This window comes from Lathamus discolor, chromosome 1 (assembly GCF_037157495.1).
Source record: "Lathamus discolor isolate bLatDis1 chromosome 1, bLatDis1.hap1, whole genome shotgun sequence".
NCBI lineage: Eukaryota > Metazoa > Chordata > Aves > Psittaciformes > Psittacidae > Lathamus > Lathamus discolor.
In genome coordinates, this window is record NC_088884.1 from 27,270,439 (window position 1) to 27,342,527 (window position 72,089).

Here is a 72,089-nt window from a genome sequence, read left to right on the forward strand (position 1 = left end):
ATCCAGATGAAGCAGAGAACTGGCCACAGGCTGTACCCAAGTGAAAACAGAGCAGTGACGTTCTTATCTAAACTCTACCGGAAATAATCAGAACCAATAGGTTTGGAGGAAGGTCAGAGGTGGAGCAACTGCTGCGCACTCTGGCTGGTATTTTGGATCGGATGCTGGTGATTACAGCGATAAAATTCAGGAACACAATGGAGGGAAGACGGCAGAGAGTGAAGGGTTTAATTATAGTAAATCTGAGTTTAGTTATAGTTAGAATCTTTGAGGCAACCCCCAAAATGTTTTTATGTAACAGAAGGCAAGGTTAGATCGAGCGGCACTGTTTGTGGTGTGATGTATCCGTTACATTGTCACTGTCTTGATAAGGGAAGAGTTCGTCGTCACGGTGATGGGCGCTTGGTCCCTCTGAAGAAAAGCCACGAAAGCCACGCGGACACGTTACGGTGCAAGCCTGAGGGTCCCGTGCCCGTGGAGCCCGTGGAGCCCGTGTCACCCACCGCAGGGGTGAGCACACACACAGCGGGCGAGGGGCGCGGCAGCCCACCGCGGGATCACCGCGGGATCACCGCCCGGCTCCGCCCCGTCCCGCCGGGGCCGGGGAGCCGCGGCACCGCAGGCCCCGCCCCGCGGCGCTGTCGTAGGCGCTGACGCCGCGCCCCGCCCGCGGGCCAGGCCGGGTAGCGGCGGGCGGGGGCCGCCGTTAGCTGCCGGGCTCCCCCGGCTGGGCCATGCGGTAGCGGGGTGCGGCGGGCCCGCGCTCTCGGAGGCCATGGAGCAGCTCCCGAGCGGGCGGCTGCTCCGGCTGGTGTCCTCGCTGGGGCTGGGGCAGCGCGCCTGGGAGGTCACCTTAGACGTGGAGCGGGGCCGGCTGGCCTGGCGCGACCCCCGCCCGGCGCGCCGCGGCGATGGTGAGTGCAGCGGCAGGGCGGGCTGCGGCTCCGGCCGGCGTTGGCGCACCTGCCGGGGCCGCCGAAGGGGCCGCCTCCCCTCGGCGTTGCGGGACGGGCCTTCCTCGCGTCCTTTGCAGCGCGGGGCAGCGCTCAGCGCGGCGCGGGTGCGGGTGCCGGCGGGGACGGCCTGCGGTGCGCTCAGCCGGCGCCGTGTGCTTCCTGTACTTGGGCGCCGTTTCGCCCTACAAAAGAAGCGCGGCGCCGGCTCCGGGGTTCGGAGTCCAGCTCTGGCAGACGGAGAGTGCGTTAATGACACGCGGGCCCGGCCGGGCAGCGGTGTAGCCGCGGACGGGCTGTCAGCAGTTGGCTGTGCTGAACCTGTCAGCCGGTTCCTTGCGAAAGGAAGCTGGAAGCTCCCACACTTTGAGCCGCAGGGACCGAGTGGAGTGCAGCGAGCTCCCCGTTCTGCGGGAGCGGAGCGTCTGTCCGAGAGTGTGCCCCTGGTCGCCGAGGGGAGAGAAGACTTCCCTGCAGCTGGATGTGGAAAGCACGGGTTTTGTAGTTGAACCCCGTTGTTTCTTGGCACTGGGAGCAGGTAGCAGCATGTAGTTTGTAATCCTAGAACCACAGAATGGTTTGGGTTGGAAGGGACCTTAAAGCTCATCCAGTTCCAGTGTCCTGCCACGGGCAGGGACACCTTCCACTAGAGCAGGTTACTGAAAGCTCTGTTCAACCTGGCCTTGCACTCTACCAGGGATGGGGCAGACACAACTTCTTTGGGCAACAAAGGGACATAATAGACTTACAGAACTTTTAAAGCAACCTTTCTTTTTGGGTACATGATTTGTGCTTAAAAAATAATACTGAAGCACTATTTCAGGGTACCGCCCTCCAAAAAAGAAAGAAAAGAAGTGTGGGTTTTTTTAAACTCTACTTTCTAAAGAGCTTCATAGGAATTTTGAAAGAAAGTTTAACTTCTGTGACTGAGTTACTTTTTTGGAAATGTTAAATATAAGGTAATAGTTTGTATTGGTGTAACAAAGTTGTTCGCATTTTGTGCAGGTAGAATACTGCTGACTTATAAAACTGCAAGTAGGAGAGGTTGCTGCGGAAAATACCTGACAGAATTGCAGGATAACTGCTGAAAATGTGTGTACGTGTATATCAAGCTTTCTGCTACACTGTAGGTGGTATTGCGTCAGTCTCTGACCAGGGTGTTTTTAATATAGTAATTATTCACATTAATAATATAACCCTATTAGCAGGGTATGTGAGCATCCAGAAATGTGTAATGTGCTTTTCACAGCAGCTGCTGTAAGATGGAAAACTGCTGTCATTCTCCTCTAAGAGGTTGTAGGTACCAAAACAGAAAGAAACTAATAATAGAAAGGTCAACTAGAAGCTTTTCTGAGAAGAGTTTGAGTATAGATGTCTCCAGTCTCAGGCAAGTTCCCAAACTTAAGTAGTTAAATAGTTCTTCTTTTCTTACCATGTATCCCTCTTAAATATTTCCCTGATTTTGTCATAATGTCTTATTGGCCTGAGGCTTTTTGAATAAAGTTGAGGGAGAAGGAGGACTCGAGAAGAAAATGTTGTCATTTACATAATTGAGAATTGGTCATGTTTTAAGTACAGCTCTTCTTATTCATAGTAACATAAAACCAGTCTGCTTTCCTTCTGTTCTGTGAATACAATTTGAGTTTATCCAGTTTTTATCAGCAGTACTGCTGAAAAAAGTGTTTGAAAATTCCTGGACTTAGTTCAGCATCTGAATGAAATTAAGACTTTAAAAATGAGTTCTTTAATTCTGCCAAGCTGTAATATATTGCTGTGAAAAGTAAGCTGTATACTTTTCAAAATGAAATAAAATTAGTCCAGAGGAAGGTGTCTGCATCTTAAATTTAAAATAGAGTTTCAGAGCCTTTTGGGAGAGTTGCTCCTGCTGTGTGATGACTTCCTTTAGACCTTGCAAGTTGTAAGTTTTCTCGACTTGGCCAAACCAAGTATGAAACTGTGCTGAATCCTGTTCCATAGCGGATGTAGTAGACACAATAACTAGATTCTTTCTGAGGCAGTTTCTGAAGTAGTAGCCAGCAGGAGATTCCTTGGGAGGCAAGTCTGGTTACTGAGGGTGGCTGCTGTCCTGTGGCACAGCTATTAACAACATTTTGGAAACTATGATGTGCTATCCAGAGAGAAGAGGGAGGGTGGGAGAAGAAAAAGAAATGCCTGAGTCTTCTGGAGGCACATATATAATTTCTGTAGAGAGCAATATAGTACTTGATATACCACTTCCTGTTAACACCGTGATTAATTCGTGTGTTCCTTGCACTTGTGCTTTAGTATGATCACAGTTTGCTGCCCTGTTGTCTTTAAGCTCTTCTAAGACCTGGGATGGCTCATTGTGTTCTCTGCAATTATTTTGGAAATACAAGCAGCATACATGACAGTATATAAATAAACTATACTATGGAAGGTGATTAGTTAGAAGCATATAATTATACAGGAGTCGCTTGACCAAGATTGGTATCTTTCTACCATTTAGCCTTTGACTACGTGACTACTGTGTATTACACCTAAATATAGACTTGATTATGCAGTATACAGCTGCTGTATTTTTTGTTTAATAGGTAGTTATTACAGTGAAACAGTTGTCTTTAAACTGAAAAAAAAAAAAAAACCCTCCTCAGTGAGGGCTGCTTATTTTCTGAGTATTTATTACTGTCTTGGTTTTAGCTACATATGTAAAATGGTTTGGTACATGTTTTGTCAAGGTTTTCAGATGTTGACAGGTAAGGAACTAGAGCTATAGTTGGGTGTTAGGAAGAGATAGGAAACAATAGAGATTTTGTCCTGTTGTCCTTTACAGAATATGGCAAGGTTCTTGTGTTTTCTTATCTTTGTACAATGATATTAACATAGAATGGTTAGGGTTAGAAAGGATCAAGATCATCTAATTCCAAGCCCCTGCCATGGCCGGGGATGCCTCACACTAGACCATGTCACCCAAGGCTCTGTCCAACCTGGCCTTGAACACTGCCAGGGATGGAGCATTTACCACTTCGTTGGGTAACCTGTTCCAGTGCCTCACCACCCTAACAGTAAAGAACTTCTTCCTTGTATCTAACCTGCACTTTATCTATTTAAATTTAAACCTGTTCCCCCTTGTCCTATTGCTACAGTCCCTAATGAAGAGCCCCTCTCCAGTATCCTTGTAGGCCCCCTCCAGATACTGGAAGGCTGCTATGAGGTCTCCATGCAACTTAACTTCTCCAGGCTGAACAGCCCCAGCTTTCTTAGCCTGTCCTGACCCAGGTGTAGGACCTTGCACTTTGCGTTATTGTACTCGACGCTGGCACTGGCTCACCTCTCAAGTATTTTAACATATACATATAGAAATTTAAAACCAGTTCTGTTAAAATGCGTTTTATGAACAAAGAACTATTGATTCTGGAAAATATAATGCTATTGTTGAGGAGATACCAACAATAACAAAACCAAAAATGTTTTTTCAGGACATGGCTTGTTTTTAAACAAGCCTGTTAACTTTCTTTCCTACTGTTAGACCTTGTTTAACAGCATCATATTTTCAAGCTCTGTCTTCAGTGTAATGAGGTTCCCATTTTCCGTTCTTTGGTTGGACTTGTTTAAACTTAAAGGGCAAAGTTTCATCTGAAATTTTTTATGTATTTCTCTATTAATCTTAGCTATACACCTTTTTCACACCTTCATCTTCAAATGTTCTGAAGAATATTTTTTCAACCTTAAAACATCTCTCCATGAGATTTAGTTGTTAATCGTTAATAGCCTATGCATATCTGGACAGATCAATTGTTTCATTATTTCCTCATGTTGGTGGCGCAGTTGGTTTTTTATCAAGTGATAAAAGTGATGATAAAACTTCATGTACCAAATTTCATAGCAGCTTATATATTGTACACATGTACTTACAGGTATTTTACAAGTATTGGCTAAGATTGTAATGTGCCTCGTACTAAGGCATTGCAAACACAGAATGAGATTCCCTTGTTATTTCTGTTTTGGGATTTTTTATTTGTAAGGTACAAGCATAAAGGGGATGATCAAACTAGACACAGAACTGTATGCTTTCACTTCCTGTGTGCACCTTCTTTTCTATCTTTTAACCCTTTCTCTCTCTTCCCCAGGGAATTCTTGTCCCTTCAAGTGTCTTTTCTACTTTTCTCCCCAAATCACTTGAGGAAGCCTCAGAACTCATGTTCACAAGACTGATGCTGTTCCGATGGTGTGGATTGTAAGGGGAGTTCAGTTTGATAAACACAGTACTGAGACAGCAGAAGTGGGCCTGCTTGGAATGAAGGCCTGTCCTGCACCTGGAGTGTGTTGGCACATCCTTAGTCAAGGTCATTTTTCATCAATCATTCCCAATCGGCAGTGGGCACAAGTAGAAATCTGAACCGTGTTTTTCTCTAGACAGTTCCCCTGACTACATTGAACTAGTAGGATGTGGGGAATAATAGCTTTAGAATGCATTGTTTCTTTGGAATATGTTGTCTTCTGGAAGATACATTATTCAAATATAGATGCACCCTACATTAAACAATACGTGCCTTTCAGCATGCATCTCTTTGGTGGTGGGGTTTTTTAAATCGTTACAGTAAAAAAATGAACTTTTTTTGTGCTTTACCATGAAAGTATTCATGGTTGAGTTGGAAAGATTTTATTTGGAAAACATTCAGTGGAATGGAATTAATTTGGAAAAATACTCAATGGTACAATTTAAATATGCAAATTGATCCAGGTACAAATTGCTGTGATTTGATTCAAATTCAGATATGTGACGTGAAGCAGCGACTGTGTCTTCATACTAAGGAACTGTTCTATTGTCTGTTGGTTTACAAAGTACTTGAAGATTTACTTAAAAAAAATAAAAATCCTATAAATGGCTGTATATTGTGAGATCATGGCCTTCATATGTCTCTGTGACTCTTCCACAGTTTGGAATTAAATAATTCAGTTATGATACCTTTTTTTTTTCCCCTTCCCCCTCTTGTAGGATGTGAATTCTCTGTAATTCTGCCTATATCCTATCCACCATCTTTTATTCTGGTCTTTATTAGACACAGCTTTCTGTAGTGCGTGATCAATATAAGGCAGTGTTCCTTCTGATAGAAAACGTCCTTGTTTTCTTGCTTTTTGGGTGAAGGCAAACCTTAAACTTAGGGCAAGGTAACTTAATGTCTGTGCGGTCCCTAACAGTAAATTAGTTTCCAAAGTGACTGAAAAAAACCTTCTTATTTAAATCTGCGCCCCAGCTTTTTAGCTGTTAATACTTTTAAGTCACAAGAGTATATTAATAATTTAAATTAGTTCTGAATGTCACTGCATCCCTGGGACTGAGCTGAATTTTAATAATAAACCAAATGTTGTGATCAGCAACGTCTTTATGCTTTTGCACGTCTGTGTTGCTTTGAGCTAACACATTTCTGAGGGAGGAATTTGGCCTGTAGGATATGAAGTTGGCAGTGATGAATGAACAAGTCCTTACTGAGGTTCTGAGTGAGTTTGCTTATAAACTCAGGACGTATTCTGCAAAAGTAGCAGACAGCAATGGCACATCAAAATGCCTTTCTTAACACAGAACACCACACTTCACAACTTCTAGCTAGTTTTTTTGCAAAGGAAACCCACTGTTAGTGTGCTTAACTTGGGGGTTTTTGTTTTGTTTGTTTTTTTTTTTTCTCCCACTTGCTTAATGTGGGAAAAAGTAGTATGCATCTAACACACTGTTTGCCAGTTTGCACTTAGAGAAGACTGTCTGTTAAGACTGTAAAAGCACTGGGACACGGAATGACTGATAACTGGCATAGCCAATGTGCGGGAAAGACTGTCACCTGTCTAGTGTGTCTTTTGGGGTTTTAGTTATTTTGTCTTTTTGCCATGTTCCTTCATCCATCTGCATTGGTTGGACAAATCATCATCTGTAGTGTATTGCATATATTAGACATTGGGCAAGGTGAGACATCGAAACATAAATGTGTTAAGATCTTTGAGATAGTTTAAGAAAATTAATATGTACTGAAGTATTTCTGAGCATGAAATTCAGTCTCTTGAATCTAGATGTGTATGTTGAAAATGGCACGGTATTTCGTCTGGAATTTTATCTAGGAACTTTTGTGTGCTGCTTGGTTGAATATGTTGTGCTGAGCAGAGTGAAATTATTTGGTATGGTTCTGAGCCCACTTTTCAACTTTTTTCGTTAATATTGATCTAATAGCTCTGGTCTAAGTACCATTTTTTTTGTTGCTGTTAATCTGGCAATAAGATTTTCCATTTTTTGGGAGAAACTTGTCAAGGTGAAGTGAGCCTTTCTATACTACATCAGTGAAAGAAGTGGCTTATGCTACCTGATAATAGGGTAAATGCTGCAAGAGTAGGTATGTGAAAGGACATTAGTACATATATGAAACTTGTTGACCTTTAAAAAGAGGGTGGGAGAGACCTACATTTTTACGGGGCATGTTTTGGTAATTAAATGGCAGATGGGGGCATTGTGTTCGTAGAAGCAGGATTGCTTGTATTTAAGGCTTCTATTTGATTTCTTTGCAATGGAAACTTTTCCTGTCTGGGGGAAAAAGGGGGAGGGGGCAGCTAAGTGGTTGATTTGCTTTCTGATTAAACAATGTGTTTTGACTTACTGCGTAACACTAAGTCAAATAGTGATAGTCATATTTGGACTGATAGAAATTCTTGAGCTCTATCCAAACACAAATGCCACTGCATTCAGATTTGTTTTTATAAGCTGTAGGGAATGTTCTGAATAACATATTTGTATTTGAGAAAGCCTTGCATCTTTTGGCCCTCTGTGATTACTCTGTTAAGTAATGTGTGGTTTTGACTGCCTGAAGATTGGAGTATGCTGGTGGGGCAGTGAAGTTGCTTGATACTTGTGCAGTGCCAAGTAGTAGAGGGCCACAACTGGCACAGCTGATACCCATAGAAGAGAAACATCTTGAACTTCTACCAAGCCCAGATATTTAGAGGGGGAAGGTGGGATCACTCTGTGCTTTGCTTTTGTTTTGTTCCTTTTTTTTTTTTTTTTTTTTTTTACTTTTTCCTTGTTTTGGTGTGTCACTGCTCCCACCCCCAGTCTGGGGTTTATTTTTTTCAGATATGTACCTCCTGTGGCCTATCATAATAATAATAATAATAATAAGCACATATTTAACTAAAACTTTTCTTCTTTCTTTTTTTGCTGCATCTATGAAGAGATTTACTGGAAAAGCAGAACTTCCAGTCATGCGACTGTCAGAGGGAGAACACATCTGACAAATTAGGAGAACTTAGTAGAAGTGGTTTCAAGGTCTAGGGTTGTTAATATAAGCTGTGTGATATGTGCTAAAGTACGTACTCCAAAAAAATGTTTTTAGTGATACAGATTTGGAAGTGCTTTTCAATCTATTAGCTATCTGTACAGTTGGACAGCTTTCTCTATTGTACAGAAACTGCCTAATAAAACAATGACTTCTGTAGCTGCTTCTAGCACACGTGCTAGTGAGTGTCCAATACGTAGTACTATTGACCAAGTTGGTCATTAGAGCATTTTCATTTAAATTTTGATATAAATCTAGTTTCAGTTTTGTAGCAATCTGTGAGCAACAACAAAATGAGTTATCACCTAAGTGCAATCTTTATAAATGCAACAAGCTTTCTTTTGTCTTGTGACATATGGATAGGCAGCATAGCCAGTAGAAAAATGAGAACTAAAAGCAGTTCTGGGAAAGAAAGGTTAAAGAACGTGCTCCCTTCCTTTAATTTATTGTTCCATTCCCTGTTCTGTACTTTTTAACTCTGATAAATGAATAGGTGAGTAATCACATTGAGATCCCACAACAGACCTTTTCTCTGAATGTTAGGAGGACAAATTAACCGTTACTATCCAGTAATAAATACATGATACTGTCTTACATGCATGATACCGATATCTGAATAGAAGTTAAGTGTTTTTATTAAGTTCATAGAATCATAGAATAGTTAGGGTTGGAAAGGACCTTAAGATCATCTAGTTCCAACCCCCCTTCCATGGGCACGGACACTTCACATTAAACCATCTCACCCAAGGCTTCATCCAACCTGGCCTTGAACACTGCCACAGATGGAACATTCACAAACTCCCTGGGCAACCTGTTCCAGTGCCTCACCACCCTAACAGTAAAGAACTTCCTCCTTATATCCAATCTAAACTTCCCCTGTTCAAGTTTTAACCCATTACCCCTTGTCCTGTCACTACAGTCCCTAATGAAGAGTCCCTCCCCAGCATCCCTATATACATATATATCATCTCCGCTGTTGGATCTTTATAAAGACATTCTGTGACTGCTGCATTTCCCCATCATGCTGTAAATATGGTGAATATAATTATAAGCCATAACTAGTTTTGTGAGTAGTTAAAACATTTGAATACAGTCAGATGCCTAAAAGACCCTAGTGCGAAGTTTGGAGGCTACATTTATGAATCAAACTAAAACCCTGTGGGAAGATAAAATCCCTAAAGGAATACAAATCAAGTCAAATACCGAAACACCTGTAAAGAAAAAAGAAAACACAACCTTGTGTGTGAAGTCCATGACATGTCAATAGACATTATAATAGGTAACAACTGTGTTGACTAAAACAAATAAATAGGGCAGGAAAAAAATGAACTAGTGGCAAATGGATTGTGGTCAGCACTGTGAAGAGCTTAGGAGGTTTTTCTCTTTCTTTTATATTTCTCACCACCACAGGGGTGCTTCTGCAAAATAGTGAGGAAGATGTAATGTAGGATAAAACTTGGTAATGGCAGTATTAGTGCTGTATTTTATGTGTTTAATAACTCTTTATATCTGTGATTCTTTATACTTGTTTTTCTCATATACAGGTAGATAAATTGTTAATACATAAAACATATTATTATAATAATATAATCTTATGTAACTAAATTTTATACATGTGTATATACACAGAGTACTCATTTGTACATAAGTACAAAGCAAGTGTTTTCAGTTCTGCTTTTTTTTTATTTAAGGAAAAAGCAGAGAAATTTTGAAATCGATAATGAAAATGAGACAAAATCCTCAATTTGTCAGGAGTTAAGAAGACTGAGAAGGTGTGAGGGACTAAGAAGAAAAAAGAGTGAGGGTAGAGGAAATTCTTTCGTAGGGTAAGAGCAAGAGGCCTGTAATTCTGAAAAACAATAGTTTTGAAGTTGATATAAGAGAAATACACTTAACAGTACCTAAGCATAATATCTAGAACTTGTTTCTTAGGAGGCCTTGAAGTTTAAAAGCTTAGTGGGATTTAAAGTCTTAAGAATTCATATGTGAATGCCCTTCTTTCATAAGCCAGCTACTTACTTGAGAATAACAAACAGTCCCTGTAGTCTCTCTGCACTAGACTTAGTTCACAATCTTTGAAACCCCATGTGCTATTTGCTGTCAGATACCTGGACTAGGTGTCATTGAAGAGTCAATTTCATTAGTTGCTGGATTTTGGCTTCATGCAAAAAGCTTTTTATACTCAGAAAACATGATTTTCTGAGAAATCACAGACATTTGAAATATTGGTGTTGTTCATAGGTGCTTATGAATTATGTGCTTTGACAAAAGGCAGAAGGAAACGGAAAATATTCAGTAAATAACTACTTTTGCTCTTGGTTTTGCTTATTGAGCAACTACTCTAATTTTATGTCTACATCATATTGCATGTAGAAATAATCTGGTGCTGTTTTAAGATGTTAATGTGTGAGGTCTTGTGTTTGTACAGAAAACTGTTTCGTACCAATCTCGGAGATCATTGCTGTAGAAGAAACAGAACTTAACAAGAAACAACGGATTAGTGGCAGATGGCAAAAAATGGGAAAGCCACATGCTTTCACAGGTAAGGCAAATAGATAAATATACCCCTTCCCCCAAAAAAAAAGCCTGAACCCAAACAAATAACACCCCAGAAAAAAACAATTAACACCAAAAACCCCACCCAAACCAAACACAAAACATCAGAAAAAAGCCCAACCAAAACCCCCACAAACAAACAAAACCACATCTGCCTATTTACATCTAAGATCCTTATTTTGGAGAATAAACCCCTTCCTTTAAGAGCACATGCTGTGTTTAGTTCTTTAGCAAAGTCCGAGCATCTAACGTTTTGGCTGCTGCATGACTCTGCAACATACTCGCTTTATGCTACTTGACTAGAAAATCAAGAGAGGCTGGAAAAATGAGTCCTACATGTTTGTGGTTTTAATGTTTGGGTTCAGAATGCACGTGTGAAAAAGTTCTCTGTATTGCTGACTGCATTCTTAAAATCGAGTGCCAGAAATAGATTTCTGTTTGTTTGGGGGAAAGAGTGGTGATTTTTGTGCTGCAAAGCTGGGGCAAATGTGATTGCTCCCATGCCAAAACTCTGTGTTGTGGAGTACTTTGATTGCACTTAGTCCTTCAGTTACAATGATTGTGATACTGTAGATGGAGAGATAAGGGTGCTTCTTGTCTCACCAGCCTAGTTCTTAATGCACGAGAAAACTCTAAATATTTTTTTTCCCCTTAAATTTCAACTTTGTAAAATTAAATTCACCCTGTTGGTTACATGGGAGTGGATGTAAGGGTTTTGGCTTATTTCCCTTAAGCTTATTTATATTATGTAGACATTGTAGACTTTAATACGGATAAAATAATACATAAGCTCAGTGAACTTTTATGTCTATAATTAGTTTGTGGAAAATGGATCATGTTTGGTTTAAAAAGAAGTTCATGTTTGAGGTTCTGCTGCAAGGTAATCACCTAGAGCAGTGTTTTCATTATGACTTTTTACAGATGTCCTGTTCACACACTAAATGCTTTTGTCATTTGCAGAAATTTGTGCTGGGGGGTTAATTATCACTTCTTTCCAAAGGTAGAGATTTTGGCTGTTTCTCAGAAATCCATTGGTTATTTCACACAACTGCTTCATTGCGCCACTTTTTTTTTTCTTTTCTTTATTTTTTTAATTTAAACAGTGTATTATGTGAAGAAAGCCCGAAATCACCGCTGGCGGTGCAGTGATGTGACATTTTGGTGTGCTGATGAGCACTTGTGTAATCAGTGGATACAGGCACTGAAAGAATTACTTGAAATACAGAGTAAGTTTGACTAAAATACCAACATTTTCAGCATCATTTTACAGGCTTGTATCTCAGTTGCTATTATTCTGATGTATCTGCAGCTTATGTTTAAAAGTTGAGGGAGCTGTCTCATTCTTCTCATCACTGCTTTTGTATCTCGCATATTTGCTAAGCTGGGCAGAGTGTTTTACTCTAATCAGTCAGGACTATAGGTATCTTACAGTTTTGCTCAGATGAAAGTTATTTTCACAAAATAAGCACACATTGGAGGCTTAGCAGAGGCTTTAAATAGGAGAAGTAAAGGGCAGATGTAAGCTTAGATTTGAGGTACTCCAGAGATATGAGGAGAAGGATTGTAGCAATTGTAAGATTTATGGGTGGCTTTTTGTGTGTCTGTCTAACCTTTCCAGTCTCTCTCATCAACAATGTGCTGCAGTAAGAGCTCCCATTAATCATTTCTGAGACTCTTGGACAACTACTTCTCGTAAAGCTAAAAGGAGTTTTGCAAGAGTTATTCCTGAGAGATACCTTGATAGATGTCAGAGAGTGGCAGGATAGAATGGAGATCAGGGATGACCATACCACAGGCAGTGCCCTCACCATCCAGTGTGTAGTCCCACTGTATCTGAGCAGGGTGGGCAGAGCAGGGATGGGAGTAGCAGTGGGTCTGATTTACTGCTCAGATGAGATAATTGAGTCCATCCAGGGAGGCCAGACAGGAGCAGCAGAAGGTGGAGGTGGGACTATAGGTAAGCTGCTTATAGGCCTGAGATCCATCTGAGACACAGAGCTGGAGAAGGGACTGGGTACAAGTACACCTATGATGTGACTCAAGCAAGTACTTAAGGCTCACATACGAAAAATGTATATTTAATAATAGATGTTCTTTTGAACAGGTATTGTAAGCATGCATCTTGCCTCGTGTAATGTATGCAAATCAAGAGCATTAGTATCTCTCTTACAATAAAATATTATTAAAAATGGGGTTTGTGCACCAATTTAGTACACCTCTGAGAGATGTGGCCTGGGGAGTCATCTCTGAGTGCAAGTGTTCATTCTACTGGTATCAAACTATTTCAGAGAAGGTAACAGGTTTCCAGAGAGGGTGAATAGTGCTTTGGATGTGTGGCAGCTTTAAGCCTTTCAGACATTCTAGATTTATTATGTAGGTGTGCTGGCTTAACTCGGTTATTCTTTCCTTTTAAAATAATTATTTAGAATTCCACCCGAGGAAATGTGAATGTGTTAACAGGTCTTTGTGCTCTATCCAAAAAAATGAAGGCTCCCTAGGTGCAGGAAGCATTACAATTTTGTGTATCTGTTAGTAAAGAGGTGTAGTAATTGTTTTCATTGCTACCACCAATGTAAATCCATAACTACTTGGACAAACTTGAGATAACAGTATCAAAGGCGTTTTCTGGAGGTAAGGGCTAACACGCTATAAGGCAAGCACTTGCTGTGCAGTACGTAGTTTGTGAGATATTTCCTTTCCATGGTAAGGACACTGTATCTATATTACAAAAGCCAAGAATGTTGTTTAAATAAATTAATGTAAAAGCATTTCTATGTGTGCTTCACTCACCGGTGCCAAAAGGTACTATTGCTGCCTTTGGTTTGCCTTTTGTCTTGTATGCCTGTGATACTAATGTAATTTAGTGGGAAAGTTCTACAAGAATAACATAATTAAGAATGCAAGACATGGTCAGATAAAAATATTCTGAATTTCACCTGCTGTCTTCTTACCAATTTTGTTTAATGCTGTCAATATCCTCAGTATAATAAAGAGGATAGATGAAGCAGGTTTTACAGCACTTTGATAAAGATTTATAGAGTTGCAATTGTTAATAAAGAGTTGCAAAAGGTGTGTTCACTCTGATGTTTACAGGTTTGGTTTTGTATAGCTTGTTAAATTTGTTTTGTGCACAAAAGTAGTATATTGTAATATTTTTCCATACTGCAGAATCTAGACCAAAGCAGTTGCTTGTGTATATTAATCCTTATGGAGGAAAACGACAAGGGAAGAGGATTTATGAGCAGAAAGTGGCTCCACTCTTCAGTCTGGCTTCTATCTCCACTGATGTTGTTAGTGAGTGATGAATATCTTAATTTATTAATAAACACAGTATGAACCCTTTTAAACACGTCTCGGTACCTGAGGTTCTTTCTGTTTCTTACCTTTTCTTACTTACCTTTTCTTACTAAGGAAATGAAGCTAAGTTGGGGGGAGGAATGGGACTGTTTTCTAATTAAAGCATAGCTAGCCAGAAAATGTCAGCCTTTTGTCAATTTTCTGCTTACTAAACTAAAACTTCTGGTACTTCTGAGCTATTTGAGCTTTTCATTTATATGATGCTGCCTTTCTTCTCTCTTCCAGTTTTATTGTTAAAAACAATTTTCATTTGCACAGTTTTGTAATGAATTATTTTTTGACATGTATTGCAGTGAGTGTGTCTTTCAAATCTTTACTTGGCACACAGTCCTTTGAAATACATTTTATGGGCAAGCTATTGGTCGCATTGGTAATAGAATCATTATGAATAGAATCCTAATGAATTAATAATAAAATTTCTATAACTGTATTATATAGCATTTTATTTACATATAATTTTAATGTGTTTATTTCTTCATAGTAACTGAACATGCTAACCATGCTAAGGACAATCTATTTGAAGTTAATATTAATAAATATGATGGGTAAGTAACCTCACTTGCCTTTTTTTCGAGTCGATATATTCTGTGATCTGTCCTTGTATCTGATTTCTAAAAGTAGTCTTCATTGCTGATAGTTTATTGCAACAGCTGAAAATTCTGGGGCATGTACTTTTCCATAGGAGATCCACATTAAGGAGTATCAAAGGAAAACTAAAGTGTTTCAGTAAACCTGTTCAACACACAGTATTTTCAAGTGTAGTATAACAATGTTTTCATGAGATCTGTGTTCAGAAGATGAATGTAAGATTAATTCTGCTTGTCCAGAAGTTGAGCATTTGCTGATAGCCCTAAAGCTACCCTGAAATATTTTGTGGTAAAGGTGGTCTTGATACATACATGAGTCCAGAACACTGCATTAGTAGCATTCAGCTTGTGTATGAAAAACAAGAACTGTTTATAAAAGCGTCATAGTTCCTCTTGCTATATAGGACTGTTCAAATAATGGCTATGTAATTTGGCTTTATTTGTGTTTGTTCTGTTGTGGAATTACTCTTTTAAAGAAGACCTAATTGAATTGTGAAATTGCATTCCATTATTAAATCTGCTATAGAAGCAGAGTATTTTAATAAATAAGCTAGGCATTCAGCTTCCGGTTCATGGCATGAAGCAAGTTACATAGCTGGAAAATCATGCAGATATATGGAGAACCTATGTAGATAAGCTGTTATAACTAGAGAATATAGAAACAGTACTTTGTTGTGCTTGTTGACAGGTACATATAAACTGGTAAGTTGCACAAATAAAACACTTTGTATCTTTTCAGAGCACTTTTACGGGGGGAGCAGATCTATCTGCATTATAGAAGTCGGGTGAGGGCATGATGTTGATAAGTTGTGGAAGTAAGAAACTACATTTACAGGCTTTGTTGCTAGACTGCTCCCCCTGCTTTCTGAGGAGTGGAGTTTGGTCTTTCTAACATGACTGAGCTTAACAATTGGCCAGAGCACTGCATCTTTTTAGAATCTTGTTATTCTTCCATCCTCAATTTAGGCCTTAATGGCAGTTAGCCTGGGAACTACAAGCTGTCTTTCCAAGCCTAGTATTTTGTCCATCATGTTCAAATGTGTTTCTGTGGTGAGCAGTGATGTTAGTAAGGAGTTCTTGTATTAATACTACTTTTTAAATAACAGATCACGTAGCTATATGGAAGATTTTAAAAATGACTGAACTGCATAAGTACATGTTTCTACAAGTTACTCCTTACATGTACAGGAAAATCTTCTTTGGATTCCTACATCTAGTTGTTGTTCACCTATTTTCTTAGATTGGCTCTTTCTTTTCATTCAGTGATGAGTTTCTTCATTTAGTCTCCAGAGAAATCTCCAAAGAATTTCTTATGGCAAGTGTACTAATCTAATAGCTTAGTGACAGAACAGCTTCTCTTCAGTTACTTCAAATATTCATTCAGTTGCAATGTAGCAGGTTTTCATACATTGCTGCATAGAACCACATTATGCTGTAATGTTGTGCAGGTATTGTCCATGTTTAGAATAAGTCTGGCATGTGTGAATCACTTCCTTACCCATATGCCTACTGCACAAGCCTTTCTAAAACTGTTTCAGGTTGGTGGTTTTTTTTCCTAGCTTTTGAATTAGTTCATAGAATAGTTGAGATTAGAAGGGATCATAGATCTTTTAAAACTCATTTTCTTTTCGGCTCTCCTGAAGTCTTTTAGCATGTGTAGTTTACTCTTGCCATCTGTCTAAAAATTGAAATGGTAGTGCATTAGAAAAATAAAAACAGAATGTAAGAATTGCTCTAAGAAGATCTCTCTTACAATAGTTCTTTGCTAGGGGCTTCCACGTGCATGCATTTCACATCTGATTTTTGCTTTGAGTTTGGTCATGCTGATATTGTGTATGTGAAGTTCTTTATCTGATGGGTCTAGACACTAATATTGTTGTCGTCTCTGAGCCTCTATATAGTGTTTGTTATAGACAGTTCAAGGTAAATATTGTCTCAGTAGTGTTCTGACATGGAAATTTTTGTCCACTCCACCTCTTTCTTAGAGTCTGCAGAGAAAGATGAGACAGACTAAAGCTGAGGAATAATGTAGTTAAGCTATGAGATGATAAATTCATTATAAAAATGAAAACCAAACATCCTTTTCTTCCTTCTCTCCCAGTCTCTTACGTCTTTACTCAGAATTGGACAGTGTGTATTTTTAAGACTGTCCTTCCCATTCATGAAAAAATGACTGGGTTTTTTCAAGCTTCTGCTGAAAATATAATAATAAGTAGACTTAAATCATCAATACTTAAAAACTAAATAAACTAACTTGTCCTATGAACAAATGCTCATTCTGCACTGTCTGTTGCTGACTATGTGGAAGAGTAAGTATTAGCTTATGCACTGAAAATGATTGCTATAGATAACAGTAAGCATTCCTAAACATGTGTGCTGGGGACTACCTGCATAACTTTGGATTTGTCATGTGTGCCTTTCAAATGTATTTGAAATAGTTTATGCTTTTGGAGTTCATGGTGTGCATTTGATCACTGTGCATGAAATGTATATTGCTGTAAAACTCTCTGCTGAGCTTTAACATATTGTGGATCTGTGTAGCTGCTGCATCAGCTCTGACATGAATTAAGTTTGCAAAACGAAATTGCATTTGGTAGCATCTAGAACTCTGTTTCACTATGGGTGGTTATGTAGATATACATGACTTCTGTCTCTTTGGGCTCTCAGCATGTTCAAAAGAAAATGCAAGCATGCACTTTTCTGGTTTTTTACTTTTATATAACATATATCCCTATTAAATTAATATTGTAAAGTATACTTCTGTCTGAAGCCACAAATATTAGCTTAATTTTTCACTATTAGTAAAGATATGCTATTTCCATTTTACTTACTTGGAAAGCTGTACGTACAGTCCTGTTCAGTGTTTCCCTTGTATAGTGAATTTCTGCTGATCCTTGTCTGTCTGCACACAGCAATAAAGGATAAAGATATTAGGTTGCATTCCAACATTTTTTTCTACCATTACAGACATGTGTAGATGCCTTTGCAGTTGTGTAGCTTGATTGTAACTGCCAAGTTGACTGTGGGCAACTATATCACATTAAAAAGGAAGAGAAGAATAAATCAGCTATTTTTGATGTGCCCAGTGCATGCCCTAAGTAGAACACTTGCTGTGTTGTTTATTGACTGTTAGTGTGCATTCTAATTTGTGTTTCCTGGCAGTGTTGTTTGTGTTGGTGGGGACGGCATGTTCAGTGAAGTGATGCATGGTCTCATTGGAAGAATGCAGAAGGACTCTGGCATAGATCAAAATAACCCCAAAGCACCATTAGTCCAGTGCAATATAAGGATTGGCATAATTCCTGCTGGTAAGAAAGGGTTAACTTTCAGTTTACTTTATTAATTTATTCTTGAAATTTCTTAATATTCATAACTCCTTGAATTTAGGCATAAGATACAAGCAATGATATTCCATAAAGACACCTAGCTAAAGCTGTTTGTATCCTGGTATAATTATTGATCACATGCCATTTTATTGGGGAGGGGTATTTTGTAAAGGAAATAAATCTTAATGTGCAACTTTAGAATTTAATTGCTACTTCTTTTGAGTGTGTGTGGCTTATTGTGTGTTAATACAAGATAAGTTGTTGAAAGTAGTACCTTTGCTCATCTGAACATATTAAGTGAAATCTACTGAACAGACCTGATAAGTGTTTCTCCAGTTCCAAGTGCTCCACAGATTTAGTTAGAATTGTACTGAGAACCTCCCACTGGTCTGGCAAACTCCAAAAATTGCTAAAGCTTCCTTTCTCTCTCTTCCCCACTTCCATTGTCATCACAGAAATCAAAGGGCAGCTATGGCTGAGGAAGAGTTCTCAGGTTCCAAACCAAGTTGCAGTTTCTGCCCCTTTTTAGAGGTGCTGTATCTTCACAGTTCTCCATATCCATGTCAGCTGATTTTTCAGACAGTCCTGACTATTGTCATTGAGAGGCATTTGGGCAAACTCATCCTTGAAATTTGGATCTTTGGAGATAAACTTACAATTTTATTGACCATAGGCACTCTTTGTATCAGTCTTGTTCAATTTGGTGTCTCAGGCATTACTTCATCCTGCCCAATTGGTCCCTAAAAATTCCTCAAAGACTGAACTTACAAGATGACTCTCTTTTCCACGACTAAATTCAGTGTTGTAACTCATTAATAGCATCTGCAATTCTGAGGACTCTGTGAAGACAAATGGATGGTTCAGTGTCTTTTCTATGCTGTTCTCTGTCTTGTCAGATGCTTGGGATTTGAATTAAAAAACTGTGATATGAAATAAACATTATGAGCATCCGACTAAACTATAACAGACTTTATGAGAAAATTTAGCACAGGTTATAAAAATACCCTCAGGCTTTAGGTGACTAATTTTATACTTGTATCTTTGTGAAGAATGTATCCAAACCCAAATAGTCTGAATTGTTGCTTGGAAGAAGCTTAACCCTTTCTGCTTGCAGTACAGCAAGAGTTAGATATCTCAAAGCTCCAATGTGGATATCCCCTTACAGTTTTTCATTCTGCTTTTAAGATAGCACACTAAGGGTTCTTTATGGCATTTACTATATAGAAGTATATTCTAATTTTGTTTTTTAAAACTTTGTATTAAAATCAGTTTGTATAGTAAGCTTAACAAGCATAGAATTTGAAGTGCTTTATCCTTTGTTTCTGTTATTTGGGCGAAGTTCTTAACTAAAGGTTTTTGCTTACATGGTTGATTTCAGAAGATTTTGCCTACTTGTGATATTAGAGACCATAAAAGCATACAATTGAAAAAACAGAACCTCAATATTAAGATCTATTTCCTTGGATTTAGGAAATTAACTATAAGCATGTTAAAATTGAAAGACTAACCTTGTTTTTCAACAATTTCTTAATGCATTTTTTCCAGTCGCAACCAAAATGTATGCTCTTCACTGATATTTTAGTATGGCTAACATGTATTATGTTACGTATTCTCTTACATACTTCAGTATTTGTCTGCTTTGTCCATTGTAGCTGTTTGCTATTGAATGTATACTGCATGCTGCATTCCTTGAACTAACATGAGGTGCGGCCTTGTAATCAGTGCTGTGTTTCAAGTATTTTCTCCAAGATGAAGTTCTGTTAATTAAGTTTCTGGAGGTACAGAGGATAATACATATCTTGATCTGTTTGTATATTGTACAATATTTAAAATGATCCATTACTGAAAATATGGGAAAATTTTTATTTACTGAAAAAGGGAGTCAAATCACTGAACAAATCTGAACTCTTTCTTAACACATGTAGTCATCGCAGGAACCTTAGTTGTATATGTGATAGCCAAACCCATGCATTGCAGATGGTCAGGAAGACAGCAAGAGGGGTTTTTTCAAGTCCGTGATAAAGCTGTTCTCAGTTCATATTTGCTTGATGTAGAGCTCTGACTGTGTGACCCCAACAGATCCTGTAGTTCTCTAACTAGTGTAAGAAGTCTGTTCCAGAGTAAGTGAGATCCTTAAAAACTACTTTTTTTTTTTTTTTAACTAAACGGACCGTCCTAAAATACAGCAAGTCAAAAGGAATAATGAAATATAAACTATGCTTTTAGAAAAATTTCATCCCTGATGCTCTTTTTAGTCCTTTATAACCAACCTTTTTCTAAAAATCCTAAGATCTCATTAATAGATATTGGAAACAAACCCATAGTTCAGAGAATAAGTTCTAAGGCTCTGTGTGTCTTCTGATACATGGAGACAGCTTCTCAGTGAGGACAGGAGCCTCGGGTAAGGTGGCACTGAATTGGTATTTTTTCCCCTTTTTTTTTATCATTTATTTCCTAATGTCAAGCTGTGTTAACAGAAGCATGGCAGGTTGTGGTTTGCGTTTGTGATTAAACTGTGTCTGTATTCAAACTAACAGTTCAGCAAACTTAATCTTTGCTCAGAAATTGTCAATTTACTTACACAAAGGCTTAAAATTACAAATGAAGGAGATTTAATGCTAAAAAGCTCTCTTCTATGTAACCATTTCTGAGTAATTGGCTCTATTTCATAAGCAGAATCCCATTGTGCAGGCTCTTTTTTCCTTATTAATGTTGGATGCTACTTCTAAATCATGACTGACTTTCTGGAGCAAACCCTGCTTGGCCCTCTTTTCTTTTCCTTGAACAAATGTGTGTCTTTCCTTAGGGTGTTTTCTGGTTAAAAAGTATCATTTATTCTTGTGTTTTATGGTACATTTTTATGAAATAACTTATGTTTTTATTGGCATGAGTAAAGCTTTTACTCAAATAGCAGTTTTAACTTCCAGATTTCCCTTAGTTGCAGCCAGTCTTCTAATCTGCTGCTGTAAATTGACTGAGTGCTGTTGTAAAGAGATTTGCTGTTAAAAGTACTTAGAGGTTGTAGCAACCTACCAAAATTCTGCATTGCAATGTGGTAACCACAAGTCAGCACACCTACAAAAACTTCAGTTTAGTTATTACTTCCTCTTAGTGTCATCTAGCCTTAAAAGCCCATTCAGCCATGGTTTCTCACTGCAGAGTGGTAGAGTGCCTCTATAGAACTTAAAACCAGAAAATCATTTCGCTTATGACACGTGGTACTGAGGTTTCATCCACATGTTTTAGTTTTAAAATTATACTCTCTGGAGCAAGGGGAAGTAATTTGTTTTTCTCACTAAACCCAGCATAGAACAGGAGGACAAAGCTGTCAGCTGCAGATGGAGGATTCTTTACTAAAGGAGCATGTGTTAAATACTCTTGTGATCTGAGTAGGCAGGAAAATGAAATCTTACTTCAGTCTGTACTGTGGCGTATTATTAATGCATTTGTTCTTCAAAAAACAAATAAGTCTGCCAGTCTACCCTAGGGTTAGGGGGAAGATCTTCCTTGCACTAGGGAGGATGGAGTAAAGTGTAGATACAAAGTGTTAATTGATATACTGAATTAGGCATGTAGTGTATCCAGATCCCTCTCACTTTCGTTGTGGTCAAGGTACAAACTCTAATGGACTGAAGCATGCAACGTGATTATAATCAGCACGTTGATGTGTGGCTGTAGAAGTTGAGAATACTAAAGACAGCACAGGAAGGTGTGTAAACTCTGAGTAGGACCATGACTGTATGCCCAGGCCATTTATCTCTCCCTGTAACAGCAGCTTCCGCACTTACTTTTGAATGTGTCAGATCCTTGTCATTTGAAAGTCACTTCCCAGAAAAGTCACCATATGGATTTTTTCAAAATTCTCAGTGCTGCTTGCACAAGGGCATGCACTTACTCAGTCATCACCATGATTCATCTGGTATTTCGTCTATGAGGTGACTGTGTGCATTGTGACTTCACAAAAATACTTCAAATGTATGGGATCCCCACTGAAGTAATCTTACCCATTTGCAGTACAGAATCCTGTTGCCATGCTAATTTATCTTTGAGGATTCTGTTTGTGCTGTGGAAGCACCTGCCCTTGTCAAGGGTATCTCATATGGAGCACTAAAAGTATTTATATCTTTACTAAATTTGCTCTTTTCTATAGCATCAACATCTAGCTGAATTACTTCTGTCACATGCTCAGTTTAGTACTTCCAGTTCTTTGAAATCTGTGCAGCCTTCCATCAATAAAGGCACGAAAAAGAATCCTGGAAGCCCACAGCATGTGTGTGTTCTGGTTTAATAATTTTTCAGATTAGTAATTCTAGCAGTTGGGGTTCTGTTTTTGTTTGGTGGTTTTGTTTCTGAGTTTGCTCTTTTGGTTGGTTGGTTTTGGGTTTGGTTTTTTTTTTTTTGGGAGGGGGGGAGAGGGTTGTCTGCAGCATCAATGGCATGAGCTCTTTGTACAACCAGTAAATCGTCAGATTTTGTTTATCGCTTTGGTGGTTCTATGACTAAAGCTAGCAAGGTGGTATCTGAGCACCTGTCTGCATAACTTGTCTACTCACAAATAACTAGCAATATTTGCATGCAAAGGGGAAATCTGGGGATTTAGCTGTGCTGTATTCTATGTAATGCAGTCCATCACTTTGGTTTCTTTAATCTTGCAAAAATGGTTTGTGGGGAGTACATACTCTTTAATATTTTAAATACATATCTCGATCATTTCTCCTTATAATTAAAAGGAAGGATTTCCTTGATAGTTTTTAAATTACTAAATTTTATTTAAAATAAAAGTAGTGTTTAAGTTTGGGGAGGGAAAAGATGTAGAAGAGCTTGCCTATAAAGAACTATGTGGCTCTGTGATAACTCCTAATAACAGACAGACTTTAGCTAAAACAGGTAATGAAACTGGGCTCTAGTGTACATAATACATGGTAAAGATTCAAAGTAATTATATGTATTTTAACAAAGACTAGTCAATGTGCCCTCTACACACTTCATATTTTCAGTAAACTCTTAATACCAAAATACCTGGGATGAGAGCTTTCTTTAGCTGGGAGAGTTTGGACATTTAGTTTGGGATTCAGCTATCTACATGTGGTGGTATGGTCCCACTATCATTGCAATGCACTAGCCCTGTGCAAGACAACTGTTGTGCTAGAGTAGCAGCTGGAAGCCAAGCAGAGTAATCTGCAGCACTCCCTTTAGGGTGAGTTACAATTTGAAGTTGATACTCAAATTTTCTTGCTTATGTTTAGGTGTCTGCAGGTAAGATGAGCATCTAAATCCATGTTATAGCAGGGGGCATCTGGTCAGTATAGATTTTAGAGCCTGTAGAGTATTCAAGACCCACCTATTGTTCTAGAATTCCTGTTTGGTTATGAAGTATTCAAAGAGATACAAATCTTTAGTCATAATGAACATTTTAGTGACCTTTAAACTAGTGCTGTTAGATTCGTGCTTGGTGTGGTGTTATGACCAGTTATATTCTATTAGAATGTACGTAAGGAATGATGCTGGTTTTGTTGCTGCATACTACCAGCCCTGAGAGAGGAAAAAACCCCAGTATTTTGCTGCTTGTAGTTGGTACTCCACTGGCACGTCTGGGAAAGAGGAATGATTTGGCAGGTGTTAAACACTGTCGTTGTCTTCCCCAGCCTCCTATTTAGAATCTCAGAATTAATTTCAGGCTTCAGATCTAACTTTAGCCCTCCCTTGCTAGTTAACAAATGGAAATAATAATAAGTTCTATAAAATTTTCCAACAGATAAATCAGCTTTTAATTGACTACAGAATACTAAAGGGAGGTAAGCCTTCAGTGTCAAAATGTAGCTTGAGTGAATCCCCCCTCTTCTCCTACCTGGGCACAGTGTCCCTGCCCATGGCAGGGGGGTTGGAACTAGACGATCTTAACGTCCTTTCCAACCCTAACTATTCTATGATTCTATAGTGTAAGACTGTGGAAATTCTGCTTACATCAAGACAAATGTGACTTAAGGTAATTCTAGAAGCCGAATGCAGACAGATCTTTAAGAAATGAGAAAAGTTGGATGAAATGTTGTACGTTCATCAGTAAAAGTTCAGGTCAGACCTTTTAGTGGCTATTTCTAGTGGCTATTTTATATTTATTTATTTATTTTTCTTCTCAAAAGTAGTGAGATTTTTTTTTTCTGCCGAATGGAAATTCGCAAGTGTAGAAGGCAAAATGAAACTGAAAAAAAATGGCAGTAAAGCATAGCTTCAGTATGAATACTCTACTGAATATTTTTGGCTCTAAAACTCCAAATGTGGTGTAATAACATCATCTGAGTGCCTTTTCTGTTGCAATACTGAGAAAAATTGGAGTCCCATTTCCTGTGTAACAGCATGTACTTGTCATGGTCCACTTGCACCATTTTGAACCTCAGCCTTGTAGAGAGCATACATTTGGTTGATAGAAGCTTCTCTCAATGCCCTTTGCTGGTAGGGGAAGTGGTGTCTATTTCCTGAGAGTTGGAGGGGAAAGGATTTTCTTTGCTCCTGTTGACAACTATATATGCCCTGACTGTTTTCAAAGTGAGAAAGAACTAAAAGTGCATTTTAAATCGTGGTTGTTCATTCCTCCACTTTCAGTTTTCTATTTCAATTTGATTAGGCCTCAGAAGTGAAGTACGCTGTATCTGAGCTGCTCTTCAGCTAGTATATTAGTACCAATTCTGAGAACCTGTATGTGAAGAAAGTAACTTTGTTTTCTGATATCCAACCTTGGCTTTAAAGAAATTCAATTTCAGGGAAGGGATAGGAGAAGCTACAAGATGAATTTGGAGTTAGGTATTGCAACAAGTGTGATTTAGTATGTCTGGCCCCGGCTTCCAAGTCCCTGCTGCAGAGCAGAAATCAGAACCCTACATTAGGCTCTTAGACTGCTTTTTATAGGGATCAGGGAGAATTTCCTGTCTCTAACCAGCGCCTAAAATACTGAATGGATGCACTGACTGCAGAGTTGCCTGCAGGTAGTTATTTACAAAGACAGAATATAGGTGAAACCTAAATCTTCCCCCCTTTCTTCTTGTAGGTCTTTTGTTCAAGACTGTAAAGGCATTTCACTATCCACTTTGCTCACCTGTCTATAAACTAATTACTGAATGCAAGTATTTACTAATTTTCAAATAATAGAACTAAGCAGGAGTTTCTGGTTTAAGATGCAGCTGGAGGAGAGGGTGTAGGCAGCCTGGAATTTAGATCTGTCCCCCCCAAAAAACAGGATATCAGTTAATTTCTTTTCATGAGATCTCAATGACTAAAAAATCTTGAGGAGAATCAGTATATGCCTTCCTTCCCCTCCACCCTTAATCACTATAAAAGATGTAATGTAATCCTGATTATTTTTTTTAATGTGAATTAATTTATTTCCCTTCACTATTTCTTGTTTATGTAGTGAAAATATTTGTACTTTCTATGGAGAGAAACAGCTCTACTTATTGCGGGGGAGGAGGGTGAGAGGGAAAGTTACCTTTTAATTCATAATATTGGTATCCTTGTATTTACTTTGTTCCATAAAATAGAAAGGGGCAAGCCAAAGGAATGTAGTGCTTTTGTTTGGAGAACCGTGCCCATAATAACTTGTTTTGAAAGGATATTAATTAATCTCTAGTTGTTTATTTTTCAGGATCAACAGACTGCATATGCTATTCAACTGTTGGCATTTCTGATCCAGTGACATCAGCTCTTCATATTATTGTAGGTGGGTGATCACAGTTCACTGTTTCATTATGAAAATGGTGAAAATAGCCTAAACCACTAATTCATTTAGTTCTTTCTCTGTGTCTGTGAAATACAATTTGAACATAATGGCTGAGTTGAAATATAAAATTTTTGTCTGCGATTTAAGTGATTTGGAATACAGGAGGTTAAAAATAAATAGCCTTCTCCACTATAATTCATTGTTTCCATGGGATCATAATGTTTTGAAGCTTTATTCTGGTGCTGAAATTTTCAGGCATTCTCGCATGCTTTTGAAAATAACAGTAAAATACAATAAGCAGTGTAAGTTATTGCACGCTTTTTCTTTCTTTCTCTCTCTTTCTCTTAAAGGAAGCTATGACAAGTGCATGTACACTTGAATAGTTGCACTTTGTACTAGTTACCCAATTGTCCTGTGCAATTCAGTGCTTCCATGCCAAGTTAGAAATATGGCTTCTGCTTGCCCAGAATTAGCTGATAATTTCCCATTTTCACCATCTGTAAGTCATATATTTGAGGAGGAACTAGGGAAGAAAAACAATTACTCTTCAGTAAATGTTTTTTGACATGTCGTCATCATTAGAGATGCTAACATTGCCACTTCTCAAAGTCCTCTAGTAATGGAGGACCTGAACTGCATGAGGGCCGAAGAAGGCAGTTTAGCTTATTCAGTCCATCCTATATGCTACATGCTGAAGAACCATAGTCACCCAGTTCTTAATACTGAATTTGAAAAGTTGTGCAAGGTAGTCTTCAGTTCAGATGATGATGTGTAATGATGATGACCATTATTTCGTTATCACTTGTATGCTTAACAGTTACAGGTTTAGGAGCTGGTGTTGCACAAGTTTACACATGTGCTTCTCTATTACTAACTTACGATTAACTCTATTCAGTGTATATAGAGTTTAGGCCATTGGGCTAGGTTTAGAGAGATGGATAGACTTCAGTTGGATTATTAAACGTAAATATACACACCCACCAACCCCACCCAAACCCACTACCACTCCAAAGCTTGCCTTATGAGGACATCAAGAGGTGATATATGCTTTGTTCTTAGGGATTTTCAGGACTTGACTGGGTAAGCCCTGCATAACCTGATCTGATGTTGTAGCTGAGCCTGCTTGGAGTGAGAGGTTTGATGAGGAACCTCCTAAGGCCCCTTCCAGATTGAATTATCCTCTGATATCATGACATATAATCTCATAGAATTACATACAGGATTAAGTAGTATCCGGTAAATGTATAGATCACTTTGATCCCTTCCATAACATCCCCACTTACTGCTACATGGTAAATGAATGTATGTTCTTCATTATAAATTTTTAGCATTTTTATCTCTTCTCACTTAATGCATAATGCTTTTTAGATATTAGTGAAATTAGTATTAAAACTTATTTTCCCTTTCTGCATGTGTAAGCAATATATATAGATATATGACATATATGACATAAATACAATGTTTTTTAATTTTTTTAGATTTTGTAACATTAAAGTTACTATCATGTTTGCAGCTGCAAACAAAAGAAGTCTTAATTCAGCCTTGCACTTCTAACTTTCATAGGTGACTGTCAGCCTCTGGATGTCTGTTCTGTACATCATAACAACACGTTTTTGAAGTACTGTGTGTCATTGCTGGGTTATGGTTTTTATGGAGATGTATTAAAAGATAGTGAAAAGAAGCGGTGGATGGGTCCAATGAGATATGACTACTCAGGTAACTTGTGTCATTATTGCATTTTTTTGTCAGCACATAAACATATCAGAACAGTTGATGTTCTCTCCAAACCAACCTCCTCTGAAGCATTTAAACACCAGAAACAGACTGAACCTGATCTTAAACTCCTTGTAGTACCACGTACATTGGATCACATTATGTAGAGGTTCATAACTTTGGGGACAACATTTATAGTGTGCTTCTTCAAGTTGTGTTGAATATATATGACCTAGTGATATCTACCTAAGAAGTAGTATCTCTTCTGTACTAATCATTTTGACATTCTTTTCAGTCAGTTAAAGGTAAGAATGCCTCTGTCTTGGACATTCAGGTGATGGAATGAATTGTTAATTTTGTTCTTCTTCCAGCACTAATCATAGAGATGAGCGGTTTAGCCTAGTTAGCCAATATCTGGATAAATTCTATACTACTGGAGAGTATTTTTTTGCCGCCTTTGATTTGTCTTGTGTTAGGGAAAGAAGATGCAAAAGCAGAATTTTAATAGTATTAGGCCAGTTTTAAGATTTGATAGTGATATATAGCTAAAATGTTAGTTGGCTTTCAAAGATGTTGAGTAGTAATGGCACTGTTGGCCAATGTTAGAAAGTTGAGGGGGCTGCATCAAAAGGAGTGTGGCTAGCAGGTCAAGGGAGGTGATTCTGCCCCTCTACTCAGCTCTTATGAAGGTCCCTTTGAACCCAAACCATTCTATGATTCTGTGTATGCAGAGGTGTTTGCAATGTGGATTTATAGTGATGTAATGCTGCTTAATATTTTTTTATATATATATATAGGCTTCAAGACTTTTCTTACTCATCATTACTATGAAGGAACAATTTTATTTCAACCAGCAAAACACACACTGGGATCTCCAAGAGATAAATATACCTGCAGAACTGGGTAGGCTAATGTTTAACTCTGAATATCTGACATGCAGCCTGTACATAAATAGATGTCACAGAAATGTTGTTTCTAATATCAGAACACTTACTCTGAAAGACACAAGCTTGTAAAAGAGGTTTATTGACATTATTAAAGAGGGCACCATGTTATTAGGTAAACAGAAATGTGAAATGCAATAAGACTTTGTTAGCTGTTCCCTCTCCTCCAACAATTTTAAATGAAGAACAGTGTCCAGTCTAAGAGCCATGGTACCCACTTACAAGGTGCTGAGGGTACTAGGCTGTGTTACTGTTGATAAATTTAATGTCTGGATGCCTCATGGCTTCTGCAAATAGAAATAATTATTCAGAAGTTCTCAAATGTTCACACTGTAATTGGATCTAGCAATTTTGGTGGTTGTTTTAGTGCCACGACAACAGCTGGCATGGCTTGTCCTGAGGATATGTCCTCAGTGATCACCCTATTTAGCACTCTTTTTATAGACAGCTACAATGCCGTATAAATTCTGTGTGTTATTCTTCACTTGTTTCTTCAACCAGGGAACCTTCCTCAGTCTCCCAGTGTTCCTTCCTTTCTCTTTGCTTTCACCTGTTGAAATTATGCAGCAGTATTTATTCTTCTTTATATATGAATGTATCTATCAGACATATAGTAGTTGTTACAGCAGCAAATGCAACAGCAGGATACCAAGGAGCCAGAATCTTTGGCCAGAAACTACATGGAATTTGTTGAGATTCTGCTGTGTTAGCGCTATGACATACTGCAGATCAAGGTCTCCAGTACTAGCTGAATGAACTATTCTGATCCCTCTGGTGCCTTGATGCAGGAGAAACTCCAGAGGGAGAAAGCTGTATCCAGGTCTCAGCTGGAGAGTAGAGAGTACCTGCTGCCTCATGTGGGATTTTATACATCCTGATAATTGCTGGAAGGGAAATAGGGATGGGTACAAGCCATTTAGGAGAATTCTGGAGCGTGGTGATGGCAGTGATTGTGCAGATGATTGACAAGTTGACCAGGACAAGTGCTCTGCTGGTCTTGTTACAGAAAAGGAAAGTGGGGGATGTAAAAATTGGGGGCAGCAGTGACTGGGAGATTACAGAGTCTAAAATCCTGAGAGAAGTAAGCAAGACAAAAGGAAGAATTGCAGCTCTGAACTTTGGGAGAGCATATTTTGGTTTATTCAGGAATCTTGGCAAGATTCAATGGGAGACTGCCCCAGAGGACAAAGAGACTCAGGAGAGTTGGTAATTTCTCAAAGCAAAAGAACAGCCCATTTTGATACACAGAAACTTGAATAAGAATGATTAATAGAAAACCAATATGAATGAGCAAGTATCTGAGAAGTAAAGAGAAGGTGCAAGTGGAATGGTTTACTTTGGAAGAAACCAGAGACATAACCTAAACACACAGGGATGGAGCTGACAAAGCCAAAGCTCAGGTTTAATTGAAATCAGTGAGGCATGTGAAGGGTGTTACTTCTTACAAAGGGATTATATAAGTATAGCAATCAAAGCTAAAGGCTAAAGGACATGTGGGTCTGCTGCTTAGTAGTATGGGGTACCTAGTGATAAAAGATAGGGAAAAGTAATAGAAAATTACTCCTTTGCCCCAGTTTCCACTGATGATGTCTTCCCTGAGGCTTTACAGGTACTTACAGGTACCAAAGGCCTGTGGATGAGTGGGAAATGGTGAGTGTTACATACCTTAACTTTAGCAAGGCCTTTGGTACTGTTTCCTGTAGTATTCTTAAAACCAAAATGTTGAGATGTGGTCTGGATTAGTGGATGGGTAGAGAACTGGGAAGATTGTTAGAATGGTTGTGAGTGCCAAGACCAGTTGGCAGCTGATAACTAGTGGTGCACCTCGGGGATCAGTACTGGGGCTAATACTGTGCAACATCACTATCGGGGACTGGGATGGTGTCAGAGAGTGCACACTCAGCAGTTTCATGGATGGTACCAGATAGGGAAGAGTGGTTGACATGTTGAAAGTCAGGGCTGCTATTCTGAGGCCCCTTGGCTGAAGAAATGGCTAGTAGGAACCTGCTGAAGCTCAGAAGAGGTAAACATCATGGGTGAATAGTCTCATGCAATAGTACTGACTGACAAGGAAGGCAGCTCTGCCGAAAAGAACTTTGGGATCCTGGTGGACAACAGCTGTATCTGAGTAAGCTGTACCTTGTGCGTCTATGCCGCAAGGAAGGCCAGCCTCCTAGGTTGGCCAGTTGGCCATGCTGCATCTTGGGGCAGGGAGATCTTGTAATGATTGGGTAAAACAGAAAAGTTGAACTGAATGATAGTTCTGTTTTCAGGAACTGAGTGGTATTTTTGTTTTCAGATGTTACATTTGCAAGAAAAGTGAGCAACAGCTGGCACAACAGCAGAAGAAGTGTGGATTAAAACATGAAGGTAATTTGTCAGAAAAAGCGTGATAGTGTAATTATACAAATTACTGTTTTTCAGAATATATCAGTTCAAGTGTGTGTGTGGTATGGGTTTTTTAACTATTGTGAGTTACATTGTTTCTTTAAGTTTAAGAAAAATACATGTAAATATGTGGAAAATATGTAAGGTGTCTTCTCCATCCAAACCTCAGAAAATGCTGATAAATTTTACTGGTCACTTGTATACTTCAATGGGTTTGGTCTCTCTTCCTCAGGTGAGATATATTTTGTGAAATAGGACTCTCTGTTCTTTTTGTGAGAAGGGCTCAACTGTAAACTGAGGCAGTACAGAAGGAAGCAGTTTATTAAGACAGCTTTTAGAATAGATCAGGTTTAAAGATTTGTGTTTTCCAGTGCAAAAGTCATCCTATGGAAAGCTGTTTAATAAGAAAATGGGAGGCAGTGAACTTAGACAACTAATAACAATCTAGTGGCCTGAAGTATTTCTGTACAATATCCTACAGTATATATCAGTATAAACGATAGATAAGATTTCTCTCCTCTTTCTCTTGTTACATTATCCTTACTCTCTTTTTTTTCCTTCTGTTCCAACCTCTGCCTACACTTCTAGGGATTTTTTTTTTTTCTTTATAGGCAGAACTCTGCCTGTCTTTAAAACAACTGTCGATATACTGGATTCTGTGCTGTCATCTTCCTAGTTGTATCTTTGTCTGACTACTGTGTCCTAATGGGGAGCACTTGTGGCCTTGCTGGAGTAACAGATACAGATTCAGTTGACCGAGTTTTGCTTCTGATCTGAGTTTGTCATCTTGGATAAACCCTTCATTAAACAGCAGGAAGCCTTCCCATGGGTGCTTCCTTCTGCCTTTACTCTATTTTTTCTTTTCTTGTAAAGCCCAGTGCCTAAACCCATAATTTTCTTGACACAACCATTGGCCCTTATGACCTGGATTCTTATAATTACAGTTATTTTGCACAGTGTCTTTGCCAGGTTCTAGACATTTGTTAGCAAATAAAGTATCATCATACTATAGAGATTCATTGGTACCATAAAGACAGTATATAGATTTTTATGCCAACTTGAATTCCTGTTACACATGCTTATATATAGTGCTTCTGTCCCAGCTACTGCTTTTAGATCTTTGATGTAGTCAGCAGATGGGCAGACTGCAGTGTTTCTTGAGTTGTTTTAATTTGTGCCTAGATTTAGCTGAAGAAATTGCTTTACATAATGTTTTCCTGGGAGCTAAATGTGATAGTACGGGTTTTGGTAAGGGAAAAAAACAAAAACCTGTCTTCTTGAGAAATAACTGTAGTACAGAATTACCAAGCTTTTTCCTTTTGTTTGTGGAGGTTTTTTTGTTACTGTTTTGGGAGAGGGAGGGTTGTTTGGTTTGGTTTTTAAATCTGCCATTTTGTTAGCTTTGATGGAGCACAGGCAGGAGAAAGTCACACGTTATCAAGCCATCAAGACTGCTTTAGCCAGCATTGCCCAAGACATTAAGCAGATAATTATGTAGGATATTGTTTACTTAAATCCATTTTACTTCTGCTGGCTGGCTTTCTTTGCAGTCCAGTCTCTTCTGTGTTTTGTACTGGTAAGCAAACAGTAACAATCAACTACTCTTGATTTGCAATGAAAAGGATTTTAAATCACCACCTCAGACAAGCTTTTTACTCAGCAGGGTGTGTTGGCTGACTCTCTCATTGTGTACTTGGTTTGTGTACAATTTAGGTAAGTTTAGAAGGAGACTTGCATTGGCTGTCAGTGAGCATATTTCTTTGTATTGTGCTGAAGTCTATGTGTATGTGCTGAGTAAACACTGTGAGTACTTGATGCTGATTTCAGCAACTTGCCATGTATTTATACACAATAGACAGTTGAAATGAGCTTATGATTGCTCTATTGTATGAAGGATTTGTTTTGGTGAGTTATTTGTGCTATTACAGTGATGCACCCCACTGAATGCTTACGAAAGCAGTTGGTCATTTAAAATGTAATAAATATCCTGACTTGATTCTGACTGGAATGGTAAAGCTTTTTTTTTTTTTTGGTTAACATACTGAAATTTATACTGTGTAGTACTTTTCCCACCAGATGAAAACAAGCTATTACAGTAACATTCATAAGCATTCTCCCTTAGGTGATTTGAGGCTTATTTATTGCAGTGAGCATACCTTAAAAGTTAACACGTGTAGCACGCTGTAGACTAAATTCTTAATGTTTCTCAGATAAAGAACAAAAGGATTTATCAGTAAAGGGTGTTGTTTTATTTTGTTGTTTGTATATCAGAAAACTTGTAAATAAGCACTTGTATAGTTCTGGACACAGATGTTTCCAGTTGTAATAGTTTCTTATGTTCTATTCAGTTACCTTCATCTCTGAGCAGGGCCTCGTCATTTGCCTACAGCCTGAACAAAGTCATTCTGTAGTTTGACGTTTAAGTTTTTCTCATCTCTCTTAAGATACACCTTTTGAATATGATTTAAATTATTTCTTTCTGTATTGTACTGTTTGAAAGCAACATAAAAAGAACAGCAGTAAAGCAAGCAATTCTAAAACCACTCTGGCTATTGCTGTGAAAATGTTGAACTCAAGAGCTGCTTTTTTTTTTTCTTGCTATTACTGTTTGGTTCGTCAGGAGATAGAGAGGATAGTGTAGATGGAAAAAGAATAAAGTTTTTGGTTTCCTTTAAGTCTTTTGTCACATTATAATCCTGCTTTATTTTTCCCAGAGTTCTGTTTTTCTTGGTTCTGTTGCTGAAGTGTATACAGTAAGAAGTTCCAGTGAATAAAAATTCAAGGAAGCAAGTAAAGTTCAAAGAGCAAAGAACAAACGCAGCATACTTTCCAAACTTTTTTTTCTTCTTTTTTTCTTCTTTTTCTGATGCATAAAGCTTGGAAGAGATCAATTCAAAATGAATGCATCATAGGTTTTAGGTTCAATTACCTTGACAGTTGTAAAAAATGATTCTTTAAAGTAGATGCGAAGTTCCTAAAACTAAGACAGTAAAAAACAGCAGAATTTCAGTGCATGAAATATATAGCATAAATGTTATCTATGGTCCCATTAGAGAAGCACCTTGAAAATAATGATAACATAACCCAAATGTGGGGAGCTGAATAACGTTACATTACTATGTCCATACCAGGTAATATGCCTCAGAACCTCAACCTTGCTGTTTTTTCATGGTTAAACTTTAATACGCTTATATAAACAAACTTGATCATTTTTCTGTTCAGTCCTTAATTTTACCCCCATCATCAGCGATGGCACTTCACTCCTGAACTCCAGTCTTAGAACTGTGTGTAGCTTCATAGGCTATTCTGCAGTCATTACTGCTGTGGAATTGTTTGTTTGAAGTATCTACATCCGCTCATATTGAGAGGGGAATAGGAGTGTTATGGCTGCTTCATGGCTTTTTCTTTTTGCAGTGAGGAAGGTGATTATATGTAATATAAAAATGCAAAAGCATTTTTAAATCTTTTTTTTATCCATAGTCAAGAAAATACAGATTAGATGACAACTCTGTGCAGTGCCTGCCACTGTTTCTTTGTTCTAGAAAATTCCTCTGCCTCCTGGTTTAGGTCTGTTCTCTAACAGAACACTGTCATGTTGAAAACAGACTTTTGTACTGGTTTCCAGAAATCTGTAAAGATTTATGCACAGGAATGTTCAACTCTGTTAATAGTATTAATCTTCGGACATTTGGGATTGGGATGGAAACAGACTACCCAAATAGCACTGGTTCTGAATCTGATGTGCATATGTCAGAAATGGTGATCAGTTTTAGTAGATAATCACAGTCTGTGAAGGGAGAAAGAAACTTGCTCTGTTAGTATATGAAAAATAAATTTATTTTTTAAAAATCCAGTTTTAGATATTTATTGACAGTGCATGAATATGGGCAGTATAAACTTGTAAGCTGCCAACAACAGTTGCTTCTTAGTGTTCTTCTGAGTAGATCAAATCATAACCTATCTCCATGCCTTTATTTATGTGTTTCAGAAGAAGAATGGAAGATTATTAAAGGGAAATTTCTCGCCATTAATGCAGTAAATATGAGCTGTGCCTGTCCACGAAGTCCGAAAGGTCTTTCACCAGCAGCTCATTTGGCAGATGGTTCAGCTGACCTCATCCTAGTTCGTAAATGCTCAAGATTGGATTTTCTACGGTATCTTGTCAGACATACAAACCAGGATGATCAGGTGTGTATTCCCTTTGGCAGTGAATTGTCCAGTGTCAGTCTAAGTTGTAAATACTGATATTCTTATATGAAAAAAACATTTACAAAGCAGGTCTGTTGGTTTTTCTTAGTTTTTTTTTTTAAAGTTTATGCATTTTGGGTGACAAAATCTCATCATGTGTACCATTAAAAAAAATCATTCTAGCTAACTCAAACATCTGGCTGTAGCATTCTAATAAAAGTCCAGGTTTTCTAATTGAATTCTGGTTTATAATATTTTCCATATATTTGCTGTTTGGACAATATTTACAGTGATTTGTCACAAAAAACTGTTCACAGCAGTGCAGTGTGAGGTAGAAGTTGTATTGAAGAATAATAAATCACTTTTTGTAAACTGCATGAAAATGTGGTTTAGAAGAAAGTTGCCAGAACTGTAGTTTGGTTGTAAAGTGTAAACTTTTAGCAGAATTTTACTACATATATGTGATCAGGATATGAGCTTTATTCATTTGGCTTTAAAATTATTCTTTGTGTATGTTGTAGCTGTCAGGATAGACTATAAGGAAATATTCATCACTGCTTTGCATTGTAGTATCTGTTGAAACCAGAGCTGTGGCTGTGAACACACACATTAAGTATGTGTCACAACCTGATGATATTAACGTGTTCTGGAAATTATCTGAACAATGGGTTAGTGTCATAGTCAGTTATAAAAGTAATAATAAATATCACTCATTTATGATGCTATTCTTCCTCCTCTGTAGAAAAATTAGTACAGATGCTCTTTATTGTCACATTACCATTCCCTGGGACATTTTGTGTCCCTTTTCCTCCTTCCTGCTATTCTCAGTCTCCTGTTCTTCCCTTCACTCCTTCCCACTCACCCTCACTGCTGCCTTGATATGTTTGATTATTTGAAGCCTTCCTTGTCTGCCTTTCAAACTGGCTTCAACATTTATCAAGCGAGTTCATTCTGCTTAGACTTGAGACATGAGAGCATTCATGGGTGGCTCTGTGCAGCTGTGGAAAGCAGTTTTTGCAACTAAGCTGTTTGGACTAGCAAACTGCTTAGCAAGCCTCATTGTATCCATGAGCCACTACTTACAAGAGTGGAGTTTGACAATTTGACAGCTTTTTTATGAACAAAAGTTGAGGGAACTTCAGACCTAGGAGGTCCCTTCAAATCTGATGCTTTTTGTGATTTGTTACTGGGGCACTCCCCCTCCAGTGCTTCCTGCCTGTTTCTCTCTGGCGTATGCTCGTCTTGCGGTGCAGATTAAATGCAGGGTTGTCCTCACTTCAGGCTAGTGTCTACCATAATAGTGGGAAACCCCTTTTTTGAAAACTTAAAAAATTGCTAGGGGCAGCCTCTAATTTGATTGCTCCTTTAATTTATGAAGCCTAATTTGAAGCACTCTTATGATATTATAGTCTGCATCCTCTAAGAGCGATCTTTTAACTGTCCTACTTTTTCTAGCTGAATTGACTAGTTAAAAATACATTCATTTTGTTAGAATGCAATAATATTGCTCTCTATTCTTTTTATCCTATACACCTAGCTCTGGGATGTGATCACACTGCCATGGAATTCTCACCTTCAGGACATTGTTCCAAATGCAGAATCATAGAATCATAGAATGGTTAGGGTTGGAAAGGACCTCAAGATCATCTAGTTCCAACCCCCCTGACATATTCAGGGACACCTCACACTAAACCATCCCACACAAGGCTTCATCCAACCTGGCCTTGAACACCGCCAGTGATGGAGCACTCACAACCTCCCTGGGCAGCCGATTCCAGTGTCTCACCACCCTAACAGGAAAGAATTTCCTCCTTATATTCAATCTAAACTTCCCCTGTTTAAGTTTTAACCCATTACCCCTTGTCCTGTCACTACAGTCCCTGACAAATCAGGCAGCTTTCAGAAAAGCCCATTTGTCTTAAGGGTTGTAGTTGAACAGGTCCTGAGGATGGTACAAAGATCCAATCCAGACCTTTTTGACTTCAATTCCATGCTATATTAGTTTTTATAGGGCATGATTTATACCCCATTGACTTATAATCACAAAACCTGTTACCTGATTATCTATAACATGGCCACTTGAAGAGGACCCTTGAAAAGTAATGTTCCAATTTGGCTTTATTGTTTCTGACTTGTGCTGCTTTTTAAAAACAAAAATCACTCTCTGCCTCAGATAAGCTTCTCCAGAAAATTGGAGTGGACAGACTTGAATACAGAATACTGCACGCTGACTTGCTTTACACATCAAACGTATTTAACTAATTGTAATTGCCTGTTTTGATTTGGTTTTTTTCTGTGTAGTTTGACTTCTCATTTGTAGATGTTCATCGGGTGAAGAGTTTTCAATTTACTTCAAAGCTTTCAGAAGACAATGAAAGCAATGTCACCGACATGGGAAAGAAACGGTTTGGCCAGTTTTGCCGAGATCACCCAGCCTGTTGCTGTAATATTGCTAATAGCACCTGGAATTGTGATGGAGAAACTCTGGAGAGTTCAGCAATTGAAGTGAGGTAAGCATTGATTATTTTTCTCCATAAACATCAGGCCTTTTCACTGATTTTAAAGATGCTCACAAAGACATCCCCGAAAGGCGCTGCTACATAGTAAATTTGAGTCTTCTGGTAAAAAACTTTTTTATATATCCTTTTTTGAGTCCTTTCCAGAGAATAAGTGTAAGTGATCACTCTGAGAAGGATGGATGGCCCTACCTTTGGAGTCATACTTACTTCTTAGGAACTGCTACATGCTTGTGCTGGGAGGATTCCTTTTAAAAGGGCAGAGTACCTTATTACTCTGAAGAACAGCCTTTCCTGTTAAACATAAACTTAAGTAAGCATCGTCTTACAGCTCAGTGTGTCCCATACTTTGTATTTTTTGACACACAGCACTGAGTCATATCTCCAGCCTTTGCGTATGGAGAAAGAAGTTTGCAGTTGTTCAAATAATCAAATTAGAAAGGAATAGAGGCTTGTGAAATTTGAAGGGGTTTTTTGATTGAATTGTTTGAGGTTTTTTGGTTGATTTTGTTTGTTGTCTTTACAACAAAGGGAAGCAAAAATACCTAATATTTACTTGCAAGTGTGTCCATTAAACATGATCACTTAGCAGTCCAAAAGTGATTTCTATAGATATTGTTTATTGTATAAAATCAACTCATCTAAGTGCCCCATACAACTCTGTGTGTGGAAGAGGAATAACCTGAGTGATGGATATATGAAAGCACCCAACCTTCTTTGCAGGAAAGGACTGTATCAAAAATGAGAGTGTGTTTTCTGTAGTCTGGAGCAAGGAACTTTGTCCAACTGCTTAAAATTAATGGATTATTAGAATTAAATGTGTAGTATCCATTTGTTTCTTATTAATTGATCTCTATATTTTCCAGGGTTCACTGCCAGTTAATGAAACTATTTGCAAGGGGAATTGAGGAAACCTGTAAAGATGAAGCTGCCTACGGCCAGAGTAGTGTTGAGCAATTACTATAGACATTGTTCCTCCAATGGGGAGAAGAAAAAAATGAAAGCTCAAGGAACTTGAGTAAATATGCATTTTAGTCAAATTGACAAGTATTTTAAACTTTTAGGTTCGAGGTTTTGGTTTTTTATGGCTTCAGTTTAGTTTTAGACATCTTATTGCATTGTGTCATTTTTAAAAAAAATATTGTAATCAATAAAATGTACCTTGGAGCAATGTAATCTAAGTTATGTTAGAAAAGAGAGAATTGGCGCATATATATATGTATGTATATATATATATGTAATCATGATGACTGATAAATTCTCTGTGCTTTTCGAGAGAGCTAATGTAGCGGTTGTGTTGCAATAATATCTAAATGTTACAAAACATTGGACTTTCCACTGTCATCGAACCAAGAGATCAAGACTAGATATTTTCAGAGTCTGAGGAGATGTTTTTTGCTGGGGTTGTTCCATAGTTACATGTGGCTTAAATGCTGGACAACAGTGTTGTCATTCACATCTTTGTTTAGTAAAACTTCTCATTTTGTAGTTCGGACTATACCTTGCAACTTATCAATGCAATTCAAACACACGTTCCTGGCTTCAAGTATTTAATATAAGAGTTTAGAAATACTTTGAAAGATAAAAGCACATCTGTATACAGATCATACCTTGTTGTATACATTCTATTTATAAAGGCTTCCTTGCATGATACTCTTTGGGATGATGGAGGGTTTTATGACTGTTTGGATGATACCAAATACTGCACACTGCAATTGAAATGTCTTGCAAGCAACTTGCAGGGATACTTATGTAATACCAGAAAGGCACAGGCAAAGGAAAATATAAATATCTTCTGAAACACCAGCAAGTTTAAATTTTTCTTTTAAATCTGAAATTAACATATGAAAAGCTTCCCCCGTCAGTACACAGTTCCTCAGAGATTCTACTACAGATGTTAAAATGTCTTTGTGAAATAAGATGCTGGAATATTAAGTTTAAAAATATTTGATTGGAAGGGTTGGGTTTTTTTAGTAATGTTCATTTAACTAAATATGAAACAAAATAATTTGTATTGTGAGATGAAGGGAAGAAACTGGCATTTGGTAAATCATGAAATCACTGTGCTGATTTGTTTTTTATAGCAAAAACCAGACTATCATCTATAGCTCTGGAGTGATTTTTTTACTTTGTGTATGGATTTGTGTATTGTGACACATACATGTTCTGTGTCTGGACTTGGGGCTAAATTTTGCTGCTCTTGTACAGATTTATTCCTGTTTGAATATCATAAGTTAGCCCCTCCTCTCCTCTACGTTTTTTTAAGTTTGTGGTTGTCTTTAAACCTTATTGCATCTGAGGGGTCTTTTTTTGCATTTGAGCAGTTAATGGTTCTCCACTCATGTATATTTATTGGCACTTCTGTCATTAAGCATTTATTACTTTCATGTTTCTCATTGGTCTGTGTAAGCCTTGGTGATTGGTCATTTTATTACTGAAGCACTTGAAAATTGTTATAAATGGCAGATTTATTTTTTTTAATTGAAGTTATTTACATTCCAGTTTTGTGTAATATCAAAATGGTGTGCTATATCTTTGCTACAAAGTGTTATTCATACTGCTCTATAGGTCAAAAAGCACTTGCAAATGATTTTGCTTAAAGTGCAGCCATACAAAGTTTAGGAACTGGGGGGGGTTTTGGTGGTTTGTTTTTTTTTATAGTATTTCAGGGAAATACTTGAATACTTTTAAAAAGTAAAAGTACTGCCGTTTACTTTCCTTATTAATGCATTGAGTTGAGTGTTGATGGATCCGATGTTTGTCAGACATTTGTAACACAAGTGTTACGTATACTGTATTTTTAAAAGCATGTTTAATAAGTGAAATAGGACTTTTGAACTAAGAACCCCATTGAAAATGAGATTATGCAGTTCAAAAAATGCAGGGTTTGTTGGGTGGGTTTTTTTTTTTTTTTGAGAGTCATTTGTTTAAGAAGTTCTACAGTTATTGTGGCTTGTCCACAAATATTGTGAGAGAACCCAGACTTCAAGTAACTAGTTCTTGTGCAGGATATGACGGTGCACGCTCTGTTTACCAGCAAATGAGGTCATTTGTGAGGCATTACAGCTATCCACATTCTCATGAGTGAAAACAGGAATAAATACTAGTCAGCTCTTTCCATTAGCTTGCTAGCAAGTCATGGGACCCTGACTTCAAAAATGGAGGCTTATTCTCATTGTGAATGTATGTTGAAATGCTTTGAATATTTTTAATACCTGAAACCGAGTGCTTGGTGTTTCAAAGTAAGCTGCAGTGAAGGCCCCTTTATGAGAAACAAGCCACCAGAAAAGGAGAAAAGATCGTTCCATAGTATGGTAATGAAGTGTGAAGTAAATAATAGAGGTGTTGCAACGTAACAAAATGAAAAGATCTTAGGTAATAGAGAAGCTGTAGAGTTGCATTTGAATAATTCTATTTGTAGCATACTGTAGTGGCAAAGCACCATGTGAGCTGTATAACATTGTCCAATTTATTTTTAAGAGATCTATGTAAGTAATGTCTGCTTCCATTTAATTATAGGTTGTTCTTTTCTCTCTGAATGTAGTCTCAGTACAGAAATTATGTATAGGAAAACCAAGTCTGATTATTATTTTTTTTTCCCAATCTTGCTGGCTTCAAGATTAGAAAATGTGTTCTGTATTATGATGCTAGGGCATTTAATTGAAAAAATAAAACTGTCATACAGCAATGCAGTGGTTTTCTTCATTTCATAACTTGAGTTGAAAAAATACCTGGCTTTGTTTGACAGAAAACTGGCAGGAGTGTGCTCAGCGTAACCAACGTGGGCAGATTAAGCCAGGTAGAGAAATAATTCATAACCTTCCATTTGTATGACTACAGCTTTATATAGCAAGTGTCAGTGTAGACAAACACTAAGAGTGAAGGAAAGCAACTAGTGAAGCTGGACTTACACTAAAATAAGCAATTCAACAAAAGTAAACTAAAGATTGAAAGGGGGATAAGAAACTTAGTTATAATTTTATAATGTATTTACAGTTATTTATTATGAAACAATTTAAAATACAAAAAGATGAGAACTACCATTCTAAGAAGTATAAAATAGGTATTATACTTTAAGTAGTATACAGTAATTAGCGATTTTTTTAGAATTTCATTGCAAGTTATTACAGATGCAGTACATAAATAAATAAAACATGCTCATTACATATGTACAATAGGCACAGAAGAAGATGCTTTTCCACACTGTAGAGAGTTCTGCTTTTGAAGTGTGTTGGGTTTACATAGCAAGTTTGGTAACGGGGGTGCTGCGTGGTTGGCTTTTGTGAAAAGCAATGTGCACCCATGTTGGATAGCATCAGTTCCAGCAAGATGGACCTGCCACTGACCAAAGCTGGGCTGATCAGTGACATTGGCAGCGTGTCTGTGATACCACACGCTGAAGGGGTAAAATTTGCTGCACAGCAGCTGTGAGTGGAGTGGGGGGAAAGTAAACAGCCCTGCAGAAGCAAAGTCAGTGAAGAAGGAGAGGGAGGAGGTAGTCCAGGCACCAGAGAAGAGATTCCATGGTGAGGCAGCCCATGGAGATCCATAGAAAGCCCTGTGCCAGATCAGGTGGATGTGTCCTGAAGGAAGCTGCAGCCTGTGGTGAGCCTGTGCTGCAGCAAGTTTCCTGGCAGGAGCTGCAGAAGGGGAGAGGCACCCATGCATGAGCAGGTTTTCTGGCAGGAGCTCTGACCCATGGAGGGAACCCAAGTGGGAGATATTCATGGAAGAGGAAGGAGCAGGAGAAATAAGTGTTATGAACTGACCACAACCCCATTTCCCACCCCGCTACACTGCTCAGAACTGGGGAGGAGGCAGAAAAGTCAGATGTGAAATTGGGCCTGGGAGGAAGGTGAGAAGGGAGGAGGGGAGAAGGTGGTCTTAGTATTGGTTTTATTTCTGGTTATTTACGCTGTTATAACTGCCAAAACAAATGAGTTATTCTTTCCCAAGAAGAGTCTGTCTTGCCCCTTACTGCAATTGCTGAGTGCTCTCCATGTCCTTAACCCGTGACCTCTACATGGTATTTTCTCACCCTGTTGCTGAGAAGGGAGAGGGACGGAGCGGCTGGGTGCACACCTGACTGGCAGCCAACATCAACCCATCCCATGCAGTTACTCAGCAAGGCAGTGTGTGCAGGGACGTCTTACGGCACGAACGGAAGGCAGGTAGAATCAGACATTTCTCTGAACACCTCTGTTGTGCAATTCAAGTACTACTTCCTTAGAACTCCTGCCTTAATCCCTATGAAGTGAATGAATAATAGGAATTCATCATTTTTATTCTCATTAGTCACATTGCTCTTATTTGTAATTTTCCACAGGATAGTTAAGTAAATTCAATAGATTCTAACTGGTGTTTAAGTTGCAGTAAATTAATTCTGTCCTTAATGAAGCGACAGTCCCTCCAGACTTCTGTCTCACCCACCGACATGCACATGACGTACATCTTGCAAAGGCTTATGCATGTTCTTAATTAATGTGTGACTAGTCCCATTAATTAGAAGGGGTGGGGCATTTGTTCTGCAATCAGTTGTGCCTTTCAAATCCTCTGCAACCAGAGGATTAACAATTTTTTTTCATCCCATTTCCTGCTGCTTAAAAATTACTCCCAATACGTACCTACCAAAATTGCCAAGAGGGTGTCTTCAAACGATGTTTGCTCCTTTAAGACTTACATGCCTGAAAGGGTGACTTGCATTTGTTGGTAGCTGTTTTGCCTAAAATGCCATTTTGTGCTTTATTTCATAGGAATCCTCCAGCAGTAATTAAAACAAATAGGAGTTTTTCTCATTTTTTTTTATGTGTAGAGAAGACTTCAGTAGTGTAGAACAGGATAAAAATGGAAGGGAAAAACATACTCATAAAGGAAAAAGTACTGAAAGAATAACAGGAGTTGGTGCAAATTAAGAAATCCATGGAGCCCAGATTCTGGAAAGGACGAAAGAGAACAACTGCCAAACAGATTTTATCTTTTAAAGAAATAAGAACATAAAATGCAGATTTTCATTTATTTATTTTGCTGGAAAGCATTGCCCAGGCGTGTGCCCTTCAGCTGCACAGTAAAGAGAGCACTAAAGGTTTGAGTAGGTGGCTGGAAGTTTGACTATTTACAACCGGCAGACAGTTGTAAATACAGGTCATGCCCTGTATTTATACTCACAAACTTTACCCACACAGCAGCATTGCTAGAAGAGGTGCTAAACAAGAATCATAAAAGCAGGTTCCTATAGCACTGTGCAGCATTCTGAAATGACTGTTCAGTTCAACCTGCAAAATGCTTATTTTCCATGCTAATGTTTAGCAGCTGCATTTTAAGGAAGAGGAGATTGGGCAGCAAGGAAGAATGCTGGGTCAGTACCTCAGTGCTGCTGAGGTTAAGGTAGTGGGACAGCAACTCACCTCAGCTAAGGGTCTGCCCCATAGACCTTGCAATGCCAGGGATAGCTCCCACAGAAAGTGACTGCATACAGAAATACCTGTGCTGTTCTGTAGGTGTTTGTGTAACCTGCTCTGAGCTTTCAGGGATGTATATTCTGCAAGCTGTTTTAGCTGTCAGAGCAAACTGCTTAAAGATTTCTATAGTTAGAAAACTTTGGTTACTCACTTTACTGACTCTCCCTGTTGTATTTAAGTGTGCTTGCTCTGTCCTCGGTGGGCATAGAGAATGCCTCGCCTTCAGGGAAATTCCCTGCCTATGCTGTTGTGTTCCCCCTCAGTCTGCTGTTCTTTGCCTAAGCAGACTTAATATTCAGACAGAGAAGGAAAAAACCCACGATATTCAGGCACAAATCGGTATCAAGAAAAACTGCTTGAAGCTGATTTCTGTTTACCACTGAAGAAGGGAAACTGTAAGAAGAGACCTGGTGTTGACGGGGTTGCTCCAAAATATGAAAGAAGTTTCATGAAGTCTTCAATCAGATACTGTTATTTCCTAGATGCTATGTTTTCACAGAATGCTGTCTAAAGATCAGATGGATGCATTAGAGTAGATATCGCCCTTCAGCAGTACCCATAGAATGAATTTAACGCACTCAGGCTGTGCCAGGGGAGGTTTAGACTGGATATTAGGAAGCATTTCTTCACTGAAAATGTAGTCAGGCATTGGAACAGGCTGCCCAGGGAAGTCGTAGAATCACCACCCCTGGAAGTGCTCAGAAACTGTGAAAATGCCCTTAGGGACATGGTTTAGTGGTAGCCTTGGCAGTCCTGGGGTAGAGGATGGACTTGGTGATCTTAAAGGTCTTTTCAATCACTCAGATTCTATGATTCTAATAACTACTCTGAGGGTTACGGTGTTGATAGATGCTGCCCTGCCCAGAGCCAAAGAAGATCCCAATCAAGTAAGTAGCTCTCCGATGGTTGGAACCTTCCATTTCCATTTCATCTCATAACACTGGAATGTTCTAGGGAAAACAGACAAAACCTGAACTCCTGAGAGTTGCTGTGGTTCCGGTTTCCTGGTAAAGGCTTACAACCACTACTGGTCCTCAACACATTGGTAGCAGGATCAGGAAAGAGTAAACATCAGCGTATTCTCTCACCCGAGCAGCAGATTGTGTTGTTTGTTCTCCTCTGTGCGTAGGCAAAGTTCTGAGCTAACAGAAGAATTTGTATTTTTTCCTCCATAAAAGAGTTTAGAGACTTGCTGGGGGAAGTTGAGGTGAGGAGAAAGCCCAGCCCTGTGGCTGTCTGTGTTTGGAAGAGTCCATCCTGAGGCTGCTGTGGTAGGAAGAACAGGCAGTGATGCTTCCTCTGGATGAACTATTGCAGAACAGGAATGAGGTGAGCAGGAGTATCAAAAGACCTGTGGCTGTGCAGACTCAGCAGTGCAAACTCGCTCTCCTACTCAACAAAACATTGCACTGAATCCGTGTAAGTTGCTTGGGTCTGAAGCCATTCCTGTCTGCCCTGCCTTCATTTGTTGGAGGAAATTCCACTGCTCTGGGATAAATCTGTACTGCAACACTACTGTGAAAAAGCACAGCAGGAATTTATTGGTGAACTAGACTATGCTCAGTTTTTTCACTGAAGCTAAAAGAGAGAGAAAAGGATGTGATGAAAGAGTTGTTGATTCACCCTGTCCCTTGCTGAAAGAGCCTGACTCAATGCATCTTGCATTACAGGAGCAGGGGGAATGGAAGGCTACTGCTGCTTGCATTGATTTCTACCAGGGTTTCTGATTTCTACCTTCCAACAAAAGCTGCTGAGATGACACCAGAACTCCTTTCTCCACTTGGTGTGGGTGGAGGCTAAGGAAAAAAATGCCTACCCATTCAAAAGCACTAACAGAATCTTAGCATCATAGAATGGTTTGGATTAGAAAGGACCTTAAGATCATCCAGTTCCAATCCCACTGCCGTGGGCAGGGACAATCCAGGAAGAGAAACAGATACCGCTGTATATGAATTCCCTCAGTCCCAGGACACAACATACATTCCTCAGTGGTGACAGCCAGAGCTTCCTTGAAGTGAAAAATACCTCCCTATGCTCTTAATGCAATGCAGCGATGAAAAGAACTACAGTTACTGAGGTTTTAATGTGTTTTTCTAAGGTTGCTCTGGTGGGAAAGCTTCTCTGCTGTCTTCATAAGGACTGGGAAGCATACATCAGGTCACAATGCCCACTGCAGCACCTTTTCTACTGACATCAACTGATGTCTTAGTACCAACAGGCTATGGGCCAGGTGGAGGTGCAATCAGAAGACATCCAAGTTTGCCATTATTTTTGGGCTAAGGCCAAAGACGTTTTAGCAGAAAAGGAAGTGTTGTTGACGACCATGCAGTTGATGTCTCTCATACACCTTGAGGCGTGTACTGGGGAGCCCTGGTATGTACCAGGAGAAAGATGTGGGTATCCTCTATGGCTGTGCAGCCAACACTGATGAGTAGGAGTGACCTGTTGTTGGGAGCACTGATGTGGCATGTGGCTCACAAAGGCCCTTGGGTTCGGATGTGTGTCTCACTGATGACTCTGGCACAAGTCACGCGCTGCCTCCAAAGCTCAGAAGTGACACTGTTCCCAAGAAGGAACAGACAAAACAGGTTATACAGAACAGAGGAGATGACAGAGATCATGCTAGTGATGTCTACAGTGGGCTTGCTGCCTCTGAACTGCTGTGCCATGGAGTTGCAGGGGCTGAGGGCAGCCAGCTCATTGAAGGCAATGCCCACTTGCTTAGTTGAGGGTGAAGGCCCGCAAACAAATGCACTGGCACTACAGCTCTTATGGCAGCTGCCAAGGATCTAAAAATTAACCGTTTTCTGGCAGCTACGTTGTGCTGGGAAGGTTTAAAGGTCCCAGATCTCTAAGACATAACAAGCCTGATCTCATGAGTGGTTACCTTCAGCAATGTAGCCGTCCTCCCTTGTTTAAATAGCCCCTAAGGCAGCATGACTTCTGAGATGCACTTAGTGTGGTGGCTCTCCTGCCTAAAGCTCTCTCCAGCCTCCTGTTTGCAGTTTTGCCCTTCTCTCCTCACATGAGTACCAGTCACATTCTTAGGTGCAGTCTGAGAGCTGTAAATAACATCAGACATTTTGTTGTAACCTCATTTTCCTCTGTTCAGGCACCTGTCAAGGTCTTGTTTTTCCATCTTGGCTGACCCTGCCAACACAGTGGTGTCAGTACAGAGAAGGCTCAGTAACACTGAGTGATGCTAAACATCTGTAAGCAGCACAAGTGTTTGAAATGTCGCTAGCTGGCCTACCTTGGTAAAGCAGTGTCAAGAGGAAAAAGGCTGAGTGCATGCTGAGTCTAAAGGATAACACTTGAAAATGACACATCTAGAGAAAATTACACGCACAAGATTTGCCTTTGGGTAAAGCAGATTATTTTGCATACAAATACGAGGGGATGGAGACAGCAGAGCTAACTCTGCTTATTGCTCTCCAACGTGATGATTGAATCTCTGAACCTGCAGTGTACAGTTACTCTGCTGGAAATATTGCCACTAACTTTCAATAAGGAAAGAAATATAGCTTTGTTTTGGTTGTGGAGTCTTTGTATCACAAATCAGTGCCTATAATCTGTGAAAAGAGAAGATTGTTCTTCAGTGAAACGTCACACAATGCCTTTACATGCAGTTATAGACGTCACTTGTTTTCTCCATGCCCTAAGCTGCAGCGGAAAGCTCCGAAGTTTAAATCATTTTATGACAATAAGCTGTCTGGTACACTCTTTAATAATTCTGCATGTTAACGTAAATACATTTTTATCTACCTTACTGCAGTGACTGCTTCTCGGTGCTTTAAGTCTGACTTGGTCCTGCAGCTCCCTCTACTGAAAATTATTCCTCTTGAAAATAACTCTAAATTTCAAAATGCAGCAGCTATTTTTAAGGTAGTCTGGCAAATCAATTTCCTATGCTTCCCTGTGGATGAGAGCTGCAGGAACGTGCTCCAGTTCAAATTACATGTTAGTTCACACTGGTAATTTCTACTTTTGATTTGGTTTACAGGATTCAACGTGATCAAACAGTAATAGATGCTGCACAGTCGGGTTTTGTCCCGAAAAACTGACCGATTGAACAGTGTCTTCATAAAAAAAGGACAGAAACAGAGGTCATAAAGGGGAAAACTGTAATTGTAAATTTTAGCATCTAGGAGGTTTAGATTCTTGTTCATGTGCCGACTTCTTCAGCTCAGGAGAATTTGGCTCTCCTAAAAGCGTGTTAGGCACACTGTTGAAGGTGGCTTAATTATTTGTTTCCGCCAAGTCTCAGCTAGTTCTAGTTCTCAGCACACAAGAGTTCACTGCCCTAAGCAGGCATGGAGGAATGCCATGAGTAAAGAAAACACGCTTCCGTATCTGTTAAGCTGATAGCCTGCCATGTATCATGTCGTGTATCATTTTCAGACAGCGTGGGAGGCTGGGGCAAACCTGACTAGATCTGACGCTGCTTTTCCTCCCCCAGTAATCCTGGCTCTCAGTCTCAGCCCTGTTTGCTCTTTTTATGGCAGTAGCAGCATTTCTGAGTGCTTCTGGTCCCCCCTCCCTGCTTTCCCTCTTCCTCATGGCTACCCTGACCTTTCACTATTCCCTTTGCTTTCTTTTACTGGCTCCTTCTGGAGTTCACTGGCCTGATGACATTTCTCTCTGTTCCTTTGGTCTCCTTTGCTCCACCTTTGCTACTCCCTCGGTCTGGCTGCCTACTGCTCTAGCACATGAGTTATCAAGCTCTTCTCTATGGTATTTATCTTCTGGAACTTTTCTGCTTGATTTTGTGATGCAGACTTGCATCTGAAACAAGAGACTCACTTGTACATCTCTGAGAAGAGATGTTTGGCATCTGGACATGTCCTTGGGCACACAAGTGTTTTAAATTACTGTATATCCAAGCCATACTGATCAGCTTTGGCTTCGTGGCTTTGTGCGTGTTTTTTCTGTCTGAGTATTTGACAGTTCTCCAGAACTCATTTTATGAAGGGGAAATACTGATGCATAATAAACGAATGACAATAGCAATAGGAAATTATTATTCGTTATGTGGAATTTAATCACAAATAAGAGCATATTCTCCAAAGGAGCATTTAAAAGCCAAGTGTCACTGACATGAGGCTATCTAAAGTCACTATCGGGGTAAGACACTGAAAAATTCATACTTCTTTTCTGTCTAAAAGACTGGGTTAAAAAAGCACGTCACTGTGAACAGTGAGCTTTTCTTACTTATTTCTACATTAAAAGGAATCTCCAAGGAAACAGAAATACTGTGTGGCACCACTCAGATGTTTGTTCCCTCTCTTAACCTTCCAATAACCATTCTCTTGAAAGCCTTTAAAAAAACAATGATTTCTTTAGCATGTACAAGTATGGACAACATAAATGTCAATATTTATGCTCTACATATTTTCTACTGTATAGCAGAGCAACGATAAATGTGTAAAAGCAATTCTGCAGAAAATAGGATAGAGTGATTTCAGTGCAAATGTTCCTAGCATTTCTTGCTAAGATCTGGATTATTTACAATGGGACCCATAATCCACACGACACTTGATTGAAGTGCATCCTAATGTTTGTAACTGGATTTCATCAGAAACCATAAGCTGTAGAAAGGAAAATGGCTGTTCTTACAGCCAAACAGGGCTGTGTGGTCTGTGCTGCATGTGGATGTCTTTTGAATTCAGGAGTATTAAGATCGCTGGGGCCTGTAGTGGAAAATTCTGAAAGAAAACACAACACTCTCAAAAAGGTAGCAGGAGAAGTCCCGATCCCTCTGCCCTGGAGAGAAGAGCAGGAGAACGATATATATCAGAGAAAAGCACAAACTGAAGCCAGACCTTTGTGTGTTTCGTGTATCCCAGGTCATGTGCAAGGCTCAGCCAGTTCCATGTTGATTACAAAATCCAAACTGACTGCACTTTGGAGCTTTTGGCATGTGACCATTACTCTTCAAAAGCCTTATGTAAATGTTCTGAAATTCAGTTGCCCAACAGAGCCTTTAGAGGTAAGTACCATGCTGAACACCAGAGGCTTTCCTCCTCTTCTGAAGGGCAAAAGGCAAGGCAAGAGTGGCAAGTCAGCTACATCCTCAGCTGATGGAAATCAGGTCCTTTGATTTTTAATAGAGCCACATCAGCTTGCCACAAGTGACAATCTGCTGGTTTGCTTAGCTGATATACCAAGTTTAAACCAAGCATATATGAAGAAGTATTACACCAAAACTATGCACAGACTTCGCATCCATAGCGTGACCTCTGGAATTGTTTTTTATCAGCTCCAGCAAAGAAGTAACTTTTTATTTTACTTCAGTATAGTTTGAACCAGAGGAGCTAGACTAGTAGGAGTGTTAGGTTCATTTCTGGCCAGGTCTTGAGTAAAGCAAATTAGCATTTTCTATTGAATACACAAGCCCGTCTAAACAGAGGTGAGGAGAAGACAGTCTATTGACATTATGTAAAGGCGGCCTATCGGTTTAAAGGGTTCTGTTTGCCTAGAAGAGTGTGAAGGAGACTGTTTAATTACCTGTCTAAGGTTGACAAAGATAAACACCCTGTTATTATTCTATGTATTTGCTTGTAACTCAATTAAGGATGTGTACTTAATTGTATCACCAATATGAAGAAATAAGTGTTAAGGTGTTTGAAAGCTAGAGGAAATGAGATGTCCCTCAAGAAACACGAAAGGTCAGGGAGTACAGAAAGCAAAGAAGCATAAAATTATGGCATTGGTATTCAGCTAAGATCAGAAGTGAAGGGCTGTGTTATCTGAATTCCCAATTGTAAGGCTGAATTGAAGAGTTAACAGAAAAAGTGCCGACTTACAAAGCAAAGCGACATAGCACAGCAGCATGAACTAAATCAAACACATCTAGCTATTCTGTCAGTGGTGAAGGAGAGCTTATGTTCTTGAGTTATTTCAGTTACGTTGAATCATCCCTGACATATCTACAATATTTGCTGTCTTCTGTGCACAACACTCTTGAACGATAACATTTAGTGCATGGCACTAAGTGATCAGCCAGTTTCATTCTTCTGTTTCCCCGTATTAATTTTGCCGTTAAAAATACAGAAACAACAAGGAAGATGAGTTGGGAGGGGGGGAGGGGGGGGGGACACGGGACTAGTTTAAAATACATGTGTAAGTCTGATGATCTCCCTACCTGTCCTTTTTTATGTGTTAAGTCTTTAATATCTAGCATATGGATGTACTTCTCTGTGGAGGTGCGTTCTCTGTAATCTGGCCCCTTGGACATGGGCTGTTCCTGCCAGCATCAGCACAGTGAGGTGATCCCAGCCCAGCAGCACCAAGGAAGTGAGGAGTGATAGGATACAACAGCAAAGCACAGCCTCTCGTTGCCTCTGTTGTACAGCCCTGCAGCAGGACAGCCAGTGATGGGTGATGTCCCGTAATTGCGCCCAGAGCTGTCGTTTTAGGAGCAGATTCAGAAGAATAAGTCATTAGGTGACTTCTTTCTGTTTCTACTTTCCCTCTTTCTGTGGCACAAAGTGTTCTCACTGGTGCAAGTCTGAGGGGGCAGAATGCAGGCAGGGGATGTCACCTGGCCATGTTGGGTGGGAGATGGCACTTCTGAGATGCTATAACAACAGAGAGAAAAGACATTCCCTGCTTCTCCCCTGCCATTGCAAATACAATCCATCTACTCTTCCTTTTGGCACACCTGACAATATAAACATGTTCTTTGCAACCCCAGGAGACTTCCCCAGCTGCAACTTATCATTGAAACAGTTTGATTAAATTTAATTTTGCTCTTTATAGTTTTATTCTTGAATTATCTCAACACTTTCAGAGCAAATGTGTGTTTTTTTAATCAATCTGACAGCTGATTGTTTTGAGGAGGTTTTTTTACAGCATCTGACACAGCTGACACCACTGTTCTTATCATAAATATCTGTCACATTAGTTTAAAGCTGTGATTAAAGCTGCTCCACATTCTGCTGGCAAGGCAGCTGGACCTACACAAATTACGACAATAACCATAGAAGCTCCTTCCTGAGAAGAGTGCTGTTTCTGTAGCCATGTCAGACAAGTGCTGCCTTTCAAGAATGATTGCTCAGCTCTAAATGACATTTTTGGCTTTCTTTTAGAAAAGTAAGCTATTTATTTTCCTGTGATTTTAACTAAAGAACACTATCATCCCTAGAGAACAATTTTGTTTTTCAGCACTGGAGCAATTACTTTCAGCTGTATCAAGCGCCTGATGTTTAAAAGGCTGTGTGGTTTCATGGGCTTGAAAAATGCCTTCTCTTAAGGACTTCTAAGCTAGTTTCTCTGTGGCTGTCACCAGCCCCACAATCTCAGAAGCAGATAGCTGCATATCACCCACCCAATATTCCTTTACGATTTGCTATTTGTGAGAAAGAATGCGTGTAACCAGGAGATGGCTGTACTTAAAGTTGAAGCAAGAGATGAATGTGTATGGTTATGATGCCATCCTTAAGACAGCAGGAAAAGCTGTCATACAGCACGATAATCACAGAGTCATAGAATGGCCCAGGCTGGAAGGAACCTTGAAGGATCACCTGATCCAACCTTTTATGGGAAAGGGAGCCTGAAGGAGATTATCTAGCAACCTGTCTAATTGTATCTTGAAAACTACCGATGACGGGGACTCTGCCATGTCCCCGGGAGGCAGTTCCAATGAATGTTCTCACTCTAAAATGTTTCTTTCTTATGTTGAGATGAAACCTCTCCTGGTTTAACTTGTACCTGTTGCTCCCTGTCTTCTCCATGTGACATCCTGTGAAGAGAGAGGAGAGTTCATATCCTCTTCGAAGCTGCCCTTTAAGTACTGGAATACTGTGATGAGGTCCACCCTTAGCCTTCTGTTCTCTGAGGGGTGATGAGGTCCACCCTTAGCCTTCTCTTCTCTGAGGACTAAAAAACTAGCTACTTCGGTTGCTCCTCAAACAGCAGGTTCTCCAGTCCTTTGAGGACGGAGAACCACCCACAGCCCTCCTTGGGACCCTCTCCACATCTTCTTTGCATTGTGGGGACCAGCAGTGGGTTCAGTACCCCAGGTGCAGCCTCACAAGTGCCCAAGGGACTCACAGAGCCTGCAGCAGATGCAGAAATTACAAATTCATCAGGAACTGAAAGCAGAAAGTGATGGCTGACTCCCCTTCCAGCAGTCTGCACAGAATAGAACAAGGGGGTAAGCAATGAGACCTTTGGTGTCCATGATGTGTGTGCCCATGGCCACTGTATAGGTAGGACTTGTATTCCTGGACAGGGCTAGTCCCTGATACTGGAGTGAGGAGAACAGGACAACAAGAGTTGAGGGCAAGATGCCCTGTCAAAGGCAGAGTGTGCACCTGCACTGGTAGTTGATCACAGACGGGAATCAGGATCATACTGACAAACAATCCACTGAGGGAAAGTCTTGAAAGTGCAACTCATGAGAGCAAAACATGAATATATCCAAATCAATCCATAATTCATACTTACAGAGGCATTTTGACACTCAGTTCTTGCCACACTGAATAATTAATATATTCGTTGTGCTAGAAATAAATAACGTACATGAAACATATCATCTGCAAAAGGGTATTAAATGCAGAAGACCATGCTCTTGCCAACATCTAAAAGAAAAACTACCCTCCAAAATCAAACGGTAAACAATGACAATGCAGAAAGTAATGACACTTGTAATCCAGGTCATTCTTAGGTTCTCAGAGGTTGTCAGACAAAACACATGGTCATCAGCTAGAGGCAACATTCATGGCTTGCACTCTGTTGCAAATCAATTTGTTACCATCCCTTCCCACAGGATAAGCCTCCCAGAACTGCAAAGCCCTGTCAGCCAGGACCTGATGGCTCACCCAGGTGGAGTCCACAGCCCTGAAGTGCACAGCTTTTGCCATAGTGGCTCCCTTGTTTGGATCCTGTGCTCAGCTAAAATATCAGTCCTTGTCCTGGTCTGTTTAGATCTCTTGGATTACGAAGTATTGGAGACAAAACTAACAAAAAAGGTTTAAAGCAAATAAAATCAATTAGATTGGTGTAAATAAGCTGGCTGCATGTGCTGACAGATTCATTGCATTGCGGAGAGCACTAAGGCTATGGGGAATGGTGATGTTGCATGGTCTATGTGGGGCTGGCCATGGAGAGGTGATGACCTGGGCTGTGGAGCACAAGGAGGGGTTGTATGTGGGGACACACAGCAGGGCACAGAGGACAGGTCTAAATGCAAGATGTCATACTTGGCCTGATGAATTTATCACTAGTTACCACTCAGAGGATCGAAAGGATCAGGTTTGGACATGGCAGGAGACTGTTTGCTTTCTAAATCCTCCAACTGTCACCTGCAATCTAGCTTTCAGGTCTCATGGACAGGGCCTGCATCAAAAACCTCAGGCCAAACAGGGCACGTGCATCACGCAGTGTCTTTGCGGTGGCCTTTAGACAGGCTGTCAGCGGAATTACTGTCATGACCTCTCCTGAGATGTCTGTGAACCTACCGTAAGCATCCTGGCTGCTGGCTGTTTCTTGTGCATGCCCATGCTGATGACAAGTATCAGTGCGTGGTCTCCGAGGAAATGTGTGAACGTGCTCTGCAGTACATCAAGCAATTAATTTGTTAGCACACCTTCTGATATGATGTCAAAATTAGACCATGAGTTCCTTCTCATCCCATCGCCCTGAGGCCAAGGGGTGGAAAGGACTGGCAAGCCTGCCCCATGCTGCTGTTCCTATCTTTAGACACCATGACAGCAATGGCCAGCTGCTGTGAGCAGCAGTCTTGCACACACAGAGTTACACCAGCTTCCTGCTGATGCCTCCTGTCCCTCTGAGGCTGTCATTCCCATAGTCACTGCCTGAGTCCCACTGTCACTGAGTCAGTCTGAGTGACAGCCACGACTTCTTTTTCTTCTCCTCCATTAGAGTCTTCCACATATGCCCTTGGCTCCTCACCTCCTCCAAGCCCTTTGACATGGTGCCTACTGCATGCTGGGGTTGTGGGCAGGCTGGCTTGTGTGTGGGTGCATGTCTGAGTACGAAGCAAGAGAGCTGACAATCTCCCATTGTCCTGGGTTCAGCAGTAGCAGTCATTTTTTCTCCTTCTTTGTAGCTGGTGCAACGCTGTGTTTTGACTTTCAGCCTGGGAACAGTGCTGATAGCACCGATGTTTTTAGTTGTTGCTCAGTAATGTTCACTCTGACCAAGGACTTTGTGAGTCTCATGCTCTGCCAGGGAGGAGGGGAAGCCGGGAGGAAGCAGAGACAGGACACCTGACCCAAACTGACCAAAGAGGTATTCCATACCACAGCACGTCATGCCCAGTATATAAACTGGGGGCAGTTACCCAGAAGGGATTAATCACTGCTCAGGTTGGGCTGGGTATCGGTCAGCAGGTGGTGAGCGGTTGTATTCTCTTCCCTTGTTATTTCCCTTATCATCATTATTATCATTGGTGGTAGCAGCAGTGATTTGTGTTATACCTTAGTTACTGGGCTGTTCTTATCTCAGCCCGTGGGAGTTACATTCTTTCAATTCTCCTCCTCATCCCTTTGGGAGCAGGGGGGAGAAAGTGAGGGGGGAGTGAGCGAGCGGCTGCGTGGCTGACTGGGCACAAACCATGACACCCATGAATTCCAGCTTGGGGGGATCCACAGGCTGCACGGGTGGCTTGTCTGTGTGCCTGGGAAGCTGAATGCATGGGGGCTTCTGCCAAAAGAGTCAATGGCACAATATTTCATGACAGAGCATGGGTAGGGGAAGACTTGCTAGAGGTGGGGCTGGGCTGGGTTATGAAGCTCTTGTGTGACTGATGCATCCGGGGATGCTGCTGAGGAGGACCTCTGCTTCCCTGTGATCTTCTGTGGGCAGTGCTTGTGAGGAATAATGAGCTGAGAATGGGAAACTACTTCCTCCATAGCATCTAAATAGAATCATAGAATCAACTAGGGTGGAAAAGACCTTTAAGATAATCAAGTCCAAATATCCTCCATACTTTCCTCCTCTCTGCCCTGGCTTAGTCTAGGGGACTTAAAGCTCAGTATGTTCACATTCCCATCTCTTCCCAGTGGTAGCCTGAAAACATGGAAATTACAACACAGATGAAGGAAGGAATCCCAGTAATCCAAGCTGGAATGTTTGCAGTGAGGACTGCTCATGTCTCTCGATGCTGGTGCTGGAGCAGTACTTGGGGCTGGGGAATACAACTTGCCAGGCAGCACCATCCTTAATCAGGCTTTCCAACAGAGAAGAAACTGTGGCATGGCTTTCTGGTCTGCTGCCAGTTCCTTTTCTATCCATGCTGTGCACCTTCACTGCCTGCTGGGCACTTGCCATAGGAAGCAGTGGGTCTGTGTGTGCATCGAGCTGGGAAAGGCCAAGGATGGGAGTGCCGGGTGATGGATGGCACATCTTGCAATCAATCACCTCTCAGGCATGAGGGTGCTAGCTAGCAAATGAGCCTAAATGGGGCTGAACTGCTTGAAACGAGTGCCTAGACATCTGGGGTGTTATTAGCAATCCAGGAGAATTAGATCCGCGGTCTGGGGCAATTGCATCATAACTCAATGTAGGCTCATACCCAGAGGGAGAAGCTTACTCTGCTTTGGGAGCCTAAACTAGGGCAGATGAAATGCAGCCATTAGGTCTGTATACAATTAATAATACTCTCAACACATTTGGGCCATTTTTCTCTTTGTCTTTTATTCCAGAACAGACACTCTTTATTATTGCATCAATTTTCCTACATTACTTAAAAAAGTAATTCCTGTACAGAGTAGATTGCTTGCGATATTTTTTCACTGCCAATACAGTGTGATGAAATGGTCATGAAAGCTTGCCTGGAGCTTGCAGAGCAGCGTGGGGCCAAACGATGCAGCTCAGGGGCGCTCCCTGCCCCAGCCATACTGTAGGAAGGTACCAGCATCAGCCTGGCACGTACCTAGCCTGGGGCCAAAGTCTACCCTTAGGAGGAACGCAGCAGAATTATATTGTCTCAAATATATTACAAATATCGCAGGCTTTTATTGATTCAGTGTGTTCATATAAATCGGGCAAATAATTCTATTTTTAATACAGTCTATGATGCCTTCAGGGGAGTGGGCCATTTGAAGGCAAAGGGGCTGGGATTTTGCTCCTTGTTTTAGGTTATATTATGTCATTTCAGCTCATCAATTTTCACTACTTTGTTCCTGTTCTTAAAAAGCATTTCAGGGGGGTGTTTTGACCTCACAGACCAGAGGTCAGCATGATTCCCTGCAGCTTCCTGAGAGGGTGGAGGGCTGCTGCTTTCTGTGGCTATTACTGGAGTACAGTTCATGTCTGGCTAATGCACATTTTCTCCATAGCCGTCACTTTCAAAGCATCTTTCTAATTTGTTCCCCTCCGTAAAACCTGTGCTCAAAGGTTTCAATTTATGCTTTACATCTCCCAGTGGCTGTTTCCATGTCAGACCAGTTCTCAAAATGAAGACAAGCACCTCACTGGACTTAGGCTGCTTTGGACATACAGGTGTCCAGCCATGGGCTGTGTTGTATAAGAACAATCATTTAAATAAGTTAAGAAACAGGAAAATGCATCATTAATCCTTTTTTTTTTAAATTTCTTTCTATCTAAATACTTTCAAATGACAGGTCATGGGACAAAGGAATAATTATAAAATAACATGGTATTATAATAACAAAGCAACAAATATTTATAACTAATTAGAAGTAACAAAGGAAGGATTAGAACATGAGAGTCATCTAGAACAACAGCTGACATGTTGTTTGCAGCAGATGGATGTGGTGCGCATGTCCTCTTCCAGCATGAGATCTTCAGAGGGTGCCAGGGTGCGGATTGCAGGTGTCCCTCTGCACTACCCTCTGGGAGGGGGAAATTAAGTATATTGCCAGACACAATTAAAAACAACAAATGCTTATCCTCCTTAATTAGGCTGTAGAACAGTTATCACCAACCTCCCCCCAACACTTGCTGTTGAAAGCAAATTATTCAGAGCATTTTTAATGTAATTTTTTTGCAGCCTGCTAAATCCTTGCCTCTTTAGTAAGGCTGATGGCTTGAGACCAGCCAATAGACCCCAGCAGTGGAAGAAGGTTCACAAAGAGTATAAAAACCAGACAACTAGCAAAAGCATTTTAAAGAGAACAATGGCTTGAAGTTGGCTTCAACCCACACACTCCTCGGCAGTTGGGAACATCCTCCATCGTGACCGAGCACATTATAAAGACTGGTAGTGGGAATCACATTGGTACTGCGATTGAACTCTGCAGGTCAATTTCCGTATTCCTTAATGCAATTTACATTTGTATTGTGGTTTCAGTATATTTCGTATCACTCTGCTGTATCAGAAATACCACATAACATCTTCAAATAAGTAACTTTGGCATTAAGCATTGCGCCCTTCAGCCATGTCATATCCAAAAGAGGCTGGTCAGAGAATATTGGACTCCAACACGGCTGTTCAATAAGACTATTTTGTAATTATGTTGTTCATAAGTTTACATGGCTTTGACTTTGTCAGATAGTTTCTCATCAGAGAAACTTGCTTAACTAAATGCTAGCAGCAATGACAACTGGCAACTCTAATTACACTTGACAGAGTACAAGACAGTCTTTTTTCTTCCTACCAGATGCTTCCACTGCTGCGCGCTCCCTCATCTACTAATTCCTGCCCCCGGTAGAATTTATTAAGACATGCACCTGTCATTTGGGATATCACAGATATCTGGTAAGACATGAAAAGTGTAGCAACGTGCAGCAGAAGTGCCGTCATAAACAGCCTCTCTCTGTCACAGAAGACTACCTTCAGAAGTGAGGAGTTACATATGATCGACACTTGTCACTAAGGTGAAATGATGATTCTTCAGTGGAAGCAGTCGGGGGGGCACATCCAAAAGGATATCAGGTGCACCCCAGGCCAAGCACTTTAGGGGTGAGGGCTGCTGTGCTTCTCTGGTCTTCATTCATTTCTGTGCCTTAACCACCCAAGTGGTCCCACAAACTGATGCTCAGCTACGTGGTGGAGGCAGACAGGATGATTTGCCCACTGCTGTGGTAAGATAGACACTACAAGGTAGATTGTCTCGCTCTTTCTCTTCCAGATGAGTCACAACATAACAATCTGTCAGCATGCATGGAGAGATTTTCCAATTTTCCTTTGCTGATTAATTTTTGTTTAATATCACATTAGTTTGATTTCAATGTATAGAAGGAACTGACCTGATTTTGCTGTCAGGTGCAAGGAAGGCAGAGCAATAAAGGTGCTCTGTGGGAGAAAGGAAACACACCTTATTTCAAAGATCCTGGAACAACATTCCTGATGTGCATCAAGATCATAAGAGCAAGAAATGACCGTACACTGATAAGGAGGTCGGTAGCAGTTCATTGGAGGGTCAAAATATCACATTAGTAGGAAGAACCCACCAATACCTCACCAACTGATTGATCATCTGTGGTTCTGACTAACGTACACTGTTACAAAACGTTTTCCACTTGTCCCATCTCCTACCTGCTGCTAGTGCTTACCAGTAAATTCTGAAAAGCATTGAGACATACAGATATTTAAAGCAAGTTTGCCCAGTTTTGCATGAATTTGTGCAAGTACAAATCCACCGTGATCTAAATGGAGAAGAGGCAAACATGCTGGTGCTATGGGGAGGTAATATTCCCTTATCTTCATTCCTTTCTCCTAATAAACCTGTCCCAAACCAAACTCACAATGCAAAAATTGAAATTTAGAGCATTAGGGGATGTTATTTGTTCCATTTTATACAGAATGAGAATTCGGGAAGTTTAGAAGAGCAGCTCACCAATTCTGTGCCTTCTGGGGAAACAACATCAGTGCATTTTTTCTCTTACATGTGTAAGTGCTGCAGGCAAAAATCAGGAGGTTCCTCCTTAGTTTTATTCCTGTGGTTGTGAGAACTAATTCAGTCCATGAGCTGTTACAGTGAAACAAACAACCAAGAAGAAAGCAAAATTTAAATAACCTACCTCGAGAGTTTTGGGAGGTTTTGGTAGTCTAGGATGTATTTTTTTTTTGTATCTTCCCATCTCAAAAGCCAAGTATGATTACTATTCCAGATATTTTGAGCCAAGCAGTAGCTGTTACATTTCAAAAATAGGGTTTATATGCTTCAAAATAATTCATACTTTTAAGGGTCAGATATCTCAAAGCCTTCTAGACATGGGAGACTGGGAATTCTTCTTTTCCATTGGCATAAAGTCTTCCATTTCTAGTCATATCCAACATAGTATATATAGGTCATTAAAACTCTGACATTTCTAGGCAAAGAAAATTTGTCACTGTTGTAGCACTGATTTTTACCTTTCTAATAGCTCGCAGAGGTGTCATTTTAAGGAAAACTCCATGTCTGAAATGAAAAAGAGGAAATATTAGCTATAGGGAGCTGTTCTTGTTTGAGGACTGTTGAAGTAAATCCTGGGTGATGGGGTTTGAGAAGCAGATAAAGTGGTCAAAGGTGTATGATAAATTCAAATATAACGTATGACTGTAATTTAACACTCCATCTCAAAGCCTGCTGCTGTGTGTCATCAGTCAGGGATGTCTGTGTGAGCCCAGTTGATTGAGTCTCAAAGGACTGGGAGAGACAGCAGTTACAGAACTCAACAGGGGACAACGATGGGCAGATTGACCTCAAGCAGTTGAGTAGGAGGTCATCCTTCCCCATGTCCTCCTCAGGAAAGCAGCCAATGCCCCCAGGTCTCACTCTCTCCATGATGCTGAGCTGGCAGGGTGCTGAGCCAGGGCTGTGCCGGTGCTCGGTCTGTTCCCTCAGCACACTGTTAGTTCATGCTCCCACTGTGGAGGTGAGGAAGATAATACGTATGGGCTTTCTTTCTTGTTGGCTTCTTCAGATTCCCAGTGATAGTCAGGGTAAAATGGGAGAAATAATTCTATTGTGATAGCTTTTATTTCGAGTGCTAAATGCATGCAGAATACATCTAGGTTTTAAACACTGGGTAATCAGATTACTGGGTTGCTATGATATCACAAAGTAAACATGTAGAAAACGAGTATATAATATTGAACAGTCATTTTTCCTGAGTTTTTACACATGTAAATACAGCCCTCGAAACCTTGACTTTATCTACATGAACATACTGCTTTTAATGGTAATGTGCTCCTTAGTTCGTTCTCCCACCTGTTTACATTTCCTATAGCTAGTTTTTTAAATACATAATGGCACTGTACAGCTTAGGAAATTATTTTCAATGTGTGGGCATTCTTATCAAGTGGAATCAAGTATTGATCATGTGTAGAGAAAGTCTCAGCATTCCTTCACATTTTCCAGCTATCTGGTTGGGGGGAAGTTCATTTTTGTCATTCATTTGTGAATTGAGAGTTGGGTTTGTATTCCTGCGTTTAGAAAAAACCCATCAGGCTTTGTGGTTGCAGGCTCATAACAAACACCAGCCACACGGTCAGCTTTTCAAAACTGCTGCCATTGATTTATTTGGGTGTTCTGTTTCAAGTTTGGCACATTAGGTTTTTATTGTGTTAAATCAATAGAATTAGCATGAAAGACGATAACTGTTTTGTATGACAAAGATTGGAGTAAGATTTTAAGACTGAGTACTTCATACATTTTTTGCTCATTTCTTATTTAGCTGCACTTCGCCTAACTGCCAGATCCACCTTTTGTTGCCTAAACACCTCTTGCCATGAGAACCCTGTTCCTTTCAAGGATGAAATTTTACTTCCGAACATGATCCTCCAGGTCCAGCATCACATCATTACTAACAGCCAGAGCTGGCTCTGCAGCTGAGCCTTCGCTGCTGAGGTCCTTACTTCCAGAGGGTTTTAAATAACTGTGAAATCTCTGCAGACTCATGCCACTCTAATACAGCTAATGTGCATAAGTACATCTGGGTCAGAGATGAAAGACATAAAACTAAGGGGAATGGGGAATTAACCCTTAACCTTACTGGGTAGCCTGTGGGGAAACCAGGAGTCTGTCTCCTGGTCTCCTTACAATGTCTTAACCATAAACTCATCATTTCCATTTGTTTCAAGGATGTGTTTGTACTATTACTACTACTGCGAATACCACTGTTTCAGCAGATGCCCTACTTAACTGATGAAGGAAAAGTGTTCCATCTCCAAATTTTTTCTCCTCTCTCCTGTATGTTGCAATGCAAAGGACTTGACTGGGGAAAAAACGCTGAGAATAGGTGTAACCAAATGCTTGGGGAATTCACAAGGACAAAGTTTCATTTCTGAAACATGCATTCCATGTGATACTTAATCACATATTCCCACTGAAAACCTTCTGTGCAGCAGACTGTTTGCAGGAATGGAGCCAGAAGAAGTATCAACACAGACAAATCATGGAAAACTTTGAATAGCCAGCCATTCTTATACTGATTTCCTGAGATTTGTTGTTTGTTTTGTGCATATGTAACCACATATTAAGAGGTGGGGGAGTTCATAAGAAGAAACCAGAAGACACAGCACACCAGAAGATTAGTCCCCATCAGCCATAGAGTAACTGGTGAGCTGGGGGTGCCAGATCCTCAGTGCCTCTCGGGCATTGCTCTGCATGGCAATATAAGGACAATTCTGCCACCGCCCAGCCCTGAGCGAGGTGCACAGGCTCTTTTATAGACAATTTTTCATATTCCACTTGATTACCTAACATTTAAGCAACAGGGTCATCCTCTTTGGCCAGTAAATGTGTGACTGTATCTTCCTCTCCTGTGTGGCGGTGCAGGCTGTTGTGCAGAAGAGGGATGGGTGCTCTGGCATGGAGCTCATGGCAGGAGTGAGGGAGGTGGCTGAATCACTCACAGCCCAAGGGAGTACCTAAACTGAAAGCTAGAAACACACTGCGAGCCACTTCTGCATTCTCTGTCCATTATATTATCATGTGATATGTCTGGTCAGTTTTTAAATCATTTTAGAGATGTGACTTCTAACAGTTTTCTTGGGAAGCTATTTCACAGTCTGTTAGACCTCCTTGTAAGAACTTTGGCTGGATAGTCAACTCCAGCCCGTTTGCCCAGTTTCCTGCCTTTATATGCAATTATACCCCTGAGAAGTGCTCTAGGCAATCTCCTTAATGCCTCAATGTTTGTATCTTTCAAGCATATGTAAACAGTTACAGCAGTTTTGGACACCATGTGGGCATCTTAAAATATTTAGCTCTTACATTCTTTCTCCATGGATCATCCACTATAGCCCTTATGTTAGGTTTTTTATTCTTAAAGTTCTTTATACTTTGTCATCCTCTTCCTAGGCAGGTTGGTACCCAGGCCTGCATGCAAGCCATAATTTGTACAACAAAGATTTCATATTCATAGTATTTCTAGGCTGCAAATAGTTTTAAATTCTGTTCCATGCCCTAATTTCACTGTAATTATATCTTTTTTTAAAATGAAAGAGCTGGTACAGAAAGAGTGAGCAGCTTTTCACTTCAATTAGGCTAGTTCCTGGCAGCTTTAATGTGTAATGCTGTAAAGAGCTGCAAGGCTAGAAGATTTTCCTGGGGTCCACAGAACTACAAAGAAAAATAAACACATTTTGCTTACAAAGCAGAAGCAACACTATATGGAACATGAATGTATTTTCCTCCCTTTGTTTTCTTGAAGCACAGAACTGCTTTAGGAACATTGGATTGCCATCCCAGCTCCTAAAATAATCCATGCGCAAACTTATTCATAGAACCATCCAGATATTTTTCACGACAGCATGAGAGTCAGATGTCACAGGCAAAATGTTGGCTGTTGGTATTCAAAATATTCAGAGTCACTGCACGGTAGGAGTTCTTTCTGCATGACAAAATGCATAAGGACTCTATAGATGCTACTTGTAATGTTTTGGTAGAAGATTCTGTCTGGCAATCAATAAATGACACATTAATTTTTTAATAGATGTTAATGAATTGATACAATCCCTGATTCCAGTTTCCTAATAGGCTAATTCTTAATGTGAGAAGCTGTGTGAAACAAGGAAAACAGTAGTTCTGGATCCAAAGCTGGAAATGAGCCTGATTGCTTGTACTAAAATGAGCCACACCTATGCCCTGTGGAGTTCAGGGTGGTTTATGGCAGCTGGGATGAAAATAACCTGGGATGACTCTGTGTAATTATTTATAACAGTGATGATTAATACAACAATAGTAATAATAGTAATAATCAGAACAAAATTATGCAGAAGGTCAAGGCAGGACCTGGGCTTCACAAAATCATTCTCCTGTACTTATCACAGGACCACCTGGACTCTCCAGTTTCTCACAAAACCAAGGATAACCATCTTTGCCCTTTAGCTGAGCAGATATTTGAAGTGCTCTAAACACAGCTGGCATCATACCCATCTTTGCCCCTCAATCAGTACGTTAGACAAAAATATGAACAACTATATGAGGAAAAAATATGTGAAAGTCATAGATGATATCTTTTTATGAATAGCATGATAGAATCCAACTTTGGAAAGACATCTCTTTATTACCTCTTCCTATTGTACTTTCACTTGAGGATATTTCCTCCTCTGACGTTTTCAGCAAAATCCTACTCTCCTAAATATTTATTTCCTGTTATCTGTTTCCCATCTTGCTGCTGATGGACACCCCAAAATATAACACACTGCCTGCTCACTTTGAACTACCGATCTGTGTTAATGCATTAACCTTTCCCCTTTCATCCAACCTCTTCTTCATAGGAAGGAAGCAGGTCAGCAAAGAAGGCTGAACCTTTCTTCAGCAATCCCTTAGATTAACCATGTGCTACACAACAAGGTGATGGCTACAGACCATATCGTGCTGCTTCTGTGAAAAAGTGAGCAGGGACCGCAATCTCAGGATATGCTCTGATTAAAGCAGATGAGCCTTTCATCTCTCTTTTGATGCTTGCTTTCAGATCGTGGTTCACCAGGCTGCTGTGGAAAGTATCTGAGCAAAAGAGGTGGAAGGTGGGAGATAAAGATGAGTTTAAAGAGAAAGATAATACATTTTTTAATAGTTTCAAAAAATAAATAAAAATAGATTTTTTAATTAATATTATAATTTATTTATTTTCATTTTATTTTCTTTTTCAAAGGAGTGTGGCAAAATATTGACATGAGACCATAGCAGATAAAGCAAAAAAGAGATTCACAGAGGCCACATCTTCAAGGTACGTTACAAAACATATCCACCTACAGCTCTTTCCATTGCATAACTGCCACATGTGGGTCATGCCTGCTTACAAACTGCCAGAACCTGTACCTTAGAGACAAATATCTGAATGGCCCAACATAGGCCTCTTCTGAATGGGATTTGTCTGGAGACCTTTCACCTGGTGTTTCTTTTGAGTATTTCTGAACGCCAGAAGAATCTCATTAACAAGAATCATCCTCGGTCTGTAGCAGTCATAGGCAAGAGGCTGCAGACTGCTCCTGATGTAGTGCCGGAAGCAACAGCAATGTGACACTACTGTTTTTCCTGTGATGCTGCATAAGGCAGGATCTGGTATTACTCAATACTTGGGTTGGCTAATTTGAATGGGACCATTCAACCATTTCTACAGATGGAAGATACTGAAGTGGTTTTCCTTCCCTCCTTTGTGTCATATTTGAGTGAATTTACTTTGGCAAAATTCACACTTCCTTGTGCTTTCTGTAAACTCTCCAATTATTAAATCTGATGGCGGTGTTCACAGGCAGTACATTTCAGTATCTGTGTTGTTCTATATTAGGTCTTACATCTTACTCAGCTGTGTCAAACTCAAAAGCCTTCCCACAGTGCATGAAGCAATTTGATGACTATCTATCTGTCACATCCTCTCTGTCCATCTTTCTGCAGAGAAGGATGTCTGCAGAGCAGCACATAATACCCTGCACACGCAACTCATCTCTGCTGCTGTGCCCGGCAGTGACAAACACTGGGCACAGCCCAGGGAGTGGAAATGGGTGTCCCTTACTCATCCATCAAGAGGAAGAAACCTTCTGCCAACATCAGTTCCACATTGCCAAACGAATCCAGATCTCACTGAATCTTAAATATTATCTACCAGCTGACACAAATGTTTTCATAAAGAGATGTATATACTAGGTGGATCAGAACCAGCATCATGGGCACCAGTGAACAACTCGTCCAAAATGGTCTTTCAATTGCAACTAAAAACTGCCTAAAAGGAACATCTAAAATGTTCAGATACTTAGAATAGAAGGAAATATTCTCCTCTGAAAAGTCTTTGAGGGTTTGACTCCTTGCATTTTGTCCATAGGTGAGAACTAAGATGAAACTACCAATACGAAGATTTCGTCTAGTATGCAATTTGTATTCTTTCCAACGTTGCTTACATCCTGATTGTTACCGTAGAAAAATTAGCATTAGAGAAAAGCCTCATTTTGTCCACCAAGGTGGACAATCAAAAAATAATAACCATTAATTCAGGAAATGAATTAGCCTGTAATTCATCATCACTTCTCAAATCAGGCTAGTTCAGAGGACTCTATACTCTCAGTCCTTTTTCTTTTTTTCCTCCTTAGCTCTCATTAAAGTCACTTCTATTCCCCTTCAAAACCTTCTGGTTGTGTTCAGCAGAGTAGATGCCTTAGGTACAGGGCTTCTCAGGTAACCCAGAATGGCCAGGAGCTCTCCTCTAATTAGTTCTGCTAGCATGACTGTGCATTTTAATTCGAATACTGGATTGTTCTTCCTCGGCATCTCAGAGGTGGCCTTCATGTGTGCTTTTTGCAGATACGGAGACAAAAAAGAAAGAAAAAAAAAATCCTAACTGCGTTTTCTCTTTACCTTAGTGTATTTTTTTGGATTAGATTTGGCTACCAGGTTTCCAACATCCTCAGAGTATTCTGTGATTGGGTTCCAGTGTTCAGTACTGCCATGCAACCAAGGAATGAATACACCAGGGAACAAGGGAGCCCAGCTCACGCCCGTTTTCCCAGTAAAGATGTGTTTCCCAAGGGACAGTGCTGGTGGCAGTCATTGATCCACATGCACAGAAACACTGATTTTGTTGCTTTTTGGTGGGTGTTGGCATGCACAGTGCTGATCACCTTGAGGCTGGTGTGCTTCCCATTGCTGTTCATGGGAATGTGGAGCTGCTAGCAAGGAACAAGGCCCAGCCCTCATCAAATGCACCACCTATTTCAAAACATACAGAGCATGCAAAGCTGCTAAGAGAAATCAGCATCAGCAGGTGGTGCAATGCTGTATATTTTAATATAAATTTACTCTCTAACTGAGTTTGTGGAAGACATCAAGACTGGGTAGAATCAGATTGCCAGTAGACTTACACCTCCCAGCAGCTAACACAAAGATAAACCCTTTAAAACAGTTAATCCTCCTGGAACTGCAGTTGCAGAGATGGAGAGATGATAGATACAAAAATGCTCAACAGATAAGATTGTCACTGCTAATGAGGAGGGCTGCCCTGAGCTGGAAAAGCAAAGTGCTGGAGCCGATATCGCCTTGGAAGTCACAGGGCTGGAATAAAGCCTGGATAGTCCAGGCTGTGCTTAGCATCTTCAGAAAGTAACCTCTCTGCACTGCAGAAAGGCAGCTGCTTTGGGTTAAAAGCACTGTCAAACCCTGCAGAAGAGGTGGTGTCCCCCATGGCAACAACAGCTAGACTGGGTACACACCGACTACCCAAAGCGTGGGGCAGTCCGTGTCCCTGACACCCAGTGTGGCCAGTGGTACCAGGAAAATCTTCACAAGTCTTTGCCAATTGCCAGCCATCCTCCATATCTACCAAGCCTGTGCTCAGCCTGTGTCTGGCTTTAAGGACATTACTTAGTCAGTTGGTGCTGGAGGAAGGTCAAGGAAGCCCTGTGGGTTTGGCAATCCTCTCCAACCAAGGAGAATCAGACCCACTCACATGAAATGCAAATTCTGCCTTACTTGGCCTGCTGACTTGCTTACCGAGCATCCCAGCAGTGCAGGCTGGGTGCAGGGTGGATAACAGTGCCTAACACAGTACCCGCTGCACTTCCTTCAGGGGCAGCACCTCTCCCTGCTGCAGAGCTATTGTCCCTATACCTTTTGTCTCTGCTAAATCCTGACCTGCAGTGTGCCACCTGTGTGCTGAACAGCAGCGTGCTGTGACTCCGGTTATACTTTGCCCTGCAGGGTAACTGCTGGCATTTAGGAAACTGTAATTCCTATGCTGGGTCTGACATGTGGCAAAGCAATCAAGTACTTCTCATTATTGTCACCCGTGGGGTTGTCTCACAGGTCCAGCCTATTACCTAACATGTGTCTTTAAGTGCACATGGATGCAAACACCAGGAAAATAGCTTTCAGCTCAACCTGGATCTTCTCCCCAGGAGCGCAGTAATCCTGATTACTTGATACCACAGACAGACTTCACTTACTTGTCAAACAAGCTCTGCTGCTTAATGAAATGAACAAATCCACTTCCAGCCTCAAAGGGGAGTTTAACTTGCTGTTTCTTTGAATTAAGCTTGCACTGCCTCAAACCTCTATTGAAGTGTCAGCAGGTATATTCCAAAAATGACAACTGTAGAAATGACTGCCTACCCCTCCTGCTAGTCTCTGTTCAGCCATGCAGAATCTAGCTCTGAAAAATGAAGTTATCTGCTAATAATGGTGATCTAATCTCTATTCTGAGATCTGGCAGTCAGCAGGGCTGGCTTTAACAACCTGGGCGAAGCGTTTACAACTCAGTGATGTGCTGAAACATGGGGCAGATCCGTGCTTTGTCCAATCTGCTATTTTGCTCAAGGCTACTCAGCAAAAGCAAAGATTTATGTTGTGATACTCTTTTGGCAAAAAAGAACCTAGGAGGGTTTGGTTGGTTTTTTTAATGAAACTATGAAAATTACTTGTATAATGTGCTGTTGTATCTCAAATCTGTCTTTATTTGAAGGGTTGTATCCACTTTATAATTGTTCTTATGTTGGTGACGCCTTAATAATAATTACAGCAAACATCAGCCTCGGGAAGCATTAGTATGAGCGATTGCAGGAAAGAGGAAGGTGAGGTGTTTTCTCTCACTGGCAAATGGATGATATACATACATAATTTCCATAAACGCTTAAGGATTTTTTCTGTATGTCTGTTCCCCCTGCAGGGATGAGACATGCTGTCTGACACCCGCATGTCTTTGACTGCAAGAGCAGTGGTTTCATTTATAGAAACCAGGAACGAACAAAACCCAGCAGGTTCTCTGGGATGCTTAAGTCAGACAAATCTCCAAGGAGGGCTTTCTGTAGTCAGGTTTGATGCATGTGTCTGAGCAGTGAGAAGATGTGCATCTGTTGTGGTTTAACCCCAGCCAGCAACCATGGAGCCACTCGCTCCCTCCCACGCAGCAGGGTGCGGAGAATCGGAAGAGTAGAAGTGAGAAAACTCACAGGTTGAGATGAAGACAGTTTAATGGGACAGGAAACGAAAAAAATCGTGATAAAAGAATTATAATGTACAAACCAAGTGATTCTCAATGAAACTGCTCAGCACTTCCCGACTGATGTCCAGCCAGTGGTCCCCGGCTAGTTTTCCTAACTCTGTATTCAGTTTGTATACTGAACATGTCATTATATCATGCGGAATATCCCTTTTGCCAGTTGGGTTCAGCTGTCCTGGCTGTGTCCCCTCCCAAACCCTTGTCCTCCTGCAGCCTTATTGCTAGCAGGCATGAGAAGCTGAAAAGTCTTTGGTTTAGCATAAGCACTACTTAGCAACAACTGAAAACATCTGTGTTATCAAAATCATTCTCCTACTATATCCAAAAGATAACATTATACCAGCGACTAAGAAGAAAATTAACTCTAACCCGGCTGAAACCAGGACAGCAGCCTTCAGCAAGACCGTTCAGCTTTGGAATACATTTCACTCCAATTAATCACCCTTCACCTGGTCTCTGCAGATGAGCCACCCTGAGCACCCCTGGCACTGCTGTGCCCCTCTCTTCTCAGGTAAGTTTGCAATGCTGTTTTCTGTAGGATTATGTCAGAAATATCTCAAAAGAAGCAAAACCTCCTCATGTGGTTTGTTAAACAAAGAAGGGTGGTAAACACACAGACGTGAGTAGGTGCAAGATATCCTTGCATCCAGTGTGGGATGTGCCCAGCACCGGGTCTCCTGGCTGCCCAAGCTGCTGAGGGGTCTGTTGGTGAGGCCTCCTCTGCGCTGGGACCATGGTTATCCTCTGGGGATCTGTAGAGGCAGAAGTCTTTTCTGAGCACAGCACCAAGCCACTCTGTGCTGCACAGGTTCCACTACTGAAACAGGGGTGAGAAACTCATTTCTTAAGAAGTCAATTCCTTTGCAGTTTGGGGTCCTTTTTGTTCTTTTTCCTTCATCAAATAAAAATTACATTTTTTAATGACATAGAGCTTCAGTGAATATCTCTTTCCTGAACCTAGGTGCAATTTTGTGTGATCAGAGATTTCTGTTCTGAGGATGCTTGGGATTTAGCTGAAGTGTTTTCATGCTGTACACACATTTTGGTTTATAACTTTCTTTACTTTCTGGAATATTCTTCAGTTATATTTTGTAAGGCAATCCAAAGACTTCTGGGTATGACGTGTATTATATATTTTTACTACTCATAAACAATTTAGCGTTATATGCCAGATAGTACAAAGAGATGATAATTTCAGTAACTAAACTCTCTGAAGAAGACTATCCTGCACTACTGCTTGACACCTTAAAATGTTTTTAAGGAGAAAATTTATTCTGATTTGAAAAGACTAAAACATTGTATTGTAGGAAAGGTAAATCAACCTGTCTTTCAATTTACTTAGCGCTATAAAAGTCTATAGCTCTCCTCATTCCTGCTTTTTAAAACATCAAGCAGTAAGAAAAGTGAGAAATAAATGGCTTCTATTTAAGAAACGCTAACATTATTGAGGCTTCAGTGTGCTCCCTGGGGGGCTGCTCAGTCGTGGAGCAGCTCAGGGCGGCTCTCGGCACTGGTACATGAGCCCATCGACACCAGGCAGAGCTTGGCAGTGACATGGGCACCACTTGAGTCTGAAGGCAGGAGGCACAACTGGGCCAAGAACAGGTGAATCCATCAGGGATCTCCAGAGCAAAGGCTGCTGCTGGAAAACTGCAGCACAAACTGCAGAATCAGCTGAGGCCAAGAGCAAAGGCAACATGAATGCAAGTAGGTTGTCTGCATGGCCACCCACCACCTCCTCACATACACCAGATCCAGGCTGGAGGTCCAAGCTTCTTTGAATACTGGAGGAAAAACCCATCACTACTGCAGCTGCAATCAGCAGAAGAAATTTACTGACAACACTTTATGGGGCGGTGTAGAATCAAAACCTATTTTTTTTGCCCCAAAGATGGATATATTGCAATCTTCATTTAATAGATACGGAATGCAGCTTGGATGAAGTTTATTGGAGGGCTGAGCTGCTTAGTGAAACTGCATATGCACAGGGTTAAAGAAGACTATTTTCAGGCATTTGTGGGGATGATAGTTATCAGTGTATGAAAAAATGGTGCAGAAGCAAAACACACTAATCTGTATGAGTACCACTTTCCTGTATGCATTGAGAATGTATCTGAGATTACTTCAATAATCCTTCAAAATTGCTTGGGTGTTGTGCTTCAAATAAATGCAGAACATTTTCTTCTCTGATTTATGCTCATCATACCCTGGATAAGAAAGGTCAAGCTGTTCAGGCTGATTTGTGTGATTCAAAATTTTAAATTCAAAACAGACATGCAAACCCATCTTGTTTAACTGTTAAAACAGAAGTTTTAACTGACATATCGCACAATCAGCCAACAAGGAAACATCTCCTGTGACTGAATATTAAGACGATATCCACAGCAGTGTACACATGACCACCAAATATTATCTTCCCAGAGACTAAATACTGTACTGTGCTCACCCTCCTGTCACAGAAGCACAGAATGGTTGAGGTTGGAAGGGAGCTCTGGTCCAGCCCCCTGCTCAAGCAGGGACAACTGGGTCCACTTGCCCAGGCCAACGGCCAGATGGCTTCTGGATATCTCCAGGAATGAAGACTTCACAACCTCCCTGGGTAACCTGTGCCAGTGCTCGGTCGCCCTCACAGTGAAAAAGTGTTTCAGGGTGTTCAGAGGGAACCTCCTGCGTTTCAGTTTGTGCCCGTTGCCTCTGGTCCTGTCACTGTGCATCACTGAACACAGCCCAGCTACATCCTCTTTGCA

At 40.2% G+C, this 72,089-nt stretch overlaps 1 protein-coding gene across 1 annotated transcript; it reads left to right on the top strand.

The window, feature by feature from the left end:
* Window positions 1-665: 665 nt before the first annotated feature.
* Window positions 666-41,222, top strand: CERK (ceramide kinase). Its single transcript, XM_065665360.1, has 13 exons — window positions 666-914; window positions 10,677-10,790; window positions 11,908-12,030; window positions 13,973-14,098; window positions 14,643-14,706; window positions 17,911-18,056; window positions 25,711-25,785; window positions 27,349-27,501; window positions 28,296-28,401; window positions 30,742-30,812; window positions 34,819-35,018; window positions 37,320-37,528; window positions 38,401-41,222. The coding sequence occupies exons 1-13, from the start codon at window positions 776-778 to the stop codon at window positions 38,498-38,500; spliced, it is 1,626 nt and encodes a 541-aa protein (XP_065521432.1). The 5' UTR covers window positions 666-775; the 3' UTR covers window positions 38,501-41,222.
* The last annotated feature ends 30,867 nt before the right edge of the window (window positions 41,223-72,089 follow it).

Coding starts and splice junctions, on each gene's coding strand:
- CERK (XM_065665360.1), top strand. CDS start 776: ATGGAGCAGCTCCCGAGCGGGCGGCTGCTCCGGCTGGTGTCCTCGCTG. Junction 14,707..17,910: donor AATATTAATAAATATGATGG/GTAAGTAACCTC, acceptor GTTTCCTGGCAG/TGTTGTTTGTGTTGGTGGGG. Junction 28,402..30,741: donor AAATATACCTGCAGAACTGG/GTAGGCTAATGT, acceptor TTTTGTTTTCAG/ATGTTACATTTGCAAGAAAA.